At 40.5% G+C, this 50766-nt stretch overlaps 2 protein-coding genes and 1 long non-coding RNA gene across 3 annotated transcripts; 1 reads left to right on the plus strand and 2 right to left on the minus strand.

Moving 5' to 3' along the window:
- Positions 1-14895: 14895 nt before the first annotated feature.
- On the plus strand, positions 14896-23200 carry RPL7L1 (ribosomal protein L7 like 1). The gene is made up of 7 exons (XM_020781452.3): positions 14896-14997; positions 16904-17012; positions 17818-17981; positions 18862-18999; positions 20382-20491; positions 20608-20822; positions 22046-23200. Exons 1-6 carry the CDS (start codon positions 14897-14899, stop codon positions 20814-20816), a joined length of 831 nt encoding a protein of 276 aa, XP_020637111.3. The 5' UTR covers position 14896; the 3' UTR covers positions 20817-20822; positions 22046-23200.
- A 2043-nt stretch (positions 23201-25243) lies between these two features.
- MAD2L1 (mitotic arrest deficient 2 like 1) lies at positions 25244-35122 on the minus strand. Its single transcript, XM_020781546.3, has 5 exons — positions 34845-35122; positions 32924-33070; positions 32367-32487; positions 30864-30967; positions 25244-27750 (listed from the first exon to the last, which is right to left on the minus strand). The coding sequence occupies exons 1-5, from the start codon at positions 34915-34917 to the stop codon at positions 27578-27580; spliced, it is 618 nt and encodes a 205-aa protein (XP_020637205.1). The 5' UTR covers positions 34918-35122; the 3' UTR covers positions 25244-27577.
- A 2292-nt stretch (positions 35123-37414) lies between these two features.
- LOC144583207 (uncharacterized) lies at positions 37415-45119 on the minus strand. The gene is made up of 2 exons (XR_013536874.1): positions 41840-45119; positions 37415-41256 (listed from the first exon to the last, which is right to left on the minus strand). It is a non-coding gene; the product is annotated as an uncharacterized LOC144583207 (long non-coding RNA).
- Positions 45120-50766: the final 5647 nt, after the last annotated feature.

The raw sequence follows: 50766 nt of genomic DNA on the forward strand, positions 1-50766 counted from the left end.
TTTTTTTTTTCTGACATACTTTAAGAAAAAAATGCCTAGCAAAATCCATCTTACCATGAATTTTTGGACTTTATGCAAGCCTGATGAATTGGATGGTTTTGATCCATGAAAGCTAGGAGATTGTATTAAAACTTTTTAATGGTCTATAAAAGTATTGCCCACTCTTTGCATTTGTATGACAAGTTAAGAAAGGCTTTTTGTGACCGTTGTTCTAGCATTATTATACGAAGCCCTTGTAGAGCAAACTCCCTGTCTTCAGAGACCTAAAGGAGTAAACCTGTTTCACTTTGCCAAGTTTTATTGTGGAATATTGTGAACTTACATTGCTCCCACTTTGGGTTCTTATGAGAGACAAGTTTATATGATTTGGAAGGAGATCTACTGACAACTATATATACAAACACATACCAGGGGATTAATTGAGAGGTAGACTGGGTGGTCCATGTCTCCATTACAAAGAAAAAAACAATCATCTGGAGGTGAAGTATCTTCTAATATAAACCTTCCTGCAAAATGTTGCGAACCCATGCATTTTTCTTTCCTTTATCAAATCGACTTGCTTGAACTGAGCAATGACTTATTTTTATTCAGTAATATTTTATTGTTCTCAGCAGATAAAGGATGGCATTCCTTAGATATGAAAGAACAATGCTCCCCCAACTTGAAATTCCCAGTCTCTGGATTTCAAAAATATTCCCTTTGCTACCCTTTTCAACCACATTTTCATTGCACCTAAAGAAATCTATATAACTTCAGATTGTGATCATTTATGCAGTATTTGGATAATATATTCCACAGATGACACTGAAAATCTGGAAATGTTCTATACATGTACATTCCGTTACAGCTGACAAGAGATATTGCTGAATGCCTGGCCCTCCTATTATATAATTCCATTCACAGTATATGAATTGCTAAATTGAAGAGGTAGTTCACTTGAGGCGATCAGCTCAGCATAATGTAGCAATATTATGACTTTTCCAGACTTAAGCATGTAAGCAAAGGCCTAAACATAGAGAAAATCAACTACAGAATCTACTGCCCTGGAATTAAGACAGATTCAATTTAATCAGAATTGTTGTCTTCAGTGGTTTTGGGTCCAAGAGCTCATTGTTAGCATAAATGCAGGGTCATTTGGGGCCAGGAACAAACTTTTAACCCCTAACCTTAACAACATGGCCTTACATTCCATATATATTCTTAGGCATGAGTTTATCCTCATTTTTCCCCTCACAGTAATCAGGATTGGCCCCCAAGTGTACCCTCCATCTCCATTAAAACATCTTGAGAGATCCACTTAAGTATTTATTGAGATCTGTCTTAGGTCTGCTTGCAATCCTGTAGCTGGTCCTCCTGATTATTGTAGGGGAAATCATCACAAGGTGAACATGTTTAATATGGTATAGTGGACAGTGTGATGGTCTAAGTCAGATGTGATGTAGTGAACAGAGTGAATCACTGCTTGGCCTGCAAACTCATTGGTGTTTGTGGGGGGGTGATGGTGGTGGAACTGGTAAAGCCACTCTATTTTATTTTAGCTACCAATCTATTGATCTTCAGTATCATTGTGAGTCTGGCTTCCTTAAAATGTGCTTTGGGGTTGGACTATAAAGCTATTGAGTGAATGGCTTGATCACAAAACTGTCTATATCAGTAAATAATTAGGGATGAAGTATATTGAATTCTTCTCAATTCTAGGGTTTAGAAAAGAAACCCAGTAAGTCTACTGAATTTTTCTTTATGGGATTTAGTATTTTAGCAACAAAAATAACTCATACACCATATATATGATGAGATTGGTTTCTGTCAGCTCTGTGTAATAGAGTGTGATGGCACTCAGATTACAGGTTAATTTACCCAGGTTCCCTTCATGACCTTTTCCACAATCAGCTGGTCCAAAAGAAGCCCTGTTTCCTCCTAATGGTTGTCATCCCTACCTCTGTGACATCAGAAGGACACACCCTTGTGACCAGCAGTGAATCAATTCTCCTGTCATTTCAGGTGCGAGGAGAAGTACCAATCAGATGCTTCATGTACGTGTGTGTATCTGCCCTACCTTACCTCCATCTACTTCTTGTCACTATCAGCTTTGCTCTGATGGCATTTGGCTCTCTGCAAAATTGAACCAGGCACCAGGCATGCCTTTAATTTGGAGGGCGAATGCAAGCGTGCTGGGAGCAAGGAAGAACAGTGTTGGGAACAAGGAAGAATGGGAAACCAGAGGTTGGTGGCAAAGGCAGCACGAAGCATGGGGAGACAGAAAGGGAGAGAGACCACCTTGAGGTACTTTTTGGTGGAGGGAAGAACAGAACCATTCACCATGGATCCAATGCCTTCTAGCCACCCCAATAGTAGGGCAGAACTGCCTGTGACTTAGCAACGGCTCACTCCTTATACCATGCACCTGGCATATCTATGTACATTTTCTATACCTAAAGGCAAAACTTCAATACCATCCATGCTATACTAAGAAACAGTTTAATTTATTTTCAAGCATTTCACTGTGTAATTAAGTTCTTTTTGACTGTAAACCATTCTTTTGTGAACACAAGGACAAATACACCACTTGTGTTCACTATTGACCAGGGAAAAAAACATTCATTTGTGAAGATATATTTCACCCTCCCTCTTGCTCATCTGGGCTCCTAGCAAAGATGATCTCTCACTGTGAATATCAAGAAGGAAATCTGTTCCTCACAGCAGGATGCATTAGTAGGATATTATATGGTTCCTTTTAACTGTGAATATTAACCTTTGAGAACTTTGTCCTGATTCGGAGCGAGACCCAGCAGAAGAAAGAAGAATAAGGGAGAAAGCTGAGTTGAGATAATAGGAATGGTGGTGTATGTGGTACAAGACCTAGGGTTCTTCGGGAAATATTGAGATCTCTTTCTTCTGGAGGAAAGGGTAGGCACAAAATGGGACTCACGGTATATTAAAGTAGGTTCCCACTCGTTACCTTTTCTGCTCCTACCTCTGTACAAAAGTAAAACCTCCAATGCCGTGTTATTCGTTTGTCATATCCCAAGTAAGAAAGGCAGAAAGCTATACAGTAGTGTCCTTGTCATGTTATGCTTGGGGCCAATTTCTTAACTGAAGTGGGCCTCAGCAAACTGTATTCTATTAGGAGTCCTCCTCTGTTAATTGGTCCTGATGGACTCACTGGGTGGAAGCTGTGGGTGGCAGCAGCACTAATACAGAGTTGGACCTAGATGCCGTTTAAATTGCACATAATGCCTAGGGTGATGCCTATGTCCAGGGTAGCGTAGGAATTTAAAATAGCAACTAGGCCTCATCCCCTTTTGCTACTGGGAATGCAGAAATGGTGCTGGTGGGCATTTAAAAGAGCGAGCTCTCAGCTAGCTAGCTTTTGCAGAAGAATTTACTGGGGCCTCGTTGCTGCCAGAGGATGCTGACGCCAGTCCTGATTACATTACCAGAGAAAAAGAGGACAGAGCATGTAAGCACTCTAAACGGTATTTTGCTAGTGTGTCAGTGACTGTTTATATTCATAGGAAGAAATGGAAGAGGGGGAAGCAAAACAGGATACAAACTCAACTTTACAGTACTTGATCTCTACAGATCTAACAGTACAGTTCCTGAGCAGCATATTAAATGCAAGGAATGATTTTTCTGTTTTGTTTTGTTTTGTTTTTTTCTGCAGAGAAATGCACTTATCCTCAATATGCTCTTCTGAATGATGGGTCCAAATCCTTGTTTATTAAAGAAGCGTTGAATTTATGGTGTTCAGCTTATATAACACTGCAGCTGCAGAGTAACGAGTTCATTGTTTGTAGCTTCACAGAGAAGATTCTGGCAAGAGCAAAAAAATACTTTAAGCTATCCAAAAGAATTGTTCAGTATATTAATCAAAATAAATCAGAAAGGATGACCATTTTTGGAGAAAACAGGCAACCCTCCCCCCCTCCCCGCACACACACACAAAACGCACACTCAGAGTGTATGGGTATTAATTTGGGGCTTCAGTCCAAAGGACTGTCACTGGGGAGTAAAACCCAGTGAAGACAGTGGGATTCAATGCTCAATAAGGGTGTGATCCTAATTAGCCAAGATGGCTAAGGGCCAGCTGACTAGCCAACTGAAATTGTGCTGAATTTCTCTCAGAGTAGGTATGCTGGAAATAATTTGGGACTATCCTCAGTTTGGCCAAACTTGGCACAGTGTCTGTGTTCCCAAGCCGGAGAAGGTTCAGCTCTGGCAAACGCACCAGATGTTGCCGTTCACAGGCCTGAGGAGAGAGGGAGTGCAGCCAGTACATTGTTCATGGAGCCATGTTGCTCAAAGGGGGCCCATGGAGGGGAAAATTTAAAAAAATGTCCAAAACCAAATTTCTGAAAAGAGAAACAATACTGGATATTGTGATGAAGCAGTTATGTTTCATGTACTGTTTGATTTGTAATTTCCGTTTTACTTCCAAGGACCTGTGTTAGAGGTGCCCTGGCTGGGGGGGGGAGGAGGAGTGGCTGCCGGCCAATTGGCAGTCTCCAGCTCGAGATAAGGGGATGGGCGGAGCCTCTTGCTGTCTCCCTTGCCTGTGGGCTGTGCTGTTGGATGGGACAGCCACTCTGACGAGGCAGAGAGGCAGAGGCAGGAACCCAGAGATAAGTAGATCACATTAGAGTTTCTGTTTTCTTTGAGTCTGTATATTCCCAGGCTGGGTGGTTTTAATTTCATTACTTATTTATTTAAGTTTACAAATTTAGTTTCATTTTGTTTATCAATATATTTTATATTTCATTTCAGTTTAGGAATGGTTATGAAATGTCATCTCAAAAATCTGGAACTCAAAAACACACGGAAAAACAGAAATGTGATGACATTAATAAGAGAGATGACAAATGCTTTTTCAATTTGGCATTAAATGCAAAACAAGCGAAACGAACCAAACGAAACTTTAAATTCAGAACAATGTGAGGCAAGTGCAGAACTGAAACAAAGGTCAGAATCTCACGAGGCCAGTTTGGATTTTCAAGAAACATCAAATCAAGTAAATTCTCAGTTTAAAGATTTAGAGAAACAATTGAATGTTCGTGACGAGAGTACTTCACTGTCTACAGATTCTGGCCATGGAAGACATAGTGAAGAGAAGAGTAGGTCAAATACTGGAAATGATATTGGACTTTTTATAACAGAGGTGTCTTCTCAATTGGATATAGAAAACTATGTTATTAAAGCTCATACAATGGTACCTCGACTTAAGAACTTAATCCGTATTGGGGCTGCATTCTTAAGTCGAAAAGTTCTTAAGTCAAAGCACCATTTCCCATAGGAATGCACTGAAAACCGATCAATGCGTTCTGAGGGAAGAAAAAAGGCAAAAAGGCAGGGGTAAAGGGCTGGAAATTCGAATTTCCCACCCTTTCCCCCTGCCTTTTTGTCTCCGGAGGTCTCGAAGGGCTTTCCCCCCAACATCGGAGGAAGCCCTTTGAGACCTCCAGAGGCAAAAAGGCAGGGGGAAAGGGTGGGAATTTCAAATTTCCAGCCCTTTCCCACTACCTTTTTGCCTTTGGAGGTCTCTAAGGGCTTCCTCCGATGTCGGGGGGAAAGCCCTTGGAGACCTCCAAAGGTGCCAATCACTCCGCAAAAATTGGCATCGACTTGCGAACGGAGCCTCGACCTCCGAAGGCAAAAAGGCAGGGGAAAGGGGCGGAAAATTCGAATTTCCAGCTCTTTCCCCTGCCTTTCTTCGTTCATAGGTCGAGACTCTGTTCACAAGTCAATGCCAATTTTTACGAATGGAGCCATTCGTAAGTCGAAAGGTTCGTAGGTAGGTCCCACTGTACTGGCTTTCCTAAAACATTTCCCAAATATATAGATAATCTCATTTTTCCTGAAAGTATTCTGATATGTCAAAGCTTAAATGGTGAAAAACATGACCGAGATTGGCTTGTCTGGAGTGAAGTTAAACAAGCATTATTTTGCTTTCCTTGTCGATTATTTTGGAACAACATTTGTTGCAGCATTAGCTCAGCATCTACTGTAAGTCTATGCTTGCATCAACAAAAAGATGGTCAGCAGCCAAAATGTGGCAAAAACTATGTATTCGCATCCCAGAACGTGAGAGAAACAATAATAGGCAGTGCTATCTGGCTTGGAGAGAACTAGAAAGACGCCTGTCATCTGGCAAATCCATTTACAGTCTATTGGAGGCATCAATTGAAACAGAATCTGTCAAGTGATACAACATTGTGAAACAAATCATTGATGTTGTACTATTCCTTGGTGAACGGGGGCTTGCGTTGCATGGCAGTTCCCAGCGCATTGGTGAAAAAAGACAATGGAAATTTTCTGGGAGTCATAAAGTTATTGTCTCATTGGGATCCAATTTTAAAAGGACATGTTTTGCAATTTAGAGTGTCACAAGAAAAGGAAGAACGACTTCAAGTACATTACCTCAGTGCCAATTCCCAAAACAAGTTAATTGCTGAATGTTCCTTGTAGAGCAACACATGTTGGAGGACATGAAAACTGTAAATTACAGTGGTGCCTTGACTTATGAATGACTTGACCTATGAACATTTTGTGTTACAAAGAGCTCCGTTCACAAAATTTTGCTTCGACGTGCGAACAGAAAAAAAGGCAGGGGAAAAAGGCAGGACATTCAAATAGCTAACTGTAGGTGGCGATGAGGCTGCTTCTTTGTAGCTCTTTCACCCCCACAGTTAGAGAGTGTGCGATCTGAGGAAGCTGCCTGCTAAGGTAAGGTGCTGCTGTATACTGTTTAAAAACTGTTCTGGTTATTTTTGCAGCATGATTTTTGGCTGGGGGGGTTATGTTTCCATGTTGTGATGGGTCTTGAGGGGTTGTTTTTTGGTTCCCCCCCATTTCCGATGGGGGAGTTTGGTTCCTTTTTGGAGTGTTTTTCCCATTTCTGATGGGCCATGGGGAATTTGTTTGTTTTTGTCCCCCCCCCCATTTCCAATGGGTCTTGTGGGGTTTGGTTGCTTTGGGGGGTTCCCCCATTTTTGATGTGTCTTGCATGCTTTTTGCTTTGTTCTCTTTGCATTTCTAATCTGCTCCGTTTGTTTTTGCAATGGTTCATGCATGCTTCCCTTCTTTTTTTGCTTCATTCTCTTTGCATTTCTAATCTGCTCCGTTTGTTTTCTGTGTTTTTACAATGGTTCCTGCATGCTTCCCTTGCAAATCAGAAAAGGTTTTGCAAGGGTCTGTGCTGGCTTGGTTTAAAATGTACAGTGGTGCCTCGCTTAACGAGCGCCTCGCTGAGCGATGAAATTGCTTAACGAGGCGCTCTGGGCCATCGCTGGAGCATTCGCTCAGCGATGGCCCCTATGGCGATTTTTCGCTTTGCGATATTTGCTAAGCGATTCGCTTAGCGAATATCGCATAACGAAGCCGGGGAGAACAGCTGATCGGCGGTTCCAAAATGGCCGCCGGAAGGTCCGCGCCGCATTTTCGCGCCCTGCCCTCGCTTACCGAGGGCGCGAAAATGGCGGCGCTATGGAAGAAACTCGCACAGCGGTGAGTTTTCAAGCCATAGGAACGCATTGAACGAAGTTCAATGCGTTTCTATGGCTTTTTTATTCCCGCACAGCGATGTTTCGCTATAGCGAAGGTTAATCCGGAACGGATTAACCTCGCTATGCGAGGCACCACTGTATTGGTGTAAAATGTGTGGGTTTAAAATTCCTGGTCGGGTGGTAAAAGACTGTGCTGATCAGCTAGCCGGGATATGGACTGTAATTTTTAATAGATCCCTGACACTATGCGCAGTTCCCGTCTGTCTCAAGGCTTCCGTCATCGTTCCACTGCCTAAAAAGTTGCCTACAAACAGTCCGAATGACTACAGGCCGGTGGCACTAACTTCAATCTTAATGAAGTGCTTTGAGCAGTTAGTTCGGAAATATATTATCTCCTGCCTTCCTCATCCCTTTGATGGGCTTCAGTTTGCTTATAAAGAAAATAGATCAACCGAGGATGCGATCAATACTGTGCTTTATATGGCTTTATCCCACTTGGAAACACAAGGGAATTATGTAAGAATGTTGTTCGCGGACTTTAGCTCTGCTTTTAACACCATTATACCCCACAGATTAATAGACAAACTTAAAGATCTTGATTTTCCAGATTCTATCTGTCTGTGGATTTTGGATTTTTTAACAAATCGTCCACAAAGGGTTAAACTGAATGACTACATCTCTACTGACAAGATACTCAGCACTGGCACTCCACAAGGCTGTGTCCTTAGTCCACTACTGTTCTCCATTTATTCATCGGATTGCACCAATAACCATCCCAGTAATAGGATTATCAAATTTGCAGACGATACTACACTAGTAGGACTTATCTCTGGGGATGATGAGTCTGCGTATCGGGACGAGGTATTACAGCTATCCCGCTGGTGCAAAAAAAACAATCTTTTATTTAACATCCAAAAAACCAAGGAATTCATAGTGGACTATAGGAAAAAAAGAGCAGACATTCAGCCACTGTATATAGATGGAGTTTGTGTGGAACAGGTGGTTGAATGTAAGTTTCTTGGGACTATCATAACAAATGACCTGACTTGGAGTGCAAACACCGCTGCGTTAATCAGGAAGGCACAACAACGGTTGTATTTTCTAAGGATTCTTAGAAAGCAACAATTGACTGAGAGTTTGTTAATCACCTTCTATCGGAGTTCGATTGAGAGCATATTATCCTACTGTCTCTGTGTATGGTTCACGAGCTGCACAGTGGCAGAGAAAAAGGCAATTCAAAGGGTGATTAAGATGGCCCAAAACATCATTGGCTGTTCACTCCCCTCTTTGGAAGAATTGTATAAGAACAGATGTAAGAGGAAGATATCTAACATACTGAAAGACTCCTCTCATCCGGGATATCAGCTCTTTAAACTATTACCATCAGGAAGGAGATTCAGGGTATTGAAAGCAAGGACAAGCAGATTCAAGAACAGTTTTTACCCAAGTGCAGTATTGAGTTTAAATGTGGGGCCATAGGTTTTTGGTGGATTTCAATTGCTGAGAGAAAACGGGGTATCTATATTTGGATGGTGAAAGTTGTGTATATTTTAACTTTTTTTTGTAGTGTTGTCCAGTTTTACCTTGGGGAAGAGCACCTCATTTCGTTGCACCCACTTGTGAGCGCAATGACAAATAAATTTCTTATGTCTTATGTCTTATGTCTTATCTTCTCTCTCTCTGTCTCCCTCCTTTCCTGACCTTTTTTTAACCTAAGTCATCTTAGGTTAAAAAAAATTCTCCCCCTAGTGGTAGAGGACAGATTAACTGGTTTTGCATTCGTTCCTATGGGAACGAATGCTTTGACTTACAAACTGTGCCTTGACATAAGAACAAAAAACAGCCGGAATGAATTAATCAGGTTTCAGTGCATTCCTATGGGAAATGCTGCTTTGACTTACTAACATTTTGACTTATGAACACCGTTCCATTATGGATTAAGTTTGTAAGTCAAGGCACCACTGTACTTTGCTGCTATTGTTGATTTCACGTCAGATTCATCCCATGTTGAACAAACAATATTTCTTTTGCGTTATGTAATACCATATGAATACCACTATGAAACTGTAGAAAAATTTTTAGTTTGTTGACACAAACCATAAAACATGATATGACATAGTACAGATGATATTAGAAATATTGAAAGAACATGATCTACCATTCTCGGAATTTCATGCACAGGGCTATGACAATGCAGCCAACATGGCAGGAAAATATAAAGGTGCACAACCAAGAATACTTGAGCAATGTAAAGCAGCTTTATTTTCACCATGTGGATGCCACACACTTAATTTGTGTGGAAATGATGCCACAGAATGCATTCCTGAAGCCATAACATACTTTGGAACTGTATGTTTAGTTCTAGTCCACAGTGATTAGAAATCTTGCAGAAGTGTATTGGCTGTTTTCTTCACGGCATGTCTAACACACGATTGTCAGACCATGTCGATAGTATAAAGCCCTTTGTAGCCCACCTGCCAGGCATCAAATTAGCATTAGAAAACCTCTTGGCGTTGAATCTAACTGCTGAAACAAGAACAGAGATTAATGGAGCTTTGCCTTATGTCACATCCTTCATTTGTGTGATAATGTCTGTTGTATGGTACAGAGTATTAGTTCCAGTTGATATCTGTAACAAGGTTATTCAGTCCAGAAATGCAATGCTGGATGTTGAAGTGTCCAACTTAAAAAGCTTGATTTCAGAACTGACAAATCTTTGGAACAACTGGAAAAGTATGTGGAGTGAAGCTAAGCATGTTGCTTCTAATTTGTGCATAGAAGTGAAACTCTCTGGAACTCAGAGTCGGGGTGAAACAAAATGGAAAATGGATGAATCCTCTGAAGAAGCGTATTTCAGAAAGTCTGTCTTCTATGTAATATTGGATAACGTTATTGGTGGACTGACTGTTCGTTTCAATGCTGCAGTGAACATTTCTGAGAAGTTCAGCTTCCTCTGGAAGTACCTATCAATTCCTCAAGATGAACTTAAAGAAAAATCAAAAATTTTGGCAGATCAATATCCCACTGATATCAGTGAAGATCTTGTAATGGAGATAAGTCATTTGCCATCTCTTCATCAAGCAAATTCTGGTTCATTATTGTTTATATACTAATGGGTATTATTGTTTTTATTATTTTTTACAGAAGTACCTGTCCTCTTTTTAATATATTTGCAAGTTTGTTTGAATGTAATTAATAAATATACAATTATGACACTATTGATTTATGTGAGGGGACCCATATATTAGTCTTGCTCCAGCACTTAATAATCCTCTCGGTGACTCTGGCCGTTTACTCCATTTGTCTCTGTGTGGCTTTTAAATGTGAATCTTGCACATATACCACTAAATGAGGAGAATACGGTGAGGTACATAACCCCCTGAGAAAATCTGCTAGGGGTGGGTCCAAAAGCCCCGACCACCTTTGGTGGTGATATTTGTATTTGTCTCCCCTGGAAGACAAATACAAATACAGTGGTGCCTTGCTAGACAGTTACCTCTCATGACAGTTTTTTTTGCTAGACTTTGACTTTTTGTGATCGCTATAGCAATTCACAAAACAGTGATTCCTATGGGGGAATTTCACTGGACAATGTTTGGTCCCTGCTTCGCAAACCAATTTTCGCTAGACAACGATTTTGACAGCTCCCTCCGCACTCTCAAAATGGCTGTTTTTGGGACCTAAGCTTCGCAAGACAGCTATTTAAACAGCTGATCGGCGGTTCACAAAGTGGCTTTCCTATGGCCGATCTTCGCTAGACAAAGATGATTCTTCCCCATTGGAACGCATTAAACAGGTTTCAATGCATTCCAATGGGGAAATGCTTTTCGCTAGATGATTTCACTAAACAGCGATTTCAGTGGAACAGATTATCATCGTCTAGCGAGGCACCACTGTATCCCATCTCTAATAAACATCCATTTGCTTTGGTCTTAAACTTTCAAAATATCTCAGAACTATGGCTATCAGAAAAATAATTAATATACGATGTATGGCACCACTAATGGCTTCTCAATTCAGTCTTAACATATGTTACATTTTGCCAAAAACTCATAGAATTAGGAATGGTTTCAGAATTTATGGAGCAGAAGATTAACTGAAACTGTAATATTCAACTGAAAGACTGATTTCTCTGGATGTTTGTAGCACATCTGTAAAAATATCAGTTGTTAGTTTTAATGTATTATTTAAACATAATGGATTGTTTGTTTTAGAATTGTTTTGCATGCTGCTTAATTCTGTGAACTGGAAAACATCAGGCTCAAATTGTATTCCGGCCATTAACTCATTGAAATTGATTTGCTTAGCTTTCCAAGTTCCTCTAAGATCAGAACTTGGAAAAATTATTTTTAAGACCATAGCTCCCAAAGTACCCTAGCCCTGTTGACCATGGATGATCCAAAAAGCAACTTTTGGAAGCTGTTCTAGTATTTACCTATGAGCAAGCCACTATCAGTTCCAAAACTGCAGTCTGGTAATGATAATTTTGTACTGTAAGGTTGATATCCTGTGTGGTGTAGTAGACAGAACAACAGACGAGGACTCTGGAAAACCGGGTTCAAATCCCTGATCAGCCATAGAAAATTTACTGGGGGAGTGGAACTGGTAAAACAATTCCTTAAATATCTCACTTACTTTGAAAACCCTATTAGAATCGCCTTAAAGTTGTTTCTGACTTGACCACACATGACAACAATGGTTATAAGAATTACCTAAAGAATGTTGTGAGGATCAAGTAGGAAAATCCATTTATGTTGTTCTAAGGTTCTCAGAGGAAGAGTTTTTAAAAAACTAATTAAATATTTTATTTTTAATCAACAGGTATATAAAATATTACTGTTACACTAATCCACTGGAATGAAAATGGCTTTGGAAACCAACAGATTTGAATCTCAGTGATACTAGGGGCAAACCAATGCTAATTTCTACACAGTACTGTTAAGCATTGCATGCCAGTGATTCTTCACACTGGGAGGAAAGCCACGGTGGTTTCATCCTGAAATTCAACATGTCTGGGAACTTTGGAAATGAATTAGAAGGAAAATCTATCTTTACTGTTTTTATAACATTTGGCAAAATGAGAAGCTGGAGCATCTGTACTGCTTATATAAAGGTATGCCTTTCATTCCCAACTCTGCTATTAATGTGTGTGAGAAAGTGAGTGTGTGCATATTAATCTCTTCTTAAAGCTTCAAGTGAATAAACTGACAATATTTCCAGCCTTCCCCTATCTGGGCCCCTCCAGATGTTTTGATCTACAACTCTCTCTGAGGATATTTGCTATAGTTCTGGATGCAAAGTACTTACTTGAATGCCCACTGTGTTTCACAGGACTTAAAACACACGATATGCCTAATATGCAAATACAGTATATATAGGATTACCCAAGAGTAAGTTGTCCAGATTGGTCACTGTGTGAAAAAAATATTGGACTAAATAAGCCTTCAGTCTGATATATGCCCACATTTAGCCTAGGAGGCAGTCTTAGAATGGGATGTAATCTTCATATTTTTTATTTTTATTTATTTATTTATTGTATTTATACCCCGCCTATCTAGTCATTTCGACCACTCTAGGCGGCTTCATACATTGCATTAAGATGGTTGTGCAGGATACTCTGGCCCCATGAAAATTCCAACATATTGGCTGAAACCCTGTAGCTTAGTTTAGTAAGTTGTACTAGAGTGGGTCCATTGAATCAGTGGGAATTTGATAAGTCAATTCCTCCATAAATTCCATTGACCCAAATGGGTTTACTGTAGTTGAGACTCACTGCACTAAAGTAGTTGCAGCTAGAGTAGGTCCATTTGAATCAATGGAACATACAAGGGAGCTGACTCATCAAATGCACACTGACTCAACTACTATACCCTAATGTAGGGTAGCATTTACTATGCTAAGCAACAGGATTTGAGCCATTTATTGTTAGCTGTACACAGTTAGCACTGTGGGCTGAAGGTTAGGTTAGTTGAAATGTTTAATGTACACATCTTGTGTTTCCTGAAACCACAGTGAATTGTAATGGCTCCCTGGAATAGGGTCTACACATGGACTATCAAAGTATTTCACTTCTGCTTCCTACATCTGACAAACTGGCACAGGACTCAGACAAAAAAGTATTCCAGTAACCAATAGATATATTGGAACAATCTTTGTCCCAGCCTGTTTTTATCTGTAAAGAACAAAAAACTGTACTGTATGTGGTATACATGGTCTGAAGCTGAATATCAAAAAAACTAAGATCATGGCCACTGGTCCCATCATCTCCTGGCAAAAAGAAGGGGAAGATATGGGCTCCATGATCACTGCAGATGGTGACAGCAGCCATGAAATTGAAAGATGCCTGCTTCTTGGGAGGAAAGCAATGGCAAACCTAGACAGCATCTTAAAAAGAAGAGACATCTCCTTGCCTACAGAGGTCTGCGTAGTCAAAGCTATGGTTTTTAGCAGTAGTGATGTATGGAAGTGAGAGCTAGACCATTAGACCATAAAGAAGGTTGACCGCCGAAGAATTGATGCTTTTGAATTGTGGTGCAGGAGGAGACTTGAGTCCCCTGGACTGCAAAGAGAACAAACCTATTCATTTTGAAGGAAATCAACCCTGAGTGTTCACTGGAAGGACAGATCCTGAAGCTGAGGCTCCAATACTTTGGCCATCTCATGAGAAGAGAAGACTCCCTGGAAAAGACCCTGATGTTAGGAAAGTGTGAGGGCAAGAGGAGAAGGGGATGACAGAAGAAAAGATGGTTGGACAATGTTATCGAAGCTACCAACATGAATTTGACACAACTCCAGTGAGGCAGTGGAAGACAGGAGGGCCTGGCGTGCTCTGATCCATGGGGTCACGAAGAGTCGGAGTCGGACTAAATAACAACACCCTTATCAGGAAAAGCAACAAGTTACATATTAATTCATTACATTCAAACTCTGTGTCAACTTTCACAAGTCATACAACATAGGGAAAATTGCCTTTATTGCTATTGGTAGAAATATTTAAAAGTTTTAAAACAAGTTTTGCCCCCGCTTAAGATCTCGCTTTAAAAGAACCGGGATTCTTCTCTTTGCTTTTTTCCTCAGGAGATCACGTTGCAAGCTGTATCACAACCACGCTAAATATATCTAAGCATATTTTTTTTGGTCGCTCTTACACATTTCTCGCCCAGACACAGTGAAAGTGAACCAGGAAGTTCCCTCTCCGTTGAGCAGTGTTGTTCTCATATTTTTCACGTTTATGCCACTAGATCACCAAAGAGATAAAAATCAATCCGCTTTAGTTAGAGGTGCCCCGATTTGCGTTTTAAGGCGACTATTTCCTAGGCAGCGTTCTTGGGGAATTCTGGGGGCTGTAGTCCCATCCGCAACCTCATTTCGGCCAAACTATGAAGGGAAGACAGCGCATGCACTGGAAGCAGGAAGCATTTTCTGGTTTGGGCAAGGCTGCCGAGACCCGCATGCGCAGTGGTGCAGTATTGGATCCGAGAAAGATGGCGGCGCCTGAGTGAGTTTTGGGGAGAGTAAGAAGGTGGCGGGACCATCTGCGTCCATCCTGGGAGAGGGTGGCCTTCTGACGGGCTTCTGGGATAGAAGCGGGGGTCGGAGACTTGTAAGACTAAAGACGGTGTCTGGGCATACCCGGCGCTTCGTCACCAGAGGAAGAAAGTTGGAGTCTACGGGAGCTGGTGTGCTTTTCGAAGCCTTGGCAAGCATGTGTGTCCCGGGAGAACCGGAGGAAGGCGTGCGGAGAGAGGGGGGGGGCTCGGATATTGAGGGTTTAGACGGGGGAAAGTTGGTTTTTAAACTCCAGAATAGTTATGTTCGTCTGGTTTGTGCACCTTTCGGTAGGGAAAAATGGCGTACTTCTGGGAATCTGTTGTCAGTGTAGCTTTTCCAAACATCCAAAAAAGCCTCCGATCTTTATTTTTTGTATATTAGATACCTGAACAGGTGTGATTTTTTCCTAAACCATACTGGTTGGGTCTAAACTTAGTCACACCTCTTTGAATCCATTGTACGTAGTTAATTATAGCAAACTTCAGTCCCATGGATTTCAGTAGGATGTTAGCTAATGTGTACTCACTCTCTCTAGAATCAGGCTTGTCCAACCTTGGCCCTCCAGATGTTCTTGGACTTCAACTCCCAGAAATCCTGGCTAGCAGAGGTGGTGCTGAAGGCTTCTGGGAGCTGAAGTCCAAGAACACCTGGAGGGCCAAGGTTGGACAAGCCTGCTAGATAGATAGACAGACAGACAAACATATGGATACAGTAGATATAGATATAGTACACACACATATATATGTATTATATCTCTATCTATAGATAGATACATATCTATATACAGTGGGGTCTTGAGTTAAGAACATTTTGACTTAAGAACCACTCTCATAGGAAAATATTGACTTGACATACATACTTAGATTTGAGTTAAGAACTAAAAAAACCACGTGGGAGGCAGGGAAAGTGCAAAATTTGAACTTTCGGTTAACTGTTGGCCAGTGAAAAGGGTGCCTGTCTGCTTCCTCACTCCTCCCAGCGTTTAGAGAGTGGATTGGGAGACAGTCTTCGGACTGCCTGGTCCTGGACTGCCTGGACTGTATTTTCCCTGCCTTCCCTGAACCTTTCTTGACCTAAGAAAAAAAGAAACAAAATATCCCCCTCTAGTGGTCGAAGGCAGAATAGCAGCTTCCCATTAGTTTCTATGGACGGGAAAGAGCAGATACGGATCAAATGGTTCTCAATGCATTCCTATGGGAAATGCAGATTTGACTTGAGAACATTTTGACTTGAGAACTGCCTTCCAATACGGATTAAGTTCTCAAGTCACGACCCTACTGTAGCTATCTCTATATATATCTATATTATATCGAGAGAGAGAGATCTGGGTTCTAGTTGCATTTGTGTGAATTTATTTACTGTATTTAGTTAGTTTTTGATGGATTGGTATACATTACTGCTTTAATTGGATTTTTAGTACTGCTTGTGTTTTCCATTTTTGTATTTTCCATTTCTCAGGATGACATTTTTAAAAATAGTATTTTTCTTGGGTCTAACATTGTGTTTTTATTATGTAAGATGTCTTTTTACTCATTGTTCCTATCTTTAGTTATTATTTTTTAATGATGTTAATCGCCATTGTATACTCATTGTTTTCAATTTCAAATAGTCTTTCAATGTTGTGAGTTGCCTCATGTCCCTTTCAAGGAAAAAGGCAAGATAAAAATAAATAAGTTCTGGCTTGACCATGGAAACATACTTGGCATATAAAATGGTAAACTATTTTGTGAATATCTCACTTATCACAAAAACCCTATTCAGGTCTCTGTAAGTCAGAAGCAACTAGATGAGACGTAATAACAGCACATAAAATTTGTTTTAGCTTTACATCTAAGCTTTTCCTCTGTATTTAGACCACAAAGGAAGATACCTTTGGTGCCTGAAAATTTACTGAAGAAAAGGAAGGCCTATCAGGCAATCAAGGCTACCCAAGCAAAGCAGGCGCTGCTCGATAAGAGAAAGGTAGGAGAGTCATAACGTTTGGCAGGGCATCGCACTGTTTAATTACATTTAAATTATGAAGTGTGAGAGTTCTGTTATGAGTACCCTTAAGCAGGACAGCTGTGTCCAGTAGGCTAAAGGAAAACAAATATATATGAAAAATAAAACTAGAATGAACTTGGCATTAGAAGCTGAAAATAGTTCACAAAGAAATATGATATTTTACATTAGGCATTGATATTTTACTGAGGTATTTATTATTTAAGATTATGAAAAGTTCTGTTGTATCTGATAACCCCTCTTCACCCCTTGTGTTTTTGAGATTAAAAGCTGCTCCTACTGTCATATTTCAGTCCCCTTTACATTGCATTTCTTTAGTTCATCAAAACCCTTTGTAATACAGTTAGAGAGCCATTGTAAAAGTCTGTGTCCTTTTTTAAAAACAAAGTATTGTCTGAGCCGTCTTCATGCGAAGCATGGCTTTTTTAATCAATTAACAAAATTAGAATAATATGGCTGAGATTCTGGAGCCTGAAGGTGAAAAATCAAACCATCATCTTGGTCTCTTTCATCTTCTAAAACTCCTTTGTCACATTCAGAATCAATCTCTTGTCCTCCTTCTCTCCAGTATTATCAGCTATATGTTGTAATTCCCTCAGATTGGGACTGTACCATTCATTTTGTAGTTTTTAACATCGTGATGTACAGATGTTTAATACTAGTATGCATTGAAGTGTTTTGCACATTAATTAAAAGAACTAGGTAATGTATGGTATAATAACAATTCAGTGACTAAAGTCAAGGTATTTTACTGCTTTTATCTTAGTACCAAAAAGGAAAACAGATATCATTCAAACGCCTTGAGTCATTTTTGCGGGACTCGCATCGGAAAAACAGAGATGATGTCCGCCTGCGTCGCATGGAACAGAAGCCTGGAGCACTTCTTATGCCTGAGGGACACAAATTGGCATTTGTTGTACGGATAGCAGAGTAAGATAGTGGTGGATTTACTTAGTAATCTGGCTTGCTTTGGTTTGCTTGTACATTCTTACTTGTGTTGATGGGGAGAGGGTAACTACAGTGGTGCCTCGCTAGACAGTTACCCCGCATGACAGTTTTTTCACTAGACACTGACTTTTTGCGACCACTATAGCGATTCGCAAAACAGTGATTCCTATGGGGGAATTTCGCTGGACAATGTTTGGTCCCTGCTTCACAAACCGATTTTCGCTAGACAATGATTTTGACAGCTCTCTCCACGCTCACAAAACAGGTGTTTTCGGGACCTAAGCTTCGCAACGCAGTGATTTAAACAGCTGATCAGCGCTTCGTAAAGTGGCTTTCCTATGGCCCATCTTCGCTAGACAATGATGATTCTTATTGGAACGCATTAAACAGGTTTCAATGCATTCCAATGGGGAAATGCTTTTCGCTAGACAGTGATTTCGCTAAACAGCGATTTCAGTGGAACGGATTATCGTCTAGTGAGGCACCACTGTATTTGAAGTAACCATGGCCATACTCTTCAAAATCACTTCACAGTACTGTTGAATTATGGAAACACTGAGGACTGCTGAACTGAGCACTGAATGGAAATGGCCATCTGCCTTTTAAAAGCAAGAATATAATACCTCAGTGTTAAATAAGCAACATGTGGTTTCCAGTTTTGTTTTTCAGCACAGTCCCCTAAGTGAGGTCATTATAAACCTGGAAGATGGCCCTTAGTTATGGCCTTGGCTCGGGCTGCTACTAGATTAACTTATAACTTAGACATGCAACTTCTGAGAAAATACAGAGTAAATTGTTTTTAAATATGTGTTGTTTATAAAGTGAAACTTTAGTTACTGACATGTTTTTCATTTTAATTTAGTATTAGAGGAGTGAGCCCGCAAGTGCGGCATGTGATTGAGAACCTTCGTCTTAGAAAAATTTACAGTGGCACTTTTGTTAAGTTGTCACCAGGAACCCTAAAATTGCTGCGAACGGTGGAGCCCTATGTGGCATGGGGGTTAGTACATCTTTCATTTTTATTGTTAGGGGTTGAGAGTGAGGGGTTTAATTGAGTAAAGGTAATGAGAGGAATATATCCAGGTACCTCATGACTCCTTTTTTGTATTCCAGAACTGTTTCTCTTGACTCTTACTCTGCTCTTCTATATGTGATTTAGTTAAGGAGGAAAAACAGGTGCTACCTGTGTTGCTGCTACCTTAGGAAAAGTATGTTCATTCAAAGGCTACTGTGAAAAATTATTTAGCAAAGTGTGGAGTCCGGTTCAAATTACATTCCTTATTGAGTCAGGTGGCCTCTCATTTTGTGAAGCAGTGTAAAGCTGTTAGAAATTGGGATAGTTCACAGCGGTGCAGTGTTTAAACTGATCTGTGTTGTCATAAATCATTATAATTAGACTTCTCTAATGAAATCATACCCATCACCAGCTAATAATCCAGAAACAACCTTTTTCCTTTAGATTGTGCTCACTGTTTCAATCTTCTTCAGAGTTCTAAAACTATTTAGGAAAATTTGGTCAGTGATAGAATGGGAGACAGTTCAGCTTAATAGTAGTACACGTTCAGAGGTTTAGGAGGTTAGAACATGTTTGTGTTCTGTGGGTCAGAAAGTCTTAAAATCAAATCAGTTTACAGATGTGTAAGTGGTGTGGAACTTTTAAACTGATGGGAGTGCATCCTTAGGTGACTTAGAGATAAGATTTGTAGTCAATTTCTTGGATGATTTTGATGGATTTTATTTGCTTGTTGGAATGGTTTAAGGAATGAATATGCTAAAGTTGTCCATGCCCTAAGTGCAGTGTAGGAGATAATGTGATATTTTCGTTAATCAAAGTTAGCTTGTAAGTATAGGGAGGTTCTGATGCGTTCTTGGGATTGCTTTCATAATGGGGAAAGTCATTGGAAGCTGCAGGATTGGGGGGGCCACTTTCATTTCCAGAAATTGTAGACATCTTTGTGCCTTGCATGGCATATAATTTTAGGACAGGATTTCAGCTAATGTCTTAGATCCAGAGGTTGGAAAAGTTACTGTTTGGGGTCCGACTTTCAAAATCCCCTGGCCAATATGGCCATTAATTATTCTGATTGACTGAATCTGGGAGTTGTAATCCAAACGAAATAATTTCTCCATATAGCTTTAAATAGTAACTTGCAAAAATCATTATTAATTGGTGTATCTTCTATGCCAGTGGAGACTGATTCTTGGGCATGGAAGAATGAAAGCTCAAAATATTTAGCACTGTGCTTCCTTTTTGGGGAACTAACAATATAAAAAATATGGTTTACCGTTAAATTCAGAGGGAAAAATGCAGTGTACTGTATGTAGTTTTGTACCATTTTAAACATTTCCCCCAGTCATACCACTTTATGTATATTTGCACAGGTATCCTAACCTGAAATCTATTCGAGAATTGATCCTGAAACGAGGGCATGCAAAGCTCAAAAATAAAAAGGTTGCTCTCACGGACAACATCCTGATAGAGGAGCATCTGGGTAAGAAATTAAATGGAGGGGAACTTTAATGTTTGGGGCAGTTTGTGCTTCATAATATAAGGGGAAGATCAAATACTATCACTTTTTAAAACTCTCTCTCTCTGTCTTCCAATTAGGAAAGTATGGTATCATTTGTCTGGAAGATCTTATTCATGAAATTTATTCAGCTGGGAAACATTTTCAAGAAATCAACAACTTTCTATGGCCATTCCACCTTTCAGTAGCTCGCCACGCTGCTCGTAACAAAGTGGGATTCCACAAAGAGATTGGTGATACTGGATTTCGAGGCAATGGGATCAATGAGCTAATTCGTCATTTGAACTAGTCCCAGGTGTGTGCTTTGATGCCAATTTCTGGGAATTTTAGTCTGTGCGATTTTTAAGGGTTCTCTATGCATTCCTTTTGAAGGATTGCTGTAACTGAGAAAACTGAAGAGCTCAGTGACTTGGGTATCTGGCTGCAGAGCCAGAGTTTGGGTGTTCAGTTTCCCACTGTGGCTGCTGGGAAAAGAGCCAGCCTCTGTAGCCTTGGTTCAGCTGCACAGTCCTAGAGTTCCTCCAGAAGAAGGGAATAGTAAACCACTTCTTAGTAGAGTATGCCTAGAAATATCTGAAAAGAGTTGCCATAAGCCAGGAACAGCTTGATGGTCGTAATTATTATTTATGTGACTAAATTGTAGGTTGAGAAGGAAGCAAAATTACCTAATTAGCACCCAGGCAGAAAGCATCTTTCTTTAGACTAGTTCTCTCTGTATTCTTTGGACTGCAGTAGCTGAGGCTGGTGGGAGTTCAAATCCACAAACATTTGAGGGGTACAGGTTTGCAGTAAGTGCATGGTGCTCTAGTTGAATGTAGAGCACCTGCAAAAGGTCAAAGGTTAATCTTTAGTATCTTCAGTTTAATATACTGGATAGCAGGGATGGGAACAATCTATCTGAAATCCTGAGTCTCCTAATATGAATAAAAGAAGACTATACATAGCTTATATGGACCACTGGTTAGACCCAGTGTAAGGTAGGTTCATCATTTAGGACTTCAGGAAAACTCCAATAAGCTATCAATAGAAAGAGAAGTAAAGATTTATTTTGTGGTGGAATATACATAGTATAAATCCAGATGATTTGTGTGTAGCAGATATGAGGAAAAATCCATTCCATTTCAGAAGATAGTTTATTGGTCCCAAATATAGTGATCAATATGAAGTTTTACATATCAAGAGGAAAATTAACAGTGCATAAACCCCATTTATTTAAAGTGAACTTAGTTTCAAGCAGTGTGTTTAGCATTGCAGCATTTGATGGATTTTTAATGAAATCCCTTTTAAATGTTATCATATTTTCAGGACATCCTAATGCATGAATGGTCAATTGTCTGCTGTACAGTAGTGAATTTAATTCCTATTAGTCATTTCGCTTCATACTTCTGTCCAGTTCACTCATAACATTGTATTATTTGCTGCTTATATTTTCATCTCCAGCTTTCTCAGAGCTAATCATTATGTATATTGCTAACAGTTCCCTTTTATTTAAAGAAATCTGTATATTCTTTCTTTCAGATTGATCTTTATGCACATTTGGAGGATGTTCTGGATGATACTTATTTGTACTCTGTGAGGTACATCTGTTCTTTAGAGACTCCTGTAACTATGCATTGTATCTGCTGTCTTCAGAATGAAATGATGGAGCAACTATTCCTTGTAAATCAAAAGATACTCAAGATATAACTTAAATATTCTGACCAAATTGTGACTCTATATTCAATGCATCATTCAACCTTTATTTGCGTTCTCCGACCCACTAATGTGACTCTGTATTGAATGGAAGAACTGTACAAAGGACTCCTAAAATGTTAAGAGTGTAACTTTAGCATCCTCTTTCTGGAAGTAATATATACAGTGGTGCACCGCAAGACGATGTTAATCGGTTCCATTGAAATCGCTGTTTAGCAAAAACATCGTCTTGCGAAAAGTGTTTCCACATTGGAATGCATTGAATCCGTTTAATGCATTCCAATGGGGAAAATAGTTGTTTTGTAAAAATCGGCCATAGGGAAGCTATTTTGCAAAGCACTGATCAGCTGTTTAAATTGCTGTCTTGCGAAGCATTGGTCCCGAAAACACCCGTTTTGCGAAGATCGCCCATAGGGAAGCCATTTTGCAAAGCCGCCAATCAGCTCTTAAAATCGTCATCTTGCGAAGCATTGGTCCCGAAAGAAAACCCGTCTTGCAAAGCACACACCGAAACATTGTCCAGCGAAAATTACCCATAGGATACACTGTTTTGCAAAGTGCAATGGAGATTGCAAAACCTCATCGTCATGCGGATTCGTCATTTTGCGGGGTAATTGTCTTGTGAGGTACCACTGTACGTGGAAAGACAATGTGAAACTCTAGTAGTTTGTTTTGTGTGGATTTTCAGTATCTACCTCTCAACTACAAAAGTGGAAATATTTAGCATCTTAGTTAATTTGTTTCTGTAGTGTACACTCTAGATAAAGAACATGGGAGCAGAGGTCATCCTTTGAAAGGTTTGAGCACCTATCGTCTGATCACAACAGGATCTCTCACCTCTCCCTTACCCTGTCTTTTTCCAGTTGATGCCTTAATGTTTCCTGTCAGATTCACGGATTGCTCTTCTCTAAATGCCCATTTCAGTGTCAACCTTCCGCTTTGTTAGATGAAAGTCAAATAAAATGTATTATTTTGTGCTTATTTTGGGATGTCTGTTCTGACGTGTGCAAGTTGGGGAATGGGGTTAACAATTTTTTCTTGTCTATTGCCTTTTAACACTAAGCTAGAAGCATCACTAGTGGTGTGTTACTTTATTTGAGTGAGTGGGATATAAACAAGATAAACTACAACCCTAGAAATGAAAAAGTATTCCTAAGTAGCCTGCAGATGCATAAATACAAATTATTTAAAGGGAAAGTATGTACTACAATTTTCTAATTATTACATGCTTGTGTTCCCATGAATTCTTATTTCTAATTGAAGTTTGTGGTTTCATCACGGTTCTGCTCGGTGTTTGTTTTGGAATTGCCTGTGGATGTAGTTACATATTTGGTTTTTTTCATTTTGGGAAAGAGAGCTTCCAGCTTAGTAAAACTATAACTCACTATGACAGAAATCTTTACTGTTTAGCTAGATAGATGGTGAAAGGTTGCAGTAAGTTCAGTTGTCTGTTGATCAAACCAAGCATGAGCCTTACTCCCTTATATGTACAGTGGACCCTTGACTTATGGAATTATTCCGTATTAGAACAGTGGCCGCAGGTCGAAAAGTCCGTAGGTCGAAGGTCCATTTCCCATAGGAATGCATTGAAAACCAGCCAAAGGGTGGGAAATTCTGGGCTTCCAAAGCTGCACCTACTGCCCTCTGCCTTCTGTCCCCGCTGCTCCCGGGGACGGGAGGCAGAGGGCACGGAGGACAGGAGACAGAGGGCAGCGAGTGCAGCTTTGGAAGCCTGGCAAGCGGAAAGCTGCTCCATGCCCGCTGCCGGGTTTCGGCTTCCTGGCTTCCAAACCCCCTCTGCTGCCCTCTGTCTCTTGTTCCCAGTGCCCTCTGCCTCTGTGGGGACAGGAAACAGAGGGCAGTGGCGGGCAGAGGACAGCGGAGGAGGTTTGAAAGCTGGCAGCGGGCGCGGAGTGGCTTTCGGCTTGCCGGGCTTCCAAAGCTGCACCCGCTGCACTCTACCATGGGGACAGGAGGCAGAGGGCAACAGAGACAGGAGACGGAGGGCAGCGGGTGCAGCTTTGGAAGCCCGGCAGGCGGAAAGCTGCTCCATGCCTGCTGCAGGCTTTCGGCTTTCTGGGCTTCCAAACCCCCTCTGCTGCCCTCTGTCTCCCATCCCCAGTGCCCTCTGCCTCCTGTCCCTGGTGCCCTCTGTATCCTGTCCCTGTGGGTACAGGAGGCAGAGGGCAACAGGGACAGGAGAGAAGAGGGCAGCAGAGGGGCTTTGGAAGCCTGGGAAGCTGGCCGTGGGCACAGAGGTAGGACGGTTTTGGCTTCCCAGGCTTCCAAATCTGCCCCCAATGCCAGTGGGGATGGCTTTGAATTTCCCGCCCTTTCCCCCTGCCTTTCCTAGGACGAAGCTCCAGCCACAGGTTGAACCAAAATTTGGCGGCCAGAGCTTTTCATACCTTGAAATTTTCATAAGTAGGGACCTTCATAAGTCGAGGGTCCACTGTATCCAGTCACTGTTGAGCTAGGCACACAGGAATTGTTGAAGGTGAAAAGCTAGAAGTCTATAGACATGCCCTTCCTGAGTTTGTAGAAAGAGTGGCATCTAGTGGCAAAATCAAGAATTAGCCAATGTGAATTATTTGGGGGTAGATGCAAGTATAGCAGCTCTAGGAAAAATTAGCATCTCTTTACTTGGGAAGACTGATGGAAATAGACAAAATGCCAATAAAGGTTTAGTGTGGGGATGGATGCTGCACCTTGTCTAATTTGCAGATACGAATTTAAATACGAATTTCAGTTTATCTCATGCTTGATTTGATTTTCCCAGGCATTCTTTGCTGACACTGTTTACCAAGTACTTGTCCTAATTAGAATCATAGTTGATGTAAAAATATATGCGATCTTTTACTGAGACTAAGCAACCTTGATCTGGCAGTGCCTAGGTGGGAGACCACCTGGGAGCCTGAAAGCTGGAGTTTTAGAAGAGGTAGTGGTTAGTCTTTGCAAGCACTTCAAATTTCACAATAAAAGTTTCATGTGTGGCTTTAAGACAGTGGTGTATGGTTGCATTTCACATGTGTAATAATTTATGACCTGTTTCACAAGAGACAAAACAAGGGAAAAAAGGGGGAGAACAGAGTTGTGGCAAAACCAACCATAAGTAGTAACATTATTAAAAGAGATGGAGGAACTATGTGTGTTAATATACAGAATATTAGCAATTTTTATCTGAGCCTTGTGAAAGATGGGTCTGATAGTTGTGAAGGAAAGTAACAGTAGATAATAGCATAGTGTGAGGGTTCGGCTTTAGGCTCGTCTTTTGGTTCAAAGAAATCAGATTTTTGTTGCTTCAAAACAGGAGAAAGATTTACTGGTGCATTTAACAATAAACAAGTGTCTGTGACATGATTGAGTCTTTTCTCCTGCCAACGGGTCCGGAAGGGGTCTCCAGTCTTCTAAGAGGAACAGGTGGGTTTGGCTTTAGGCTCATCTTTTGGTTCAAAGAAATCAGATTTTTGTTGCTTCAAAACAGGTGAAAGATTTATTGGTGCATTTAACAATAAACAAGTGTCTGTGACATGATTATGAGTCTTTTCTCCTGCCAACAGGTCCGGAAGGGGTCTCTAGTCTTCTAAGAGGAACAGGTTGCCATAACTATTGTTCCATGGTCCCAGTAAATCAGCAGGGACCCAGTCTTTCACTTCCAGCAAGGGCAGTCTCGTCCTCCCGATCGCCATTCCACAGGGTTCATCCCTCGGGGTCTCAATCCTCCCAGGGTCCTCCCTGTAGTTCTTCCTCATATCTCTTATTCTCCATTCTAGTCTCTCTCTCTACTCTTAACCCCCTCCTCCGTTCTCTTGCCTTGGCTTCTCCCCAATAAGAGGGTCTGGGAGGAATCTCCCTTTTGTAATCCGCCTCCTCTTTAGGCACTCAGCCTCTCCCATAATACTGTCCAGGGATCCTCCATCCACACCCCTTCCCAGCCTGGCAGCAACTGACTCTCTTTTACCTCCTGTTCCTGCCTCAAAAGCCACCCTCTTCTTTTCCTGCCTTTTCTTCCTGGACTTTTGTCACACCCTGCAAGTTCTCAGTCAACTCTATGTCCCTTGCTGAGCTTCTGCCACAGGTTCTGGTGCTGGCTAGGGACTCTGCTCCGTATTCTTGTGGGAGAGGGAGAGCTCTCGAGTGGGGCATCCCTCTCACCTTCTGTCTCACAGAGTTACATTTGGTAGAGGATATTCAGATTATCAGGAAACAGGTGACTGCATTAGACACAGGAACACTGAAAAGCTGGATAAGTACCTTGTGTGCGCTTTCCACAAAACCATTGCTGGATACAACACTTCCTATTATGTGTATAGTGTATACGGACACAGGTAAGCAAACTTTAGAGACAGTACACAATCACTTCAGATAAGTAGGTAGAAGGAAGAGTAATATATTCATTGGACCACTAAAATGTAAACAATAAGTGGGTGTTTTGAGTCCAGCAAGGCTTTGCTTCAGATTAGGCATTGCAGAGCTCGAGATGGGAAAACGAATAGGAAAATCCAAATTTTATCCTGACCACCTGTTGTGTCAGGATCTGCATTAAAGGGATGTCTCAAGATGTAGAGGCCAGGTGTGTTGCATCAGCTTAAGGCATCTGACCTCTTGTGACTTTCTCTTCCTATCTCTTTGGGAAATGAAGGCTTAAGTCATCTAGTACATTCTCAACTAGGTGACTGACCAAAATTCAATTCAACAAGTTTAGACACTCTGTCTTGGGATGTGACTGTCATAGATCCTGACACTACAAAATCTGGAGGGCTATTCCCTTCCCAAGCTCCACAATATTCACCTTAAAAAGAGCTCTGAACTCAAATCTCACCTGGGTTTAGTGTTTCAATGGCTCAACAATTTTACCCACCCATGTTTTGGGATTTTGCACAAGGACCACAAGGCTTTCTACTTTCTCCACTAGTTACAAAGACCAACACATTTTTATGTACACTACATATTTAAATCTTTATTATATAAAATACCAGGATCTAAAAAAGCATTTGACACATACTCATGTTATAGCATATGTAGATTGGAACAGAATTTTGAGATTCTTAGCAGTACATCCACAGTATCATTTCAAGATCATGCTTTTAATGAAGTAACCTACCTGATATTCTGAAAACAAAATTATGTGTTGGTCTTAAGAAGTTTCTTTGCTTACCTAATCTTTATAAAGATGCTTCTCCCCCCCACCCCCAGATGTAATTTGGCTTTACGTATAAGGTATCTTGGGATAAAAAGGCTCTTCCGTTTGAGGTTGCACCTTGATTACAAAATATAAAGTATGTACAAAGCACTTCTTTGCTGCTTGCATTCAGCTTACTTAGAACATAACATGAATGTCCAATGGTATTTGGTGAGTCAGGGAAAATTGTCCTTTTTGTAGGCCACCATACTGTTGACCTTGTGTATTGTAGTTGTGAAGGATCGAAGACGGACCTCTTCAGAGTTAGCAATAAACTGTGGACCTGACTCCTCCCATTTTTCTGGAACTTCTAAGTCTTTGTCTGTGAAAATTAGCAAGTCAAAAGCACCTATAAAAAAACAAACAAACAAACTGATATCACTGTATATTGGTGGTAAATACATTTTAGATAATTTTGCTTACACTAGTACCTGATATTTTGGGGTCTCAGCAATTGAGACATTTGTGCAATTTAACCAACTTTAGTGGTAGAATATTAACTATCATAACTTGAGAAAGATACTGTGATTAAACCTCAGCATCAGGCACAACCAGGTAGATTGAGTTTGAAGATGCAGATGGTAAGACTTCACTCATTACTTGGTTCTGAAGATTCTACCTGAAGGGAATGTACACATGAGCTCCATTTCTACTGATTTTTCTACAGACTAGTATTAAAACTAACAGAAACACTGAGTTTGAGTTATGTCAGCTCTTTTATTTTATTTTATAGTAGGTGGAGGGATATAGCACTATAAGTGGGGTCCAACCAGCCAAGCAATGATCTTGCTTTATTGGGTGGCAGAGTCAATAGTATTCTGCTCATGTTTAAGTGAATACAAGTAGAACAGTCCACAAAATGGGACCCAGCTTTCAATAAAATATGAGCAGAACATCCTTTCAGAGTCTATTGCTTGATGTGACATGGTTGGGACAGAGGATGGAGACCAGCAACCTGAAAGGAGGAACACATCTCTCTCTGCCCACTTGTAGGTCCTGTGCCTTCAGGGAGAGACCTTAACAGGGACATTACCTCTTTTCTAGTAGTGGCTATAAATCAGACATACATCACGAATCTTCAGTTTGAATTGTGCCCCCATAATTAATTTCCTATATGACTGCAATATTGTAGGTTGTTGTTGTTTAGTTGTTAAGTCGTGCCCAACTCTGTGACCCCATGGACCAGAGCATGCCAGGCCCTTGTGTCTTCCACTGCCTCCCGGAGTTGGGTCAAATTCATGTTGGTAGTTTCGATGACACTGTCCAACTATCTCGTCCTGTTGTCCCCTTCTCCTCTTGCCTTCCCTTTTCCCAACATCAGGGTCTTTTCCAGGGAGTCTTCTCTTCCCATGAGATGGCCAAATTATTGGAGCCTCAGCTTCAGGATCTGTCCTTCCAGTGAGCATTCAGGTTTGATTTCCTTCAGAATAGATAGGTTTGTTTTCCTTACAGTCCAGGGGACTCTCAAGAGTCTCCTCCAGCACCATAATTCATACTGATTTAATATGAAGGATTGTTATAAGGATTACAGATAATGAATGTGAGGCACCTTCAAAATCCAAGACGTCCTGTACAGTTGTTAAATGTGGTTGTTGCTTTCTACAGAAAAGTTGTTTCTGATTGTTAGTGACTAAATAGTTTGTAAGGTGAGTTATTCACTATTGCTATCCCTGTATCCAGAAGTACAAGCTGGATTCCGAAGAGGCAGAGGAACTAGAGACCAAATTGCTAACTTGCGCGGGATTATGGAGAAAGCCAGAGAGTTCCAGAAAAATATCTACTTCTGCTTCATTGACTATGCAAAAGCCTTTGACTGTGTGGACCACAGCAAACTATGGCAAGTTCTTAAAGAAATGGGAGTGCCTGACCACTTTATCTGTCTCCTGAGAAACCTATATGTGGGACAGGAAGCAACAGTTAGAACTGGTCATGGAACAACTGAGTGGTTCAAAATTGGGAAAGGAGTACGGCAAGGCTGTATATTGTCCCCCAGCTTATTTAACTTATATGCAGAATACATCATGCGGAAGGCTGGACTGGAAGAAACCCAAGCCGGAATTAAGATTGCCGGAAGAAATATCAACAACCTCCGATATGCAGATGATACCACTCTGATGGCAGAAAGTGAGGAGGAATTAAAGAACCTTGTAATGAGAGTGAAAGAGGAGAGTGCAAAAAACGGTCTGAAACTCAACATCAAAAAAACTAAGATCATGGCCACTGGTCCCATCACCTCCTGGGAAATAGAAGGGGAAGACATGGAGGCAGTGACAGATTTTATTTTCCTGGGCTCCATGATCACTGCAGATGGAGACAGCAGCCCCGAAATTAAAAGATGCCTTCTTCTTGGGAGGAAAGCGATAACAAATCTTGACAGCATCTTGAAAAGCAGAGACATCACATTGCCAACAAAAGTCCGAATAGTCAAAGCTATGGTTTTTCCTGTTGTGATGTATGGAAGTGAGAGCTGGACCATAAAGAAAGCAGACCGCCGAAGAACTGATGCCTTTGAATTGTGGTGCTGGAGGAGGCTCTTGAGAATCCCCTGCACTGCAAGGAGAACAAACCTATCAGTTCTAAAGGAAATCAACCCCGAGTGCTCACTGGAAGGACAGATCCTGAAGCTGAGGCTCCAATACTTTGGCCATCTCATGAGAAGAAAAGAGTCCTTGGAAAAAACCTTGATGTTAGGAAGGTGTGACGGCAAGAGGAGAAGGGGACAACTGAGGATGAGATGGCTGGACAGTGTCTGCGAAGCAACCAACATGAATTTGACACAACTCCGGGAGGCAGTGGAAGATAGGAGGGCCTGTCGTGGTCTGGTCCATGGGGTCACGAAGAGTTGGACACGACTAAACACACACACATCCCTGTATCCATGAGTGAATTTCCATGGCCAAATGGGCATTTGAACCCAGATTTCTTGAACTTTGTCTGATACTTTATCAGACTAAATAATCAGCTTCTCCTCCTCTGAAAAAGGGAGTAATTTAGACATTTCTTTGTAAGTAACATACTGTATTATTGCCTTATTTTAGCTGCTCCTTCTGTGATTTAAGTCATGATCTACCTACTTTAAAAAATTTAAGCACAACTATATCTTAATCTCTAACCAACCCATTTCAGAAATCACAGAGCCATTCATCAATAGCTCAGATTTTGCAAAATAGAGATATGGTATTATCTGAAAGCTGGCATCTCTCTCTTCTTGTTTTTCACCTATAACTTTAAATAGTTAATCAAAATGTTAAATATAACTGGTCCCAAGCTAATGCAGTCTTCCTTCTAGAGATTACAGGTTGCAAAAATTTGCAAGTTATTTTAAAAGATATAGAAACTTAAAGTGCTCTGGTTCTTTACTATGTAAGATAAGCTTATAACATATACAAGTATAAACTGTTTTCTATAGCCCTCATAACAATCCTCTATGTTCTATTTGCAGCATCAAACAATATTACTTACAGGTAGTTTCTAATAAAGGAAGAAATGTCACGGTGGCTGTTATCTGTCTGATAACAGATTTAATTTCATCCTGTATTGCTTTCTGAGATTTCTGTCTTGGCATGCTAAAAAAACCCACAGTAAAAATTAGTGATTATCCAAGAAATTTGGCAACATACATTGAAAACATTATTTCATTCTACAAAATCAGTAATTCTTCTAACTGGATTAACTTATTGATATGTTTTGACTAAAATAATTCCCCAGCCAATCCTGCTGATATGTAGGACATGAGAATCAACAAACTGATATGACATATAAATTGAAAAACATGGGAAGCATACAAACATAGGTTATTAGGAAGGCCTACTTTTTGGTGGCAATAGTAGAAGATACTGAACTTTAGAACTGCATTATCTGCATAATATTGTACAAAAACCCTTTGTGCAAGATTAAAAGCCTATTACACCCTGTTGGTACTAACAAGGAGATATAACACTCATCAGTCCATTCTGATGTGTTTGTGATGCATTCTGCAAATAAAAACACCCCATTTTGGATTCTGTGCTAAGCTTCAGTCCTATACAGGTACTAGCCGTGAGTTCAGCCCATCACATTTGCTTGAGTTCCAATTACTTTCATTTGATCCAACTGACTTGCAAGCTAAACCTTTAGTAGTAGTAGCTGGTTTTAACCTGATGTACAGGCTGTTTGGGCTGGAAAAGGCAAAGGTCAAGTCCTCCCTGGAGCAGTCATTCTTTGGAGAAGCCAGCTGTACAATCTTTAATAGAAAAAAAGCCAGTGTGGGAGGTTCCTGGGCTTCAATAATTATCTACTAGTCAGTCTGCATTTGCCCATGTCAAGTGACCATGCAACTATAGCAAATTCCGGTTTAAACTAACTTAGATGTATTTATTTATTTATTGTATTTATACCCCGCCTATCTAGTCATTTCGACCACTCTAGATGTCTATTGTCTAGCTTTTGGAAAGTACATTGTTTATGCTAGTAGATGACCTAAGAGAGAACAGTACATTTAAGTTGTTTCACTTCTTTTCTATAATCATGTATGGTGCTGAAAGTCTTGAATGCGACTGAACCCAACAGTGATAGGATCATAAATAAACATGAACCTCAGTCCAGATAAAATGGTAGTGTTATTAAGTGCTGACTGATCTGGGAGTCTGCAGTTTTCCAATGGTTAACAGGATTGGTGGGGCTACTGTGAGATACAGAAGCTGGACTAGATGTAATTCCTTCCTTAGAGATATCTGAAAGGTTTACTACCTTTATAACAAACAGTCTTATACCAGAAGGCAATAAGGATATAAATTGAAATTGCTGTGGTGATGACTCAAACTTATCTATTTTTCAGAGAAAGATTAATTTATTTTAAGCTATTTAGATTATGTTTGTATAGTTGGATTTTGTGTTTTATTCAACTAGTTTGTATTAACCAATGTAAGGGAAATGGCATGCATTCTACATTTGCCATTGTTTGAAACAAGATTTGATGATACTTACTTTTCATCCTTTGCAGTTTTGTCACACTCAATGTCAAACTGCCATCTTTCTAGAATTTCACTAGTTTCCTTACTGGAGATCACCACCACTAGCCGCTGCACTAGGCACTCACAGAGCCACTCTGAGAAGTTAGAAGGAAAACAAGGCTTTGCTATAATAATGTAAATGTTCACAGGTAAGGAAGTGGTATCTTTTTTATGTAATCATTGCTAATTGTTTCATGCAATCATTGCTAATAAGTGTGCCATAACAAATCTATTAGGCCAGCAACTGCACATTCTTCTTATATATATTAACATGAACTCATACGGGGAAAAAAAATCCAGACTTCAACTCATGATGCACTACATGTTTGGCATTTCAGTTTCCATTCACATTATAAATGAAACTGGTAGCTGAACCATGTCAACTGTTTACCAGTAGTTTACTCTCCAATAAGAAAGTGTGCTTGAGTTGTGCATTTTCTTGTGTTCTCCTTATCATGTGTATTTTTGAGGTTTGTAGGAAACTGACCATATGCCTTCTCAAACACCTAGGAAATTTATTAATAATAGTACCTTTTAATTGCCCCACTACATTATTCAGGTAGTTCTTTAATTCAGGATCTGCTGTTACAAGCATAGTAAGTCCATATTTCTGAACATGTGTGAAGGTTTCAGCAGGATAGATCCCACGTTGGTATAATATACTATTGATGCCATATGCTGAAAGAAGAAAATATTAATGTTACAATCCAAAGTGATCATACTGGTTTTTTCTATCCCATTAACAACTTCAAACCATACACCTGTTTTTAGTGGCAATACATATTTGTATTAAACTATTCTTCCCCTTGAACTGAAAAAAAAAACAGTTCAAGGGGAAGAGTCTCTAGATTGTCTCCCAAAGCAAATTTAAAAGAAATATGAATATAGCAGTCTATTATCATTTTCTTCTAGCTACAGCCTAATTACGGGGTGTTCATATTAAGAGTAATAGTACAGAACATGTCATCAAGTTGAATCCAACTTACAGTGACTCATACCAGAGTTTTCAGGGTAAAAAGTACTCAAAAGACGTTTACAGCCCTTTTTGGGTATTCTGGGGCTGTACTGTTTGCCCAAGACCAAAAAGGCTGGACAGGTACCCAATTCAGTGAGCTATCCAGCCAGCATCTCAACAGTAAGAATACCAACATCTGAAGTTTCACTAATGAAACTCCATACTTTATGGAGCTGTATGGTTCAGTTACATAAATGACTGTCAAAACGATTGTATCACAATGCAAAATATTCATGCACAAAATCCCAATCTGGTGAGTTCATATTTTTGTAATATTCCAATCAGTGTCTACACAGGTTTTCTGATGAGAGGTAGTAACTTCAGGGAATTGAAAGCCACAGATGTAAAAGAGATAACACACATATTTTGCATTCCATCTAGAAATTACTAGTTGCCTTTCCAAAGGAAGCATATCAGGCAAAATCCAAAGCAAAACTACCACACGAAAAAACAGTGACAAAAACCTGGTTTAAAAAAAAAACATTAAAAAACACATTAAAATATAATGGTTAGTCTTTAAGGTGCCACATGATTTTGTCTTTTGTTTTGTTTCTTTTGATTTTTGCCGGATAAGCTTGCAGACTGACAGGGCTACCCTTCTAAAATTACTTGCTAAAGGAAGTTAGAGGTTAAACCCATGTGTTAGTTTAAAGTTACTAAATGAATGGGACTGAACCTTGCCTGAAGTTTCATTCATGTCATACGACATAGGCCTACTCTAGTTGCGATTGATAACCCTGAATCTGTATAATTCATAATTCTGCCTCCAGCATGGATAAAATAGACATGCCTAGAGTGGAATAGTCACCCATAATAATCAGAGACTGTTTCTCAGCGAGGATCTTTCTATTGTTATGCAGGCAAGAACGACTTAACTATTATATTGGGAGAATTACTAGAGCCACGATGCCTATTTAGAACATCCTTCATTCACAGCACCATCCTTTACTCAGAAATAAATCCCACGAAATGCATCTTAACCCTTTCATTTTATAAGGCCATCCTGCCTGTGGCAAGCAGCCATTCATCTTCTTAAGCATCCTATGAATCGGGTTTGCCTCCTTGTCCTTACTTTGGGAAATCATAACTGCTTAGGGCCATTAATTTTTAAAATTTTTTTTATTAATTAAGGCAAAGGCTTAAGAAGCGAGAGAAGATGACAGAGCCAATAAAGGACAGGAGACGATTACAAACCCAGGTCCTGTCCGTCAAGGAGAAGGTTCCCCTCAGCGGAGGCGCCATTTTCCCCTCGTAACACTCCCCCCTCCACTCCGTCTTAGGCACTTCTACTCGGAAGTAAATACCACTGAGTCCGATAGGATTTACTCTCAAGGAAGTGACTTGCCTGGAAGCAAGCCCCCGCGCTGGGCTTACTGCCGAGTAAGCCCATCAAGGTTCGCTGCCTTCCAAGGAGATCCACCCACTTCCGTTACTCACAGAAAAACTCGGCGACAATCTCGGCGCTGCCTCGCAAAGTGATCCCTTGCTCCCGGCTCTGCTGCTTCGCCATTAGGGAAAGGAGGAAAGGAAGCGAGCTGGGCTCCGAGGCGAACGAGAAACGGTCGCGCAAACGACCACCCCCGCGGGGGAAAAAAAAATCCCCTCAGGACCGTCTTTCTCCCCTCCCCTCAAAGCAAGGCCGTGGAAGCGGAACCTTTTCCCGCCACGTTATTCAAACTTTGGCTCCGCCTCCATGAGCATCACGACGCAAGCTCGGGGGGGGGGAATAAGAACTCTCGCTTCGCGCAGGCGCACAGTGGAGATGGTCCACAGCGGGTTTTTCGGAGGCAGACCGATTCGGTGTTTTCTGCCGCCACGTTCGCTTATAAATCCGCGCGCGCGCGCGCGCGCGCGCGCGCGCGTGTGTGTGTGTGTGTGTGTGGTTTTGGTGATTTTCGTTAGAACATGAGTTGGTGGAGGAGAGTAAGAAACGGTGTTATTTTGTCTGTTTCATAAAGTGCAGTGAAGCAGATCTTGTGACAGTAAAGCAAGTCTTGTGACATCTTCTGTTGCCTGGATTTCTTCTCCTGCTTTACTTTGAATGGTCAGCTGTAACATAATCTACTTTTCATTTGTCATTTAGTGGGACCCAAATATTTTAGCTTTCCGCATTTTATGATTCCATAGTCATTATTCATACATCTTGGTATTTCAGTGCTGAGCCTCTTGTTCCAAGGAATTCTTATAATCTGGGATAAACTCACATTTCGGTTTACGAACGCCTCAGTTAACTTAATTTTCAGTTTATGAAAGAAAGTCCATTGAAAATAATGCCTCAGTTTACAATTTTGTTTCACAATACGAAGCAAGTTTCCCTAGGATGCATTGGACCTGGGAGGTTTATAGTGCCACTGCGGTGCATGAGTTCTTATGGGAAACTGAGTTTCAGTTTTTGAATTTTTTGCAATACGAAACGTCCCGGAGAACACATTAAATTTGTAAATCGAGGTACGGCTGTACTTGTATCCTTATTATAACAATGTGTGTTAAAGGTCTAGAATCAGTGTAATACAGTATAACCTTTCACAGCACTGTACAATGTGCATTATCAAATTAAATTTTAAACTTTGGTTGCATATTACATTCTTCATAGTAAAAAGGCTTATCTGTCCTGATTTTTATTGCATAATCATTTTGTCATTCTTCATTTGCCCTTGGGGAAGATTGTTCATCGTTCATGATTATATGTGGATCCACTTAAAAGGACGCTACTGGCTGCTGAATATTTTTGTTGTGTAAATTAGTAAGGGATTTTCCTACTGTTTTGCACTTATATTACCACAAGATGGCAGTGTTTATTTAAGAATTGATCTCCCCACATTTTATTAAGATATTTTTGAGAAGACACACACATTCTCTAATGTAAGATTTCTAAGTAGTCTGTCGTGATGTGAATGTTTTGAGATTTTGATGCTTTAGCAAAATTTGTATTTCCTTATATAAATGGAAATCATAATGTCATGTCACAGTACCATTTATGTGTTGCTTCTGCATAGGACATGGAAATATTCTGTCTTGCAGGGACAACTCTCATTTACTATCAGCCAAGACGGAAGCAGTACACAAATTATCTTGGTTTTGCTAATTTTTCTGATGCAGAATCGGTCACTTTTCTGTTCCACCACTCACCCTGCACCATGCAGTGGAGGCGTATGATCTTCTCAGATATATTTTGGAGCACCTCTTTTACCTCAGTTGTCGAGTGTCACATGTCTACACAACTTACTATGTAAGAAGAGCCCCTTTTGCTCATACTAAAGATTTATACAGTCCAGTATTTTGTCTTGGTAGTGGCTGACCAGATACTGTATATACTGTATCAGAAGCAGATAAACAGACAATGAACATGGAATTACTGTACCTTCTTCTTTACTTTCCCTAGCAACTGGTTGAAAAAGACATATGTAGTGATCCTGATACTGGAGATACTATACAGCCATCATAGCAAGTAGGCATTACAGAGATTAATCATTGCTATCTTACTCATGTGTAATCCCTGTTGGTGGTCATTACTACACAATAAAAGCATACCTGGGAGACCATAGACTGTAAGGGAATTTTGACATGCCCCTCAAATAGCAGGAGTAGCCTGTGCTTTTTTGTAATGTGTGTGTAATGTAGATTTAGAACTTCTAGATTCACAGCAGAATCATGTCGTGTTGTTACAAGACAGAGTGTGGGAAGCTATCAGACTATGCTTTATCATGTTTCTCTGTGAACAAGTGGACTTCTGGTAAGACAGATGCTAGATTCTGGATCAGAGAAATCAATGTATCTTGGTCAATATGTTCCAGCATGAATCGGATCACAGTATTTCCTTGTGAGGGTGTGGCATTTACAATATGGTAAAAATCAGGAGCAAATAACACAGTGGTCTGTACCTACTTACTTTTTGGTGTAACAAGGGAGTAATTTGTTATATATTAAAAGTAATGTACGGAATAATTACAAAGGTATTTTAGAGTAATTAGCATTTTTAGTTACTTTCAGAAGTTGCTTATAAGGCATTTTACATAATATTTATTTAAATTACTTCTATGCTTTCTCCCAGTATTAGGGACAAAAGATGATTCATGAGCAATTAAAAACAAGTGCAGTAAACATAAAAACAGTACATTAAAAATATTCAGAGGGCCATAAAAATGGCTGTGTGAGATTTCATGATTCTCACCCATGGGTTTTGTGTACTGGTCTAGATGCACATATCTTAGGCATATACAGAATACAGTATCAAATAATGAACTGCTAATTCATTTATTTTAAGGAAAGTTGGCTCAGGATTTTTTTTCAGAAGAATTCATCACTTCATTCATTTATGGAAACAGTGTGGTATTCCATTAATTTTCTGTCTGATTTTCAGATCACTGAATTGATATAGTAAAATATTATTGACTATCAAGTCTTCGGTACCTAGTATTCTGTTAAATGATATTATCACTCCAGCTATATTTTGTTGCAATCAGTTATTGAATATACAGTATTGTAAATTTAAGCCCAACGTTGTCCTCCATCCACCCCACCCCTTAGAAGCCAGAATATGGTAATACTGTAACCTGATCAGGTAATACATTCATAGTGACTGAAATTCAAGAATCACATGTTTGAATGTGTACAAATTGCTTACTTTGTTTAATTGCATGCTTCCTGTAAAAATGATTCCAAATCCAGGCATCCCTACTATTTATTGGCACTTTGCCTGTTAGCAATGTCGGCTCTTTACCCTAATAAGCAGCAGCTGATTTTCCCCAGATATTTTTGAGCCACCTGTTTGGGCCCATGGAGAATGTTGCTAATAAACACCTTCTTCAAAGTGACTTTTCCAACTAACACAGAGTGATTCCAGTCACTCTTTTGATTATATTTTAACTTAATATGTGTTGGTTAAATTGAATAAGTTTTAGACTCTTTCTCTGGATAACATCAAGAACCTTTTCATGCAAAATGGTCGAGCCACAGAAGCTGTTCTTTATAATTAATTATTACCACTATGTTTTCAAACGAATAGTAGGTTGTGGTGCAGAGTTCATTACAAACAAAGCACAGAAGTACTAGAAAATAGGAATATCTTTTGTTTGAGACATTACTTTAAGGAAGCTGAACTAGGCAAATTGTATTCAGATGGCCAAAACAGAGTCAACAACAACGTGTAGGAGTCTAAAGCACTGGTTCTTAACCTTGGGTTACTCAGGAGTTTTGGACTGCAGCTCCCAGAAGCCTTCACCACCAACTGCTGGCTGGGGTTTCTGGGAGTTGCAGTTCAAAAACATCCGAGTAACAAAGGTTAAGAACCACTGGTCCAAAGTATGAAAATCTGTAAAGGAGCCTCTGTGGTGCAGTCCAGTCCAGGCTTAAAAGGATATCTCAACTGAGATTGATTTTAACTCTCATTGAATGATTCTTCTGTCGACACTGGAGATCGTGCTAAGGGTTCTCTTCTCCCATGTTACAGGTCCATACAGAGCGAGGTCCTTTCTTCCAACGACAGTGGATGCCATTCTGTCCCTTCAGCGCTGTCTGGAGGCTGTACTGCAATGGATGCAGGAGAATGGACTGAGGCTGAACCCGGACAAGATGGAGGTCCTGAGGATGGGTGGCCCCACTATCGGTGGTTTGGGAAACTCCCTCTCTTTTGGGGGAGTGACTCTCACTGCAAAGAGTGAGATTTGCAGCTTGGGGTCCATCTGTATCTGACGCTCACCATGGAAACCCAGGTAGCGTAAGTGGTCCGCCCGCCTATTTCCATCTCTGGCCGATTGCCCAGCTGCATCCCTATCTTGATGTTGGGGTGCTCACCACTCTGGTCCATGTGCTTGTAATCTCAAAATTAAACTACTGTAATGCACTATATGTGGGGCTACCTTTGAGATTGATGCAGAAACTCCAAATGGTGCAGAATGCGGCAGCCAGACTTCATACTTGGGTGAGAAAATACCAGCATATTTCCCCCACTCTGGCTGCCCTGCATTGGCTGCCTGTTCATTTCCACATTGATTTCAAAGTGTTAATGATGACATATAAAACCTTAAATGGTTTAGGACCTTGATATCTAGGGGAGCGCCTCCTCCCACCTTGGTCTACCCAAACCACTCATTCTAGCCAGGAAAGACGGCTGAGGGCCTAACGCCAAGGGAGGCCTGAAGAGATAGAACAAGAAACGGCCTTCTTGGCAGTGGCCCCTCACCTATAGAACAGTCTGCCCACAGAGATCTGTCTGGCTCCTTTGCTGGGTGTTTTTAAGAGCAGACTTAAGACCTGGCTCTTTAGTCAGGCTTGCCCTCCTGTCATCACCTAATTACTTTTGCCATCTTGAATTATATTATTACAGTTGTCTTTATTTTATTATATTGTTTTATGTATTATTGTTAGCCACTCAGAGTACAATTTGGTCTAGATAGGCAAGGTATGTATGTATGAATGAATGAATGAATGAATGAATGAATGAATGAATATAAATTAAATAAATAAATAAATAAATAAATATAAATAGTTTACTCACGAGTAAGGAGGTAGCAGCAACAGTGGCCAAGGCCAACTGCAGTGTGAAGGAGAAATGTTGGGGTGAAGATTGGGGAGATGGAAGGCAGATAAACCACCTGTGAGGAGGAACTACTGAGAGTGTCTGGACCTAGAAGTGAGCAGAAAAGTTTGGCACATTCTTTACTTTGTTGCCCTCAATGGTGCTAGTTATGACCTTAGGAGGAGAAGACAGGACATTTGAAATAAAATAGAGCAGGAATATGGAGGCGGGAAAGGAGCAGCCAGTAGTAGAGGGTTTCTTGACAACAGAAGAAGGGTAGATTGGGAAGGAGATATAAAAGAAAAGAAGGAAAGTTGGGGATCATCAGAGTGGGAAGAGCCAGACCTGGAAGAGGTGTCTGGGAAGCTGCCCCCCTGAGGTACCAAGGGGCCTCAGTATTTTCTGTTCCCATAAAACTAGATGTGGAGGGTGAGCTGCAAAGATGGAATCCTAAAGCAAGAGAGTGTTATTACCCTCCTTTAGCTTACCCTAAAGTAAGTGGCATTGAAACAGTAATGCATCAGCCTAGCATGGTATTAGAATTTTGCTGTGTCCGTTAGGGAAATTGTAAAAAGACAAAAATAGAGGAGGAGGTTTCTCTGCCTTTCCTTTTAATGTCACAACCAACTTAATATGTAATAGGGTTGTGTCCTCAGTTAACACCACTCATAGTTCCATTTGGGTGCAGGATAACCGTCCCCATAGGCTACACAATGAGCTCAGTAAGATCACACTGAATTATACCAAAAATAATAAATGCCCTACTGTTGTGTGTGACAAGTCTCAGAGGGGCAGGATGATTGATCTAAGTGAAAACACATGTGAACCCCATCTTTAGCAGAGCTTACTGTGCTAATAGGCTTTTAGCTGTTGTCCCTCTGTCTTGGATTCTTATGAAAATCCAAGTACATTTACTATGAGTTGCACTTCAAAGAGACCATGACTTTTTCAACATTGTACCTATCTCTGAATTTTTCTAAACAAATTTTCATACATGCAGAACTTTGTTTCTTTTTCATGGTCCCTGTGGGTCACACATATGGGTCCTCTGCACCTGAACAGATAATCTTCAGAACATTCCAGAGCTTACAAACCTTTACTCCATCCCTCTGTAATGTACATGCATCAATGTTCAATGGCTTCTCTTCCAACTGCCACCTTAGCAGCACCTTGAGAGTGTTCTGAAGCTTCATTTGAGATTTTTGTAAAATAGTTCTTGTGAATAGTTCATCTTTTTCATCCTTCCACTCCATCTCTTCTCTTTCTCATTATTGGTGGTGGTGGTTTTTTCATTTTGAGTACGTCTTTTATGGTCTTGGCAGTAAGTAAGGCCTGCATTCAAATTATAGAATTTAGTTTAAAGATAGGACAAATCGTAAGTAAACTGATGGTTTCAATTTCTAGCAAGCTGGTAATGTTATTTCCATTGTAACTTGTTGCCTAAAACATATGTTTCCTTTTATGCTCCCCTCTCCCTTCTATGCAAATGAAATTTGCTCCTGCCTGTGAACTTCTTTGAAGGGATACTGGCCATCTTCACATGAAATTCTAGCCAGGTGCAAATGTGCAGACAGTTCTCTCTCCTCCTTGGACAACACATAGAACTCAGTGGGTTTTGAGTGTTTTAAAAAGAACAGATATGGTATAAACATTAATAAAATCAAGATATATTCAATAATAAAACAAAATTTCTGCTATGAGACAACATAAAGATATTCCTACCAGGGTAGGTTGTGCCAGCTGAGTAGCACTGAGTAGGAAGAAGGTATTCAGATGCATTGATGCTGAGGCTTTTTGACCTACCCAGTTTGTCAAGGGAAAAATCAGAATTCAAAGGCCTGCCATGTTTGGCTATGATTGTGTATAGTTTTGGCCTACAGGCCGCAGTTCATGGGCAGATTTGAATTAGACTTACTTTCTCCAGTTTTCCACCTTGGATTGTGTCCATGTCAATAGGTGATACACAGATTCCTTTCCCCCTTGCTCTTCTTTCATCTAGAACCAAGGCATAGAGGCATCACTACTGGTCAGGAGAGGTGGAATAATTTTTTGCTGATGAACTACATATGCATGGACATTTTTAGTTGTCTACAGTGACCTCAAGGTGATGCCATTGTAGGTGTTTCGTGAGATACTTCACTATCACAAATTCTGGTACTTTGGATTGAACAAGGATTTGTTTGTTTGTTTGTTTGTTTGTTTGTTTTAAAGTGAATGAAAAGCTAAAAACAAGGTCTCAGAGCAATCAAACAGCTCATGTCACTAGAGAAAGATGCAAAAATTGCACAGTCTCCAACCCATAGAATAGCTATGGAGAGTAGTTGGATGCTTCCTGACAAATTCTCTTATCCTGGTAAGATAACTAGCATTTGGATTCAGTTACCTATAATTATTGAAACATTATGTCTGAACCTTCCCCTTTGGACTACTAGACTATTTCATGTTTGTACAGTTGCCATACATTTGTGATCTTTATTAATCCCATCTCTGGTGTATATGTTTCCTTTTGTTCATCTTCCTAGATACAAATAACTGTGTTCAGTATTATGAATATGAATCACAGTGAATCTTAAGATAACTTTAAAGAGTTGGAAGAGATCCCAAAGATTATACAGCCCAAGGGTCGTGCCAATATCAGTATTTTTTTCCTGCAGTACCAAGATCTTCAGATTCCATCTGTTTAATAACTTAATGTGAATTTTCAGAATGATACTTAATCAGATTTTTTAATATGCTGTTTTTCTTGAACAACCTTTGATTGGTGTTCATTTAAAGAAGACAAATAAGCAATTACACTCTTACAACAGCTTTTCCACTGAACTCTTATTGTTTATGAACTATTTGTATACTTCTTGACAGTTGGCAAAGTTGAATCCTAAAACAAAAAGTGAGAGTGAAATCTTGGCAGATTGTTATTGTACTCACACCAGATTCGTGACAGGTTGTGCCAGAACTGTTGTGTTTCTGTGATCAGGGTGCAAGGGTAGACACAATTATTAGTTAAAAAAATAAGTATATCCACACAACACATAAGCAGAAAATTGTATTTTTTAGTGAAGAGGAATCTTTATTGGCATCTGAAAAGAAACATATAATACAACAGGCAACAGTCCTCACCCAGATGAGAAGTGTGTGCCCAATAAGAAAGGAAACAAGCAGGACAAGTGGCATAAATACTGATGAAACATAGCAAAACGAACATAATTCATTTGAAAGAATGGCTAGACATCAGCAGTGAGGCTTTGGCAAACCTGGGAAGTTGTTGATTACATCCCATGAGAGCAGAACCAAGAAGTCTGTTGGAAATTGTGACCTGCGTTGCTGTATTAATAGATTGATATGTTTGGCCATCTGCCTGTTACAGATTTTGTTCTCTCCTAGCAGGAGAGTGTACAGAATTACCTCCTCTGATCGACCAGGTAAACTAGCAAGGTATTTTTTTAGTGGAAACAGAGAACTGGGAGAGATACTTTGTTTTAAGAACTAATGTTTATTTATGTTTATGAATAAGAAAGCAAATATGTATGTACAACTTCCTTCTACTTTCAACTGAACTAACTTCTCAGATTTCCCTTCTTCTGCTTTGCAGAGCCTGCTGATTAATTGCATGATTAGCAATTATTATTTTGCAAAGACATTTAAGCCTTTAATCTTTTCACTTAGAGATAGGGATGAATTTTTAAAAATGAATTGCAATATTTTTTAAAAATTGCTGATTCATTTAATATTCATCCCTTTGTATTTGTCAGTTCCTCAACGGATATGAAGGGCAGAATATTTCTCCATTTTATTCATCGCCCATAGGCAGAGAGGGAAGGCTAGCTTTCTCTTTCTGCCTGTGGCCTTCCCACTCTGCCTATGGGCCTGCCAAACAGCTGATTGGCTAATCCCATAGGCAGACAGCCTCACAGCCCACTGCCACCCCTTCCCTTCCCTCCCTTGGCTGCCACTGCTGTCTGCCACAGCCTCTGCAGCCATCTAAACTAAGTGCCATAAGGGGAACAGGGCCATCCTTTGCAAAGATGGCGGCTGCCACTTCCCTTAGGGCAGGCGTGCTGCTCTAAGAGAATCCAGGCCACTCTGTGCGAAGACAGTGGCTGCAGCTTTCCTGCCCTAAGGGAAGCTACCGCTGCCCTCTTTGCAAAGGGTGGCTTGGATTCCCTTGGGGAAGATAAGGGAATAATTTTGCAATAGTGGCAACCCCGGGTAGGTGGGGCTCGTCAGCCATGGAAGGCAGCCCATCTAGGAGAAGGAAAACTCCGATTTCAAACCTCCACTGCCTTGTGGCTATATCCACTCATGGAAAAGGCTCCAGGAGTTAACCTTGAGGCAAAATCCGGAGCTGGAGTCCCGAAGGCAGCATGTGTCGTTCTGCCAACTCCTGCGACATTGCTGGAACCAGTTGTATTGGCTCTTGCCTTTCCATTGGATCATTTCAGCAATGTGGAGAGGGGGGATCTGCTGCTTGGGTAACAGCCTATCCTCCACATTACCTTACCCGGGCTTCATGTTCTGGAGAGGACACTCCTCGATTCAGAGCATGTTACCATAGTCTCTTGAGACTGAAGGATGCCTATGAGTGGCAGCTGCAGCTTCCCTTAGTGCAGGGAAGCCGCAGCTGCCGTCTTTGCAAAGGGTGGCTTGTTTTCCCTTATGGTGGGCTCTGCTTTGCTCAGATGGCAGTGGAGGCCATGGTGGACAGTAGTGGTGGTGTGGGCAGCAGGCGTGGATGGCGGCAGCCAAGGGGGGGAGGCGACGGGGCAGTGGGAATTGGATAGGGGCTCAGCTTTTTGTAAAAGACAGCCTCAGGCTGTCAACCCCCACCCCTCCCATGAACTGATGAACTACTTTGTGGATCATTGGTCCAAAGGCAAGAAATTCATGGTTTGTGGTTTGTCAACCAGGATGATGTGCCGTTTTGTAGCTTCGCCCCCATCTCTATTCTCAATTCATATACTTATGTCTTCCCATAAGAGAAAAGCCTTTGGTTTCAGCTAAAATTTAAGTTGAATCTGTAACCCAGAAATAAAGCCAGAGCAACCTCTTTTCTTTACTCAAAACATCTGTGTATTGCTGTATCATTCTTATTACTTCCATCCCAACAAAATACATGAGGTAAACTTCATTCTTTGATTTTTCTAAAGAGGCAAAAAGCAAACTCTGTGTGCTTAGGACCAAGCCCACTGAACACAACAAGACTTTCTTCCTTCAAATATGGATCGACTGGACTGGACTAGTATGGATTATGTACTTCTGGAAAGGACTGTACTGCAAATCTGCTGTTTATAGGTAAAGATTATCAAAACCTGTGTTTCTTGTCATCTATTTCATATCACTATTGATGTGCTGTATAGGGAGTGAAGTGATTAATGGGTTGTATTTAGTTGGAGTGGAAGTTAAGGCACGAAAATGGTAGATCAGTGTTCCAATTTTGTGAATGAGAAATAAGAGTTGATCTATGATCTGAATGTTCTTACTCACGTGGTTCAGCTTCAACATAACTTTTCGCGCTTTTGTTGGGGGAAAATATTCCTGCTTTTTAAACTATTTGAAGATAGAGACATCAAAGTTAGGAAAAGATAGTCTGTAGCAGAGGTCCCCAACTCCCAGTCCGCAGCCTGGTGTCGGTCCATGGCCTGAGCCAGACTGGGCCGCGGAGACCTCCCCCCCTGCATGCACTCCACCACCACAGCTTGTTTGCACCTGCATGCGAGCATGCACGCATCTGCACGAGCGCTGTGCCACCCTTTGCGCATGCGCACAAGCACCCACCTGCCTGCGTGAGTGCTGCACCACCCTTTGCGCATGCGCACAAGTGCCCACCTGCACGAGCGCTGCACCGCCCTTCGTGCATGGGCACAATTACACACACACATGCCTTTGCGCATGCACACGAGCGCAGGGGAAGTGCCCTGCCTTCCCCAGCTGGTCCATGGGGCTAAAAAGGTGAGGGCCGCTGGTCTATAGAACCACTTGTAAAGGGTCTGTCTTAAAAGCACTGTGTAAATAAAGCAAACAGTCAACAGCTAGAAAGCACTGTAGACTCACCAACTTTTCCCAAATGGTTTAGTTTCCAAGGAAACCATATACATTCACAGAGGAAAGGGAGCTACAATATAAGCCTGTTTCCTGAAGGGACAGGTTCTGTTACTCATAAACCTGATACCCTCCCATGGCCAGCTGCTATATGGCTCAAAGTTTTTCCTCAAGATGAAAGGCATACTCCTCAGCACACAAAATTTTGATAATTTATTTCAGTATTCAATGAGTGGGTTGAGATGCATTTAGGAACATGATCTGAAAGTGCTGTTCTTCCAGAACTTTGAAACTCATTATGGCAATGAAAACATTCAAGGGGTTGGGGACACTATTATCAATATATTGTACATATGTTATTTCACCTAGTTAAATTAGGATATATTACTACAAACATTTCAGGCTTGTTTTTGAGGAGATGTGGGAACCTAGAAATATTTTTCTGTGGCTGAACTCCTGGTGGTGTAACTAAGCCTGAGGAAGAGTGCTGGCTTCACCAGCTGTGGAGTGGGAGAGAGATTTTCAGTAATTAAAGATTTCTCTCCTGCAGCTTTTCTGATTGTGTGAGAACTGTGGGAGGAGTGGGACATAAACAGGAAGTCTTTCATCACTGAAAATCTCCCTCTGCTCGTAATGCTATCACCCTTCCACAAGCATAGTTACACCAGCAGGTGTTTGGCTTGTTATATAGTATGACAATTTGACTGTATTACATTTCTGGGTGAGGTTCCAAGATGAGTTTATGGCAATGATCAATCAATTAATGCTGTTAAATCTAACATTAGTACTACTAAATACATTGGCAGATAACAATGTTCTCTCTTCTATAAACAAGTAATAGAGTTTTGTATGTGACTTAGCTTACTTAGGTATGCAACTATAGTTCTAAGGAAGAGAAGCCATACACCAGTTGTTTACAGAAAAGTGTACTCACAGCTTTATCAAATAAAGCTGAATAATGGTGGTACAGACTGGCGAACTGATTCCAAGTATCTGGCAACCTGACAGCTGAGAGGGTGCAGCACTTAGCAGTAAGCTGCCGGATACTTTCATTCAGTTCCTCATGCTGCATTGTGCTCTGCTAACAAAAGGACCCAGTGTGGTATAGTGCAGTGGTCCCCAGCCTTGGGCCTCCAAATGTTCTTGGACTACAACTCCCAGAAGCCTTCACCATCATCTCTGCTGGCCAGGATTTCTGGGAGTTGAAGTCCAAGAACATCTGGGTCCCAAGGTTGGGGACCACAGGTATAGTGGATAGAGTGAGTGACAAGAATTTACAGGACCTGGGTTTGAGTCCCTGCTTGGAAATGGAAGCTCACCAGGATAGGTGGATCAATGGATAGGACTGGTAAAACCACGCCTTAAATACTGTACAGGATCTCACTTACGGTACCTTGAAAGTCCTATTAGAGTCTAACTAATGCAAGTTAGTTCTGACTTGACAGTAAGTAAAATAACACCATAAGGAATAACAAAATTACTAGTATAAAATCCTTTTACCAAAATCCCCCAATAGTCAAATTGGCTAGAGATCAAAGAGATGCAAATAAGTTTGAATTTTACTTAAAGGTGTTCTCTTCCATGTTTTTGGACTGCAACCCCCGGGTAGAATTCTGGGAGCTGCAGCCCATAAACACAAACCAGCATACTTCTACATTTTGCCTTCCTAGAAAAGAGAATTTACCTTCAACACTGCCATGGTATAACCTGCTGTTAAAGAAAGCTGCCACAGTGCTTCTTGGGAATTGTTGTTCTCAGGAGATGCCCTCTTCAGAACCTTCAGGTGTCCTTTGTGCCCTGCTGGTCACTCAACAGTCCTCACCATCATGTGACCAACCAGAGAGGCCCTGGGCCAGGAAAACATCATTTTGCAGTCACTAAGCTCTAGAGATGGTACTTCCCAAGCAACAACTCCTCTCAGGAAACAATTCAGCAGCTTTCTTTAATTTTTTTAACAACAGGTGGGATTGCAGCAGCATTTCTGGGAGTTGCAGTCAAAAACCATGAAAGAGCACACCCCTAGTTTGTAATTTTTGGAGAACTAGTCATATTAGTCTGTGCAAGCATATCACACAACGACAGACATAAACACTGTGGCACTTTAAAGACTAACTGCTATATTTTAATGTGAGCCTTTGTGGATCAAGTGGAGAGGGATTGTCACACTCATAAAGCTTTGCATACCCATTTCTTCTACCTTCTTCACAGAATAAAAATTGCTGCTGGAGTCTGAATTGCTCAGGTGTAAGAAAATGAGAACACCTGTTAAGATCTTGTTTACTTGATTAAATGCCCCTCCCCCAAGTCTGGCTTGAGGGATTTCTGCAGACATCTGGGGGCTGTAGTTCACAAATTCCAAAAATTCTCAACCCTTCAGGATCTAATGCCCTTTTGACATTGGATCCTGAAAGTTCCTGAATTCTGTGGTTACAGCACATCACCGTGTAAATACATTGATTTTAGTCAGCACTAGAACAGCATCCTGCCTCCTTGAACACTGGTTGTATTCTGCATTGTTCTTTGTCCGTAAATACTGTAAGTCACTAGTTTGAAGATTACCTCACCAAGTGAGACATTTCAGTGTATTCATTCTATTCCACATGGCTTTACTGTCATACCTTCTGATTATGTATTTACTTTCAGATATTAATTAGAAGTGCCTATTTCTTTTGCAGTTGCTCTTTATAATTCATGTGTTTCTGTTGCATCTAAATTCCAATTGCCTTAATTTGTACTAGTAACTTAACCTCTAACAACTTAGACCTCCAGGTTTCTCATAAATACAGTACCTATTCTTGGACTTATTTCATATGTTTGCTTCCAATTTTATTCCTTGTTAATAAATTAGTTGAATGCTGACCTTTGCCAGACCTTCCATTTTGATTTATTGAATTCCTTTTTTCATCCCTAGAGTACACCTTTGCCCCCCCCCAAACTCCCAAGACCTTTCATCTAATTTATTCAAATATTCTTACTACATTTTGCCTGAAGAACCTTGTTTGCCCTGAAGGGGGAAAAAGTCTGGAATACTTTGATTTATTTTCACTCATTTACCTAGCATAATGTTTAAGACTCTTTTCTGAATACAAGGGTGTTCAGAATAATTAGTTTAAAAATAAAATCTGTTCAGTGTACTCATCGGCAAGATTATTCCCAGTGAGTGATTATTTTTCTCATTACAAATAAACTTTAAAAGAAGCAAAATTTGAAATATTAGTATTATGCCATATAAGGCCATTTTTGTTTACATATAATCAACAAAACTTACTTCATTGTAATGCAGCCTACCAGCAGGAGCTCTCCAGCATTTCAGATATAAATCTTTCTAAACCTGCCTTAGGTATGTGAAGGAATTAACTTGGGGAATTTTGAATGTAAAATATATTTTTTTTTCTGACTCAGCTATGCCCCCAGAGCTATTTGCTCCCAAAACAGACTGCTTATACATGATAATACAAGGCAGCTGTTCCTTGTATTATCTTTAATATCTTTACTGTATTATCATAATATGTAGTGATAATAATCATGGTAAAAGGTTTTTGAAATATTCTGGGCATTATGTATCCATTATCTACGTATCCTCAGAAATTAATGCCATTGTTTACCATGGTACACACACGGATTTGTGTGGAAGAGAAGGGGAAGTGAATCTTTCTACAAGTAATGTCCAAGAGATTCCTGTTGTGAAGAAGAGACGTACATATAAGTCTGGAGACAGCTTATTTATTTTATTTTATTTTATTTTATTTTATTTTTATTTTATTTTATTTATATCCCGCCTATCTAGTCGATAGACCACTCTAGGCGGCTTGGAGGTGGAGTTTGAAAGAATCCCATTTGAGACCTCCGGCAATTTTTTTACCCATTTATTATGAGAAAATTAGTTGTATTCTCATGTTTCGTTTTGTTTATATTTTAATTTCAAGTTATATTTACACATTTGTATCTTGCTTTATAGCCCAGAAATGCTCACAAGCCAAAGTATAAATAAATGTCATACTGAAATTTATTTATTTTAAAGCATGTTTATCCTGCTGTTCAACCTTAAAGGCTCCCAGAATAGCTTATGTATCATCAAGAAAATACTAGACAGCTGATGCCTGCAGGCTTACAACCTAACAAGACACAAAAAGAAAAGAGGATGAGAAGGAAAGGCCAGGGAGAAAACTGCAGTGCTAGTTCGTAAATCGTAAAAGCAACCCTTATAGTGATCATCTAAATAGTTGAAGAGGAGCTGATTTTACTGCAGAGCTGATAGAATGACATGCTTCCCATCATTCTTTACTGCAAACTAACAATTGTAAATGCAAGTAGATAAATAGGTACCATCTCGGTGGAAAGGTAAAATGGCGTTCCCTAGTCACGCTGGCCATGTGACAACAGAAAACTATTTTCGGACAGGCGCTGGCTCTACGGCTTGAAAAGCGGGATGACACCGCCCCCTAAAGTCGGACACGACTGGACTGAAAATGTTAAGGGGAACTTTTACCTTTACCTTTAACAATTGGTGAAAAATCTGATGGACCATGTTTTATCACAGTGGCTTCGGGCTGGACCTTTGGCTATAGGAGTGTTCCTTGAGCAAACAGCTCAGTCAGGAGCTGGATCAGGCCCTCTGTGTTCCCCAGCAGAGCTGTAAATCATTCCTTCACCCTGATATATAGTAGTAAGTCATGAACATTACACCATCAGACAAATCTGCTTTCTGTTAAACTCCAAGCAATATGTTGTAGGTGGAGAGCCCATTTATAATCCAGCTGAGGGGCCTATCGGGCTTGATCCAGCTTCTGGTTGAGCTGGTGGCTC

This window comes from Pogona vitticeps, chromosome 5, assembly GCF_051106095.1.
Source record: "Pogona vitticeps strain Pit_001003342236 chromosome 5, PviZW2.1, whole genome shotgun sequence".
Lineage (NCBI taxonomy): Eukaryota > Metazoa > Chordata > Lepidosauria > Squamata > Agamidae > Pogona > Pogona vitticeps.

Coding starts and splice junctions, on each gene's coding strand:
- RPL7L1 (XM_020781452.3), top strand. CDS start 14,897: ATGCACTGGAAGCAGGAAGCATTTTCTGGTTTGGGCAAGGCTGCCGAG. Junction 14,998..16,903: donor AGAAAGATGGCGGCGCCTGA/GTGAGTTTTGGG, acceptor CTCTGTATTTAG/ACCACAAAGGAAGATACCTT. Junction 17,982..18,861: donor TTTGTTGTACGGATAGCAGA/GTAAGATAGTGG, acceptor ATTTTAATTTAG/TATTAGAGGAGTGAGCCCGC.
- MAD2L1 (XM_020781546.3), bottom strand. CDS start 34,917: ATGGCGAAGCAGCAGAGCCGGGAGCAAGGGATCACTTTGCGAGGCAGC. Junction 32,488..32,923: donor TGTAGTGGGGCAATTAAAAG/GTACTATTATTA, acceptor CTAACTTCTCAG/AGTGGCTCTGTGAGTGCCTA. Junction 27,751..30,863: donor TCCTTTATTAGAAACTACCT/GTAAGTAATATT, acceptor GTTTTTTTATAG/GTGCTTTTGACTTGCTAATT.